We start from the raw sequence: 72,089 nt of genomic DNA, 5'->3' as shown, positions 1-72,089 counted from the left end.
ATCTCAACACTCCTGCAGCAGGATGGGAGGCGCACATCTATAATCCCAGCACTCCTGTAGAAGGTTGGGAGGCACAAACAGGGGAACTGGCTGAAAGGTAGCCTGGAATACCCATACAGTCAGAAATAGGACCTCTACCTCAGTGTGGTAAAAGGAGAAAAAAAAGATGTCTCCTGACCTCTAAACATGATGATGCATGTACTACTGGCACTCACTCACACCACACCACACACACACACACACACACACACACACACACACACATACACATACACATACACACACATACATATACATGGGGGGGGAGAGGATGAGTAGATAATAGATGATAGAAATAACTATAAATGCAAGCATTTAAAATAAATAAATTAAAAGTATAAAATGAAAAACCCATAAGCATCCTTCTGAACCTTGAAAGGTGAAGGCAACTACAATTACCTGTTTCAGTAAAGACTCGGAGCTGCCTACTCTCTGGCTATTTGTTGTTAGAAAAGACTGAACTCAGGTCCACTTGATGTTGTAGAGTCTTGCCTTTATCTCTACTTCTGATGTGATCTCCCATCCCCCACCTTCCCCTCATCCCTCTGACCTGCGGAGGCTCATGATCTTCCCCCAAGTTCTTTCCTATCTTGGAAGGATCTTGGTTCTACCCTTGTCCTTCTGACCATGGGATGCTCAAGATTTTTAGCTTCTTCGGCCGTCAAGTGTTTGGTGTTTCCGCACAAGTCCCCAGCATTAAATTATTAAATAATATTGGAGGTGCTTTGAACATGTGAAAAGAATGAAATCACTTAATTTAGAAACAAAATTAGCTTCAATTTTCTTTACCAGTTCAACTTTAAAAGCTCATTAACTTTAAAGGCAATAACAGGATATTTAGATGCTTGAGAGAATAAATAAGAATAAATAAATGGAGTTCCAGTCATAGATCTCAAAGTCTAGATTGGTTTCCATCATCCTCCAGTCTGATTTTGGCAACTTATCTAATTATAGAACCATCTACGAAATGAAAGGGTCAAACCAGAGTTCGAGTACTACCCCAGTCCAGAACTTACACACAGTAGTAGGTCCTTACTACGGATGAACTGAGCTAGTATCTGATTCAAAGTAGCCATCAATCAAGCCTCCCATACTTAAGAATATGAAAGGATAATTTTATGACTAGTCATGTGAAAGGTCCTGCTAGGTACAAATTCAATATTATTCCACATCTTTTCATCACTTCTCTTGATCTAGCCCAATCCTTAACTAGTTTTAACACTGCTAACTCAAGTCTGCTAACACCCCTCTTGTCCCATTCTTGCCCTTCTCAGAATGAAGTTGCAGCGCTCAGACTCCATGGTGACTGCCCATGATCCCTGTGCCTGATATTGATTCTTTAGCACAGACTCCATCTACATTAAACTGGAGCTTCCTTGTCTGGTCATATAGCCATTGTAGCTTCTGCCTCCTCTCTCTTGGGCTCTCTTGTTTATATTGCAGATAATGGTGTGCAGAATGGAGGAGAGTCTGTGTTTAAAGCAGTGGTTCTCAACCTTCCTGATGCTGTGACCCTTTAGAGCCACTGCTTTAAAGGAGCTGAGCCTCTCCTCAATAGGCATCAGCAATTGCCCATGCCTGTAATCTGCCACCCTCATTTGCCTAGAGTTCTGCAAACTTAATACCAGAAGGCCTACATCCTGTGAAGTTTATCGATTCATCCAAGTAGAATCCACTTGGGTGTGAATCTTCTAGTCCCAGCCAGGTTCCAGGAACCTGTTGTACTGTGTTCTGTGGGTAGAATGGTCTCACTTCAAAATTCACATGTTGAACTAATCCCCAAGGATAACAAGACATGGAAATGAGGCTTTGGGGGATGGTGGTAGGAATTGGGTTCAGATAAAATCATGTATTGTGGAGGAGGGGTTGTGAGATCTGTACTCTTGTGTTTTAAAAGACCTTTTAACATTTTGTCTATAGGTGTTTACCTGTAAGTATGTATGTGTACCATGTACATGCCTGGTGCCTATGGGGCCAGAAGAGTGTATTAGATCCCCTAGAACTGGGGTTAAAGACTGTTGTAAGCTGCCACGTGGATGCTAGAAACCAAACCCAGGTCCTCTGCAAAAGCAGCCAGTGCTTTTAACTATGGAGCGAGCTATCCTTCCTTCCCCAAGATCTCTCTCTCTCTCTCTCTCTCTCTCTCTCTGTCTGTCTGTCTCTCCTCCTCTTTCTTCTCCCCTTTCTCTCTCCTCTTCTTTCATTCCCTCTCCATCACACTTCCACAGAGGCAAACATAAGAAGATGTGAGGAAGAAGAGGAGGTCTTTATCAGGAGCTGCATCGGCTAGCACCTTGATACTGGACTTCCCAATTTCCTGACTCACGAGAAATGTGGGTCTTCTGTTTAAACCACCAGATGCAATGCCATGCATTTTGCTATTACATCCTGGTCTGATGAATACGCTAGCCAACAATGCACTGAATCTCATCACAAAAGCCTGACCAGGACTGCCTAACCATGTCTATGGTGGGTTCTATTTCCCCAGACCAGGAGCCTTTTCTGAGTTTTCAGAGTCTGCGCAGATCTACAGCCTGCCCTGCCCCAGCGTCTCTCCTTCTTGCAATACTTTCCCCAGCCGGCGTTTGGACAGGCAAAAGGAAACTAAGCTGATTCAGTACCCCTCAAAAGCCAAACAACCTTTTCTTCATGCCTAAGGACCTTCAAAGGGATTAGCTCTTCTGGATGGTCGAAGAAATTTGATTTCCTTCCCCCATCGTACATCTCCATCTGTTAATTCCAGCTCTTCTCTCCTGTTTCTGTTTGTATGATTTTCTCTCCAGAGGCTTCCACTAATTTCTTGACCTATGTTAGGTGTCCTGCCACATTCTTCCACTGCCAGATGTCCAGAGTTATACAATTAGAGACACACGTTGTGTGACTGGTCAGCACCCATCTCTCCAACAGTGAAAGCTGAGCAAAGCAAAGGGAACCTCTTTCTTCCCCTATTGTATATGTGGTTAGTGCAGACCTGGACCCTGAGAGATATCTAGTAACTACCACAAAAGAGAGCCCGTCTGCCAAGCTCTCTGCAGAGGTGAGTAAGATATCAGGACTTGCAATGCTTTTTTGTTTTTTGTTTGTTTGTTTGTTTTTGTTTTTTGCAAACCTGCAACACCGAGTTATTTCTATATAAATGAAGGCAGTCTTAATTTCATTTTTCTGCTTCTGTGATAAAATACCCTAACAAAAACACTGTAAGAGAGAAAGGGTTTATTTAGCTGACAGCTACAGACTAGTTGGAGGAGAAGCCACCGTGGAAGAGGACTTTTGAAGCAAGTCATTACAGCATCCACAGGCAGAAGGCCCCAAGGACCACATGCACGGCAGCACCAGCTTGCCTTCTCAACTCCTGTACAACCTGAACTCTCTGACCACAGGGGGCATGCACATCTCACCTCCACAAGCTAACCTGATGCAGGCAGCCCCTCACTGAGGCTCTTCCCAGGTGACCTAGATTGTGCCAAGTTGACAAGGCTAACCTCCACTTGTGTGTGCGTGAGTACTATTCCTAAAGTTTTATAAACTGCAATCATTTAAGTACTGAAAATTCACAGGTAGCTATCATGATGCTTAATTTTATGATTTAACTGGACTAATGGATGACCAGATTGCTAGTAGAACATTCTCTCTCTCTCTCTCTCCTCTCTCTCTTCTCTCCTCTCTCTCTCTCTCTCTCTCTCTCTCTCTCTCCTCTCTCTCTTTCTTCTCTCTCTGTGTGTGTGTGGGGGGTGTGTGTCTGTAGAGAGAGAGAAAGGACAAGGGAGGAGAGAGAAGAGATTAGCATCCAGGTTGCTGAGTGGGCTGGCCCTTACCTTCCCCCACTATGTACTGGCATCATCTAATCCACCAAAGGCCTGAAAGAATTAAAGAGCAGATGGCAAGCCATTTATTTTCTCCTCCGAAATGGAGGCGTCGTCCCTCTGTCCACAGACACTGACGTTCTTGCTTTTCCTCTGGACTTAGGACAGAAAACACAGCACCTACTCCATAACTCATGGCCTTTAAGCGCAGGCTGAGCTACTCCATCAGCTCCCTAGTTCTGCGGCTGGCAGATGGCAGATTATGGGACTCCTGGATTTATGGACTTCCTCCATAACTGTGTGAGCCAATCCATACAATAAATCTTTCTCTATGTATATATTATTGGTTCCAGTTCTCACTTATATATTAAATTTAAATTTCAAATCTGAGTCATGGTCAGTTAGAATCTGTACTATGCTTCTTTAATCTTGAGGAGATTTTACATGAGAAAGAATACAAGGGACTGAGGAAGCATTCGTGTGGGGCAGATGTGGATGGCTAACCGTGCGGGTCAGCTTCACTAGAGTACGGAGTGCCCTTGGTATTTGGTTAGACATGATTCCTGGGTGTGTCTGCATCTGGATACTTCTGGATACAATTGGCCTTTAACTCACCAGAGTGAAATCGACTGTCCTGAGTGAGGAAGAGCGGGTCCACTTAGGCCATGTCAGTCTCCTGCCTGGGACGGGGACTCACAACATCAGCTGACTCGCCCAATAGCTCACTTGATCCCTCGCTGACCATTCATGGATCAGGAGGTCTCTATCACTGCAACAAGCATTTCATTATAAAGAAAGACTGTCCCCTCTTCTTTTCCCCCCTCCTTCTCTCTCTCCCCCTCCCTTCCTCCTTCCATCCATCTTCTCCCACCACCCCTACTGTTTCTCTTAGAGTTCTCACTGACATGGCTGGCACGGTCCTATGCCAGGTGAAAGCCTTCAGACAAAGGGAATATAAGGTGGCAGCCATGAAAGACTGAGGGCTGTCCCAAGATATTTTCTTTAATCAAATACAGAAACATCTTTCCCAAAGGAAGCTTTTTTCCTACGAATCTTTTCAGTTATAAATAGATCCCTTACCTTAAAGCCATGCAGGCCTTGAAGCCATGCAGGCCTTGAAGCCATGCAGGCCTTGAAGCCATGCAGGCCTTGGCTTTGATACAGACTTTTGTGTTGCAGAACAAGAACCAATAAAACTAAAGATAACCATCTTCTCATTAACGCCTTCTAATCAACTGAGGTTGCTTTTTATGTGCTTTCAAATTCAGATCTATTTTCAGATTTATATAAACAAATAAGCTTATGTAAAGTATTTAGCTGTTATCTGATTCATTAGAATGTCATATTGAGCGTATTTTCTAAGTGTAACTCGATTTTTAATCACACTTATAAAATTCCATTTGTAATGCATTAAATATTTCATTTTACTTAAACAATCTCACATTTAAAACACTTATGAAATACTGTTATTAACATTCATATTTCAATACATTAAAAAAAGAATCTTTAAATATTTATAATATGGTTTTTACGTTGCGGGTTTGTTCTCTGAAATTGCAGTTGCTACAGCGTCCTCGTTTCCACCTGGGAGCGTGTGATTTGCCATTGACCTCTGCTAGAGGTCATCTAGCTGCAACCAAGGCTTGAAGGGAGTAGAAGCCAGACAGGTGATATCCCAGAAGAAGGACAGCAGACATTGGATCCAGAAAAGCTGCAAAGAACAACATGGGTGTTGGAGGGAAACAGGAGTCAAGCAATGGAGGGCTCTTCAGATGGGGACAGTGACAGAGGGGTGGGCAGGTCTGCATCCAGCTGCCACAAACCCCAATCCCTACATCTTCCCCTGTTTACTGTTTCTCCTTGAGCTGGTACTGAGAACAATTTGATACCACATATGTGTATGCATGTGTGGAAACCACACACATATGTAGCTTGTTTGAGTCCTGCCTAAGTAGCTGACCCTCAGGCCTCTGTTTGATCAGGAGTTTTACATTGTGCAGCAGCCCAGACAGCCCAGAGGTATGCTGGAGAGACAGCAAAGACAAACATGGGGAAAGAGAGAGAGATGCTTGGCTCACGGGCCAAACTGGATTTCATAATGAGTATTGAAACCAGGTCCTAATCAAGGGGTCCGCTCTACAGGCCAGGTGATGAGATGCTAACACATCGCCGCCGCAGTCCAAATAAACACGCGAGCCTGCTCCGCTTCTCAGTCATACCAACGTGGAGCTCGCCGAGCCACTGCTTTCCCTCAACGCGCGCCTGTGCGAGTGCGTACCATCCCCCCAATTCTACAAAGAACTGGAGCTGACTGTCAACATGTTTGCCCTGACCCTCCTGGAGTCCAGAAACTAAAGAGGGCCAAGGTCATAGTGTCTGCACCAAATGTACTCAGAGAGCAATGTTGGGGGCTCAGGCCCCACACCTCGATCCCCAATTTGCAGGGAAATGAATACAGCTTGAATCTCCACTCTGTCGCTAATGAACTGTGTGGCCTTGGACGAGTGAACAGAGGAAACAGGAAGCAGCTTGCTTTGGGGCTGAAAATGTAACATATGTAGAGTTGACACATACACTTACTGCAGACCCAGGCTCCCGCTAGAATTGGGCTCTATTTGTTTAGGTCTATGTCCAATGTCAGATACTTACAACCTTACAGCTCCCCTGCTACCCAAATCCAGAAAACCCTGTTGTTTGTTAACCCAATCATCTGCCCCAGCCAAGGAAAGGCCAAGAAACGCATTCTTTTAGCCAGAATTAAATCAGTGCTCTGCTCCTAGGGAAGGCTGGGAAACGGAACTAGGAGATGCATGTAGCAGTTTCCACACAGGGCTAGAGAGGAACTTCGGCCTCAGAGGTGCTTGTTGTTTTTTCGATCATTATTGTCTTTTCATTTTTCAGGAGTAAAAAGAAAATGTGGAAATATTAAACACTGCTATTTTAGGTAGTGACCACATGGATCGTATAATTAAACAGTAGTGATGAATTGGGTTTTGAGAACCTCCCTAATCATATACAGTGTTTGAAGGAACCGTAGGAGCATGTCTGTGCATGTCACTTGGTGTTTTCCTCCTCCTTTCTGCCATGCTTCCCCAGAATTCACCTCCTCCTCCCAATTGTGGCCTTGGTGGGTGAGTCAAAAGGTCAGCGATACCAGCTATCATCCAGTGTTCTCAGAAAAGTCAGCAATGCCAACCACCATCCAGAGTTATTGGAAGAGTCAACGATGCCAGCCATCATTTAGTGTTCTCAGAACATACAGTTGCATCAACAATCACCCTAGAGCCACTGAGCTCCAACCCCCAAGAGCACAGTCATGGTCTTGCATATTGTTCTCTGCCCATCACCTAGCACAGTATTGGCCTGCAATGGGTGCTCAGTATTTGTAGAATTGAATCTGCTCAGGATTATCTCCTAGGCCAGGTTTCTTGTATCATCTAGCGTGGTACCTAGCCTAGAGCAGACACTTGGGGAAGAGACAAATGAAAGAATGAATGCATAAATCCGGGAGGGCTGAACATACAAACACAAGGAAGTAAACAAAAGCCACACACTGTTTGTGATAGGAGTACCCATTTCACAGTTAATGACTATTGAAACAAACAAACACATGAAACAGTGAATGGGCTCCCAGGGAGCCTTGTGAGTGAAGAGGTCAAGATTTAAGCTCAAGAGTGACTGACTTTTGGCATGGGCTTTCAAGAACCCAAAACATGGATAATTCCAAATTCCAAATTCTTTTCTTTCTGCAAAGCATATCATAAATTTAAAAGTCTCTTGAATACAGACCTGATGTTTGTTCAGCTTCTTCCAGCATCTGCCTCGGGAAGCTTCCCAGCCTGAAAAGAAGTTGAGAATTCTTTCAGCGAGTAAGGATCTTTTCTGTACTATAAAGATAACTGTTTACAACATGCTGTGCTCTGCCCACGGTGATGGGGCTATGAAAGGGTTAAAAACCATGAGGTTCACCCTGTGCCCCTAAATAATTGCCCCAGCATGCCCCCCTCCTAAGAAATAACTGGTGCAGCAATTACTGAGGTTCAAGGGTATATCCTTTCTCTAGAGCCCAGAGGCAACAGGGCTATTTTCTCTAAAAGCACAGATGATCTCTTTATACTTGTTCTGTGACCCAAGCAGACAGACCATTCACAATGTCAAATTCATGGACCCCTCACGGCGACCTTTGAGAGCCAAGGTTAGCACATGCTTGTTCCTGGTGAATGCATATCCTAGTGGTTTCTTCAAAACGCAGCCACTCAGAGGTCCTGCTCTCAACATATGCCCCTGCCATCTTCAGGGCTCATACTCCTTCAGCATCATTAATGATCCCAGGATAGCCAAAATATAATGGGTTGCTGGAAAGCTTAGACTGAGGCCATCTGGAATGAGTTTCGAGCCAGGACCCACCTGTGATACATTAGGCCACAACCCCAGACTGGCTCAGCAGAGCGGAGCTGCTGGGGCTTGCTAATCGAAGAACCTGGGGGAGTGTAATTGGAGAAGGGTGATTTTGGAGCACAGAGCCTGCCAGGATCTTTGTGCCTCCTGAGAGTGTGCAGGCAAGCTGTCTGCCGAAAGGTTTAAATTTTCCACATCATGGAGAGAGAAAATGGTTACACATAGAGATGGTTCATCTTTTCCCAGACACCTCCGGTGATTGAACAGAATTACCTTTCGCACAGCCACAGGGTGAGAGAAAGTGGAGCCTGGCATGTTCAACATGAGATTGGAGGTCAAACAGGCTGAGTTCTGGTCTAGCTCTCTCTCTCTCTCTCTCTCTCTCTCTCTCTCTCTCTCTCTCTCTCCCTCCCTCCCTCCCTCCCTTCCTCCCTCCTTCCCTCTCTCATATATTCCAGTCAGTCAGCTATAGATCCCATAGATCGGATGGCTTTAGCATACAGTGACTTTGTGCTGTTATGGAGGGGGACAATTTCCTTTTCCAATGAGGTTTTCTTAGCAGCTGCCTTTTCCTATGTTGTCACATGATGGGGAGCAAGTAAACACTGGTCTTTTCTTATAAAATCTTATAGATTGTAGGCACGGTGGCCTACAAGTCTAGTGCACAAGAGTCTGAGACACGCATATTGTTTGGAGTTGAAGCCAGTCTGGGCTATAGAATGAGATCAAGACCAGATGGGCTTATGGAGATAGACTCTCAAGAAAAGGAAAGAAAAGAAAAAAGTAACCACTGCACTAGTGTCATCAGGGGCCCCACCCTCACATCCACTGAAGCCCTGGCTCCAGATGTTAATACACTGGTCTCAGCATGTGAACTGAAGGGAAAGAAGCACAACCATTCAGTCTACAGCAGCCATCGTCTAAGAACTTAACATTAAGTATTTTATTTACCTTCACTCTGATCTTTGCAATCTGCAAATGAGATGCAGACTTTGTTACTTTGCAGTTAAGAAAATTACAGTCTAGCCAGATGTGGTGGCACATACACAGAACCGCAGCTCTTGGAAGAAGGAGGCTCGAGGACCAGGAACATGGTCAGCTATGTCTGCACCGCATAGTCAAGGCTAACTGAGATACGTGAGGCCTCATCTTAAAAATTAATCAATTGAAAGAATAAAAATACAAGAGAAAGAACTAAAAGTTCATTGAGGAAAATGTTTGTCCAGTTTCACGCAACTATAAAGAATTCAACCCCAAATCTCACTCCAATACACCTGTTCTTCCCCCTATAAGTTACTGACTTTGTAGTTTTAAAAACAGGTTGGGGGGGAGGGAGGTAAATGGGAGGCGGAGAGGAGGCGGAAATTTTTAATGAAAAAAAAAAACAGGTTAGCTTACATAACCCTACATTCCCAACCTTGAATATTTTTAAAATAAAGTTTCATTGTATTATGACCAGTTGGCTTGTATTTGCACCTTTAAAATTAAAAAAAATATAAACAGGACCAGGTTGCCTACAAGGAAACACATAGTAAAGCTTGAGATTATAACTTTTTAAAAGGTCCACAAACTACCTGCCTCATCACTCTGATAGAAAGTGGAATCTACATAAATACAAACCATATGGTATAGCATATTTATAAACTAATGCTAGAATTCTTGTACCAGTTATCATTTCTCTTTCCTCAAGAGCTATGAATTGGAATTTAACTTTGTTTAAATGCAAATATGATTTTTCTTATAGCGTAAAATATAGCTATAAGAAAGCTCATTTTTCTATCCAGATTTAAGGGGTCCAATGGTAACTTAAATTTAATATTTTTCTCACAGCTCTAAGAAAATTAATCTATATTTAATTTCCCACCCCAGGCCCCCAATTCTCAACCTTTATCCCTCAATTTGGAGAACTGTGGAATTGTCAGGATAATATCTCTGCCCTTCTGATTTCACAGATGTTTAAATTTGTGTGAAATTGTGGTTATAAATGCATTTCACAAACTATAGAAATTGAGTAATTATTTAATTTTTAATAACAGTTCCTACTCTGAGGTTTTGTAGTAGGCTTCTAGTAAAGTCAGTATATGTAAGTGTCATAAATTCACAAAGATAGAACTTTCCAATCATAAAATTCCAATAAAAACTTTTCCAGCATAAAACTAGATGTTTTCTATAAACAATCGTGTCAACTACAAATGGAGGCACTCTTTTCATTTGTATTTTCTGATATTTGTGCTTTTATTTCTTTTTCTTTTCTTGTTACATTATCTAGTAACCGCAAAATAATATGGAGGAGAATTAGTTAGAAGGGCATTTTTACCTAATTCCTTACTATAGGGCAAGATATTCAGAACTCCTCATTTTGTGTGTTTCGCATGTTAAATGTCTTCCATGGGCCCCTGAGTTTGGACACTTGGTACCTCCATGGTAGTGCTATTATGGGAGGTTATGGAAACTTTGGTGGGGATGGGGAAGCCCAGCTGAAGAAAGTTGGCTCTGTGCTTCTTGATCCAAACTTGAAAGTCAAACTGCAAGCTCCCAGTGCCCCAACTCAATCCATCTTCTGCTGCCATGCCTTTCCCTCCACAATGGACTGTAGTCCCTTGAACTGTGAGCCAACAAAGCCTTACTCTTATAAGTTACTCCTGTCCAATGCTATAGCATATCAGAGAAATGAGAAAAGAATCGGAAGTGTGGGGTCAGCATAAAGTTTTTCATAGATGCTGCTCATCAGAGAGAGAGGTTTTCTAAAACTATTTTAAGTTTTCTATTATGTTCTTACAATTTGATTTCTACTGATAATATAAAGAAAAACTACAAAGTAGAAGTTAAATAAATAGCATCTGGGAAATTGTCAGTAAAAATTCAATAAATCGAATATTTTTTCTGGAAAAATCCTTATTTCATGATGACAACAAGGTTGACAATTCACAGGTTTGATGAAGTGTTTTTCTGTATCATGAGTTGACTAATAAACTTGATATATCCTCTTGTCTCACCATCCCATCCAGGCTAAGACATATCCTGGGTTTCTCAACTTTAAAAAGATGTTATTCATGTAGGACTAAAATGGTCTGGCATAAACCAGGTAGAAATTAAGTTCATGCTTGGGGACTCTGCCTTGTTCTCATCTGGGTCATGGTTAAATCAATTGGCACTTTAACACATGCTAAAATAAAAAGGCAATCTAGATAACCCATGTGATGGGTTTTTTTTCCCTCTGATGCTTTCAAATATATAAAAAACCCATAACTATAAAATGTTGTTCCCCAGGAGCGATTTTCTGATCCCCTCACTGATAATAAACCAAAGCATGCCAGGCTCACAGGATAGTAGGGAGACTAGGTACCTGGATAGAGGGCAGTGGTAGCTCCTTCTGAACTCAGGCTATTAGAGGACAGCTGGGTCCTCGTTCCATTACTGCTCCCCTCGTCAGCCACTTAAGTGTCCAACATGAGTTTATGGCTAGTGGCCTTTATCTGAGCTATTGAGATGTGCAAACTGCCAAGCACCAAGGTAGGGCGCCAGCTGGGAGCTTGTGGAAACATGCAGCAAATGTACAGTCAGCGCATGCAAGGGAGGAAACAGAGCGGGACCAGTCCGGGGTTCTGTGTGCATAGCCGGTCCACAGCCATTACGGACTAGGGGGGGCCTTGCATTCATCTACAGTTTATGATAGAGTTTTCAGCAGATGTTAAAACTGAAATGCATATCTAATGGAAAGGTAAGTATTAAATGCCTGTATCTCAAAAGACTAGATGGCGAACATTCATGTTCTATGAAATTTTGCAACATTCATGCGCCAGGGGAACTTGGGAGTTATCAGGAAGCTCAGAAACACATGAATCTGTGGAGGGATCGTGATAACATAACCAAGATGAAGTGTTCGTTGAAGGAAGTATTTTGAAATCTCTGCAGTGGTAGGCACGAGCAGCTAATGGAAGTTATGTTCTGTGAAGCGTGGCTTTCGGTTTCAATCAAATGTCTCTCCCGGTAAGTGAATTTTGATCACTTTGAACTCAAGGTCCACTTGTGTTGCATAAAAGGAAGTGAAAATACGGGTATGTTACCACCATTCATGTCAGCATGGGTAGGTTCATATGGAAAGTGAAGAATTTCCAAAAGCAGCATTGTTTTCAATCAAATTCATCGAATCCAGGTAAATTTGGGCAAGGTCATTATTGCAACACAGGCAAAATATCTAACATTATCTTTTCCTTAATTCAAAAGTTAAATACTGAGTACATAAGTATTTCATAGTGGCAATGTGCATTAAAATTGCTAGGATATTTTACAAAGGTTGAAAGGAGTATTTTTATACCTGAAGAAATCTATGTTAATACACAACTAGCCCACATTGATTGTGGGACACATGCTCTACATTTGCAACTAACTCATCAACAACGTCCTACAACAAAATAGAATCTGCAGCCATTAGAAACTATTGAAATGTCAGTAGAGAGACACTTGTTTTATTGTATTTTATTTTATCGAGCTATACATTTTTCTCTGCTCCCCTCCCTTCCTCTCCACTCCCCTTCAACCCATGGTCCCCATGCTCCCAATTTACTCAGGAGATCTCTTTTTCTACTTCCCATATAGATTAGATCTATGTATGTCTCTCGTTAGGGGTCCTCATTGTTGTCTAGGTTCTTTGGGATTGGAAATTTGTAGGCTGGTTTTCTTTACTATGTTTAAAAACCACTTATGAGTGAGTATATATGATAATTGTCTTTCTGGGTCTGGGCCTACCTCATTCAGTATGATATTTCTAGCTCTATCCATTTGCCTGCAAATTTCAAGATGTCATTAGTTTTTTCTGATGTGTAGTATTCCATTGTGTAAATGTACCACATTTTCCTTATCCATTTTTTGGTAGAGGGCATTTAGGTTGTTTCCAGGTTCTGGCTATGACAAACAATGCTACTGTGAACAATAGTTGAGCACATGTCTTTGTGGTATAATTGAGAATTCTTTGGATATCTACCCAAAAGTGTATTGCTGGGTCTTGAGAAAGATTGTTCCTAATTTGTCTGATACAATTGTCACACTGATATCCAAAGGGGCTGTACCAGCTTGCACTCCCACCAGCAATGCAGTATTCCCTTTTCCCCCACAACCTCTCCAGCATAAGTTGTCACCAGTGTTTTTGAACTTGGTCATTCTTACAGGTGTAAGATGGAATCTCAGAGTTGTTTTGATTTGCATTTCTCTGATGACTAAGGATGTTGAACATTTCCTTAAGTTTCTTTCAGCCATTTTAGATTTCTCTGTTTAGAGTTCTCTGTTTAGGTCTGTACTCCACTTTTTATTGGATTATTTGTTCTTCTGATGACCATTTCTTAAGTTTCTTTGTATATTTTGGAGATCAGTCCTCTGTCTGATGTGGGGTTTGGCGTCAGATCTTTTCCCATTCTGCAGGCTGTCATGTGTGTCTTGTTGACTGTGTCCTTTGCTTTATAGAAACTTTTCAGTTTCAGAGGTCTCATTTACTAATTGGTTCTCTCAGTGTCTGTGCTACTAGGGTTATATTTTAGGAAAATGGTCTCCTGTGCCAATAAGTGTACTTTCTAACTTTCTCTTCTATAAGGTTCAGTGTGGCTGGGCTTTTGATGCTGAGGGTCTTTTGATCCCTTTAGACTTGAGTTTTGTGCACGGTGATAGATGTGGATCTATTTGCATTCTTCTACATGTTGATATCCAGTTACACCAGCACCATTTGTTGAATATGCTTTCTTTTTTCCATTTGTTATGTTTTGCTTCTTTGTCAAAAATCAGATATTCGAAGGTGTATGAATTAATACCTGGGTCTTCTATTTGGTTCCATTGGTGCCTCCTGTCTGTTTTTATTCCAATACCAGCTATTTCAGTACTGTAACTTTGGTAGTGAGTTTTAAGTCAGGGATTGTGCAGACCTCTAAAGTTCTTTGTTGTACAGGATTGTTTTGGCTGTCCTGGGTTTTTGCTTTTCCATATTAGTTGAGTACCCGGTTTTTTTTTCGAGGTCTGTGAAGAATTTGCTGAGATGTTAATGGGCAATTGCACCAAATCTGTAGATTGTTTTTGGTAAGATTGCCATTTTTAACTATGTTAATTCTAACAAGAGCAATGGGAGATCTTTCCACGTTCTGGAGATCTTTCCCTTTCGTCAATTTCTTTCTTCAAAGATTTAAAGTTCTTGTCATACAAGTCTTCCACTGTTTTGGTCAGAGTTACTCCAAGATATTTTATGCTACTGTGGCTATTGTGAAGAGTGATGTCTCTCTGATTTCTTTCTCAGCCCATTTATTATCTGTGTAAAGAAGGGCTACTAATTTTTTTGAGTTAAACTTTGTATCCTGCCTATATTACTAAAAGTGTTTATGAGTTGTAGGAAGCTCTTTGGTAGAATTTTTGGGGTTCACTTATGTATACTATCATATCATCGCAAATAGTGAGAGTTTGGCTTCTCTTGTCCAATTTGTATCGCCTTGATCTCCTTTGTTGTCTTATTGCTCTAGCTAGCGCCCTCAAGAACTGTATTGAATAGATATGGAGAGAGTGGACAACCTTGTCTTGTTCCTGATTCAGTGGGATCACTATGAGTTTCAGTAGAGAGAAATTGTTAACGTGCAGAGAGAAGCGGGCGAGGTGGTTGTGACACTATTCACTAGTGGGCAGTGGGCCTCCTCTTTCTTTGCTGCCTCTCATCAAGAGCAGCTGAACTGTACAAACAGGAGAGCCAGAAAGAACAAAACTGTGCAAATCAATTGGGCCATTTGTGAGTACTATATATCTTTACTACATTTTGCTCATAATAAAATAATAATTTTTTAATATACTAAAATCAAAAAGGAAACATTAAGGCCCATCCTTGGAAACTTTTACTGAACTGCCTGATAAAAAAATAAAGCTTGCAGCCAAGCTGGTGGTACACATCTATAGTCTCAGCACTCGGGACTGTGAGGCAGGAGGCCTCAGGTCACTGACAAATCTATTAAAATGCCTATTGATATTTCCAATGAAGTTTGATAGCTGTGAGTTCTGTTTCAATTATAGAATACAATAGTGTTAGCCTAAAGCAACCCATGCTAAACAAGGAGAGTTCGTGTCAAAAAAGAAAAAGGAAAAAGCAGAAAAAGCATAGGAAGGGGGAGGAAGATGATAGGGAGGGAATGAAAAAGGAGAGAAGGGAAATGAAAAGAGAGAGAGAAGGCCGGAGGGAGGGAAGGAGACCGATAGGGAGGGAAACAGGAAGGGGGGGAGATCAGTCTGCAAACAGAAAGAGACTAAATTGTATCCTTGTATAAGGAAGAGAGAAGCTGAACAAATCAGACACAAATCACTGGAACACTTTACGGTAGGGTCCTTTGGAATTCTCCAGTTCTCACTAGAATACCTTGGCTTTGCAGGAGCGTCTCTGAATGGAAGTTCCTAAAGTGGACAGCTGTGTGCTGTAATACTGGTGAACAGTACCATTTAGAGTATCTATGACTTGAAAACCTTCGCTGGACTTCAGGACGTGGATAACCCAGAGCTGTGAGACATCCCTTGAGAAACCTGCACGTGAAGAAGGGAACTTGATCAAGAAAGAGGCTGTGGTGTGCTTCTGGCTGCACAGGTGGAGTCTTGGGGCTAACAAGCCTTTCACTCTTGAGATGATGCCAAAAAGAGCTCCAGACGTTAAACATGAAACTGCAGGATTCGATGTTTGCTCTGCTAGATTTTGACCTTGATCTTGGTCTAGGCTTTTTTTTTAAAATGTTCCCTCCTTCCATTTTAGAATGGGGCATGCTCTCTGTGTCTCGTTGTATGTTAGAAGTATGTAGCTTGCCTTATATTTTACATGTGTTCACAGTGAAAGGTTGCCCCGAGTCTCAAAAGAAACTTTGGACCCTGACGTTTTGAACTCTGTTGGAATAGTTAAAGACTGTGGTTACATTTAGGGTTAAAATTACTGGGTATGAGATTGACAGTGAGTCTGTGGAAACCAGGGAGAGATGTCATGGCCCTGGATTTGAAATGTCCGTTGTAGGCCTATATGCTTGAACATGGTTCAGCATCCGGAAGCGCTTTTGGGGGAGTGTGTAAGACTGTTAGAAGGTGGAGCCTCCCTGGAGTAAGCGGGGTCCATGAGAGTATACATTGAGACTGTAGCCTTGCTCTACATCCTCTAAACATATGAGTAGGGACTGCACACTAGTCCCGTCAGGCCTTTCGCCTAATGAAGGACTGTAGCCTGTGGTACTGTACGACAAATAAATGCCTCTTCTCTAAAGAGAGAAAGTTACAGGGACATAATCATGGAAAGAGACAACCTGCACATCAGTTGTATGATTTGGCTGCCCCACTTCTGGGTAGTATCCAAAGGAAACGGTAGTAATGTATTAAAGAGATCCATGCCGTCAATGTTATTACAGTAGTCAATGTTATTACAGTATTATTCCCAATAAAACATAGATTCAACTTAGATTCTCATCAATGAATAAATAAAGAATATATATATATATATATATCAGAATATTATTCTGAAAAAGAATGACATTATACCATTTGCAACAAAAATGGATAGAGTCAGAGATCATGTTAAATTAAAATAACCCATACACAGAAAGGCAAGTACTGCAGGCCAAGCGGTAGTGGTACACGCCTTTAATCCCAGCACTCAGGAGACAGAGGCTGGCAGTTCGAACTCTGTGAGTTCGATGCCAGCCTGGTTTACAAGAGCTAGTTCCAGGACAGGCTCCAAAGCTATAGAGAAACCCTGTCTCGAAAGGAGAGAGAGAGAGAGAGAGAGAGAGAGAGAGAGAGAGAGAGAGAGAGAGAGAGAAAGTACCATATATATTCTTGCTCATCTTTGAACCTAAATAGCCGGTGTGAATAAGGAACAGAGGTCACTAATGTCTGAGAAGGACAAGGAAGAGGAGAACAGAGATGCTGGACGATAGTCACTGAACAGTTAGAAATAGTCTGACTGCCTGTTCTGAGCAGAGTGGGGAGACCGTCCTTCACACTCTCTACTCTGTGTATCAGTAACTAGAGAGAGGAGCTCAAAGTTCCAAAGTTAAGGCAGTGGCAAGAGGTGGCCATGTTTGTTACCATGAGCTGGTACTGACACAGCATATGCATGCATGTATGCATGTGTGTATGCATGTAAGTATTTGAATATCACATTGCATCTTACAAATACGTATGATGGTTTAATCAAATAATCGTGTGTGAATCACAAGTTTGAAAAGAGATATTTAGGTTGGAAAATTTAACTGCCCTAATTTAGTTACTACACACTATACACACACCAGCAATCACATTCCTCCTAATTTTGTTATTTAAAATATTAATATAATAAATAAACACAATTTTAAGAAGAAAAACAATAAACAAACTTTATTACTAAATCCTGTATATGTATTGAATTATCACACTCGAACACATAAATATGTATACTTATTGTGTGTCTTTTTTAATTTAAGAAATAAAGTTAATTTTTCTAAATTAGGGCAAAGTGATGCTATCCATGAAAATGTTTGGGTTGCACACAGTTTAATACGAAATCATAAAAAATATGAATATATTACTTCTTCAGGACTTGTCATAGGTTTATGTGTAATGAAATATTTAAGAACAACTTTCCCTATTAAGACATTAAGGGCTTTTTAAAATGTGAAATTAAATTTATTTTAAAATTACAACTTCAATAATATGACTTATTTCATAGAAAAATAAGACTATACTGAAAACATTAGCAACAAGTAAATAAGCTTACAATAAGGAACCTGACTAAAGCATGTATATGTAATTACCATGTGTAACCTTTAGAATACCTGTAAGGACCAGCAAGTTGGCTCAGTGGGTAGAGGAACTTGATGCTAACCCTGATGACCCAAGTTCAGTTCCTGGCACCCACATGGTATAAGGAGAGAGCTTATCCTTATACAATCCCTAAATTGTCCTCTGATGTCCATGTAAGTGCTTACACACACACACACACACACACACACACACTAAAATAACTAGATTTAATAAAGCAAGTAAAAATACATACATGACCATTATGAACATTTCAAATCAAGAGATGTTTTTTTCTTAAGAAGAGATTCTTATTTTCTTAGAATTTTAATTTGAAATCAATTTTTTCTACAGATATATTTATAGCCTGACAAATGTTAACCCACCTGCAAATATTTAAGTTTAGTTGATCAAATGGTCTCACAGCCTCCCTCCCCCAGTTTGTCAATCCTTCACTGTTACTATTTATCAAGGCAGGGGCAATCAGACGGCCTATCTAGGAACGGTCCTGTCTAGGTCTGTGAACACTAGTCCCATGCACCCAGAAGTTAAAGGGCTATTTATGTCCCAGGACTGAGCTGCTGTCAGGGGGGCTGTTGCTGAGGAGAAGGAGCAAATGCTCCAGGAGAGAAGCTAAGGCTGGCTTCTTCCCACCCCTACCCAGGGCAGCTGTGTTAGCCTCTGTTCCCAGGAGAGCTGACAAACCAGGAGAGATGGCACAGACGGAACACAGCACCGGTGACACCTGGAGAACGGCACATTTGTGTTCCCACTCAGTAACAGTCGCTTGGAACAGGGATGGGAAAGTCAGGCCTGGGCTCTGTCTGCTGAAGAGGTAAGTTGTTCTCCATATGCTATAATGTACTCTAGTGCTAGACAGAATAAAACACCATCAACTAGAATACCCTTCCACCTGCAGTGCCTGGCACAGGAAGTGCTCATTACTTCTGAGCAGGGCTGAGGCCTATGGGAGGCGCACTGAGGATTAGCAACCTAGAGAACCTGCCAAATAGGCAGGATGGAAGCAAATCTCAGAGCCATCTTCCACATTCATAAGAGCAGCACCGGTCAAGGTGATGTGGGAGAAGTTACTCCCAGGGTGTCAACGGGGAGACACAGAGATGTGTGCCTTTGCCCCACACTGCTGAGAGGCCCAGGAGAAAGCCTCATGCAGGAAGCTCAGTGGACACAGAGCTCCAGATAATGCGCAGGCTAGGGCAGGCCAGCACAGAAAGCTATGGCGTTTGCTGATAGGGGTGTTGTATTAGCCAGTGTTCTCTAGGGAAACAGAACTTGCAGAACAAATATAAGGGGGGGGGGGTTGTTAGAATGACTTACAGTCTGTTGTCCAGCTAGCCCGACAATGGATGTCTACCAACGGAAGGTCCATGCATCCATCAGTGGTTCAGTCCACGAGGCTGGATGTCTCAGCTGGTCTTTAGTATACTCTGAAATCCTGAAGAAGTGGGCTCTAATGCCAGTGAGAGCGAGCAGGCCAAGAGAGCAAGGCTCCTTCTTCAGTGCCCTTTATATAGGCCACAGGAAAAAGTGTGGCCCACGTTAGTGGTGGATCTTCTCACCTCAAAATGTGCAGATTAAGTAACTCTTCCCACTTCAAATGGTTTAATTAAGGAAAAAATCCCTCACCTGTGTAGTGAGCCCTCGAGCCTTAGTTAATTCCACATGTAGTCAAATTGACAAGCAAGAGTGGGCATTGCGTGGGTTTTACTGCTCTCAGGGAAAACCTTCCTCTGACCTTTGACTCTGCTTCTCACCTACTAGGAGTGATCTGGTCTGCCTGGACTCTTATGTAATGACCAAAATCCTTGCAAGTGGCTAGTGATGCACCCCAGAAAACCAGTAAAGAAAGGCTGGCTTTTGAAGGATGTGATAGCTTTCTCCTTGTCTCCTTTGTTTGCCCATGAGTGTGATGCACGAGGAGCCTTTAACTTTTTACACAGTAGTTGAAAGACGGAGACTTCACGGACTACACACCCTTGTGAAGAGTTTGCTCTTCCCACGTTCTGCCTACAAGCAATGCCACACTCTATTTGGTACAACAATTCTCTCGGTTCTGTAGGCTGGGAAGGCCAAAAATTAAGACACCAATGGAGTCATAGCTGTTGTGAGATCATGTCTAGGCGTGTAGACACCTATCTTTTAATTTTTTTGATGTATTTGTTTTATTTTGTTATTTGTTTTATTCACATCTTTGGTGGCTGAAAGCCGCCATTTGGGTGATGGGAACTGAACCAGGATGTTACAGAAGCAATGAGTGCTCCTCAGGCTGAGCCCTCTCTCCAGTCCCAGATGGCTAGCTTCTTGATGTGTCCTCAGATCATGCAGAAGGCAAGGGACTGCAAAGTCTTGACTAGGGCACTAATCACACTCACCAGGGTCCCGCCTTCACACCCTGAACTCCAACAGAAGGTCCCACATGCCTCCTCACAGCCTCACACTGCGTTTCAGGGAGACCTAAACATCCTGTCTACCCTCATCAATTTCACAGCTCTGTAATGAGCAGTGTTATCTAATTTACAGCTTGGAAAAATCATTTCCACAGCAATGGGAATAATTGAAGAGGCCATTGAAATACATGTTTGATCGGGGGACAAATTCAGAAGCAATTGTAATGACCCCAGCATCATTCATCGCTGTCATGACAGTGAAATATCGATCGCAAATTTAATTTGTAAAGTCAAATGGACAGAAGCTAGTGAAAATCAGGTGTGAAAAGAGAGGAGTAAAGGATCACGTGGAAAAGGCTAATTGGTCCATAGAGGTGAATAATAGTAACAACACAAACTGGATTAATTAGAAGGGAAACACATGACCTCAGGACTGCTAGACAGGATAGATTTTGTTGGCATCTTCAGACTGGGCATATCCTCCAGACAGCCAATTACAGGGATGTAGTTTTCTGAGCAGTGATCAAGACAGCTTGGCTAAAGCCACAAAAAGGGGGAAACACACCCAAATTTTCCTATCAGTAGTTGAAATTTTAAAATTTGGATAAAAAAAATCTGGGAGGCACCGAAAGGAAAATTAGGTGGGATTGGGTGGGTGGATAGACAGTCTCTTTGTGTGTGTGTGTGTGTGTGTGTGTGTGTGTGTCAGAGAGAGAGAGAGAGAGAGAGAGAGAGAGAGAGAGAGAGAGAGAGACTGTGGAAATGTCAATAAAATCAGTTCCATGTGTTAGTGCATGCCTGTTCTTTCTCTTAATAAAAGCAATTATACTTTAATGGAGTCATTTGGAAGACTGCCAAGAAGTTGCAGGCAACAACATGCAACTGGAAGCAAAAATACCAAGTACCCACTTGGCCAAGCACAACCCTTCCAAGGGCCACCCATTGGCACAGCAGAGGGCTCCATTTTCCCGAGGTCTGGGGAGTGTCCTTCAGGCCTGCTGGCAGGTGAGGAAGAAGCGGGAATTAGTATGCAGAGACGGAAACACTTGGAGGTGATAGAGGAATAAGTTCTGCTTTGTCTCTGCTTGGACCTTTTCAGTCCCAGGCCCCTTCGGCAGGTTCTGCCACTGGAGGAGCCCTGGCAGGGTCTGTCCTTGGCTGAGCCAACATTCAAAGAGTGAATTTGAATGACATCAGGATAACTGTAGGTGCTTGGCATATTAGCTAAGGCTCTTTTGGGTGCAATGAACAGAAACCAACTAGCCTTGGCTTGGGTTTAAAGACAGTTGGGTTTTTTTTCAGGGGATGGTGTTGGTGGCAGATATTGAGATATAATATGGAAGCCAAGAAAAAATGAATAAAACAACAGAATAAGGTATAAATAAGGATTTTCTTTAGGGAATAACAAAAGTTTACATATTTTTTTTTCAATGAGTGTGAGTTGCCTCCTGCTTTCTAGGCTCCAACAGAGAATCAGCCACTGTGAGCAGCTCTAACCCAGAAGCACTGCTGACCTGATGTACCCACATGGACTCCAAGGCTGAAACCTATTGGCTAGGATCTGCCCTGCAGCAAAGGGGAGAGGCTGGGAAGATATTTAAAATCTAGTGGCACCAGCTGGGCACTCAGGGTCAAGGCATGTGAGAAGCTCTCCACTGCGGGACACTCGGACTTCTCAGTAACAGAGCTCGTTTCTCACTCACCATCCATGCTGGCTTCAAAGAGGCTGTGGCCCCAACCCAAGCTGCATCTTTGCTTTCAGGTCTTTTCTGGGATCCAGGCGGAAGAATCAGACCTTACACGGCACAGGCCATTCTTGTAGCACAGGCCACACTGGCAGATATAGGAACATGGGTGGGAACACTTTCATCCCTACTGCAAGGATGCACCACAGTTTCTAGAATCCTCCTCTAGAGAGTAGGTGTGTGCATTGTCCTTTGTGAAACGGGAGCAAATGGATTGCCAGGACACCACTCCAACGACTGTATACAATCTGAGGCCCAGGGGCCACATGGAACCCAAGACGGTTAGATGTCTGATCAAAGGCAAAAAATCATTAAAACATTAGGAGCCTTTTTGCAATTTGTTGTTCTTTGGGAATTGGATTGAGTGAACCTTGCAAAAGACAAAGCTTTGTCCCAACCTCAAAAGGTCAAGCTGCCCTTGCCAGAAGCAATGATCACGGTCTTTGGGTTGAGGCTTTCGAGCCAGGCGAGCTTCTGCGGCCATTCAGACCTGGAACACGAGACGGGCTTTCTCAGTGAAACAAGCACAGTCACAGCAGCAGGGCTTCTGCCTAGCTGTTCCTAACATTCCTAACCCTGTGTCTGGCTGCTCGCTGAGTTACTGGAGTACAGCCTACTTATCTGGTACTATTGTCCCCACCCTATACTCTTAGGTGAGTCTGTTCCTTTTACAAGGAACATAGGTAGCCAGTGAATGTAAGTGAGGTCGCCCTGGTTGATTTAGTGGGGTTTTGGTTTGGTTTGGTTGGTTTTTGGTTTCTCCAGACAAGGTTTCTCTGTATAGCTTGGTACTCCTGGAACTAGCTCTTATAGACCAGACTGGCTTTGAACTCACAAAGATCCACCTGCCTCTGCCTCAGGAGTGCTGGGTTTAAATGCTTGTGCCACCGCCGCCTGGCTCATTTTAGTGTTTGAGTCTTTTATCTGGTTCCTGATTCCTGTTTATCTATCTATATTTTATTGAGAGAAGATTATTGAAATGTCTGCTTGCCTTCTTTTATGTGTTTATTTAGCTGGGCCATAAGGTGCATTGACCTTCGGTCAAACACTGTTCTAAGTCTGTACGGGTGGTTTGCGAATAAGATTACCATCTTAATTGGTAGACTGAATGAAGCCGACACCTTCCTGTGGGTGGGCCTCATCTGATTAACTGCAGATCTGAGCAGCAGCACAAAGCTGAACAAGAAGAAACTGGGAAATGTTGTAAATATAGTACTCCGATATAACCCCCCCCCCCCAATAAGTTAAAAATGCTATAATTATGGATAAATAAGTACATGGTAGAATTTAGCAGTGAAAAAAAGAAAGAAGAAAGTGCCTAACTGGTTACTATTCTAGAACATTGTTCCTGCTTTGGACTGGAACTCAGCAGTCCCCTGCTTACTTGCTGTAGACTGTGGGGTTTCCGAACCTCCATAACCACACTAGTCAGTTTCTTACCACAGTGGTGAGAAAGTTTCCATGTGCAGGTATGTATGGTTATAGCCATGCATGTCCATAATTCATGCACGCATGTCCACTCACACTCCTCTGCCTAGGATGCAGTATTTAATTCACTTAATCTACAGGACATTTAGCTTCGAAGCACAGGGCCCTTGAGAGCACTGGTTGACACCCTCATGACGGTGTGGCTGGAGAATATTGCTATAGCCTGCTGCACCACAAGACTGGCAGCCCTGGGCCTCTAGAACTTTATCCATTCATGGTTCCCTTTCATTCAAGAGATATTTACATATCCCAGGTATAAGGAATATAAAATATTTATACAAATCAAATACTTAGTGATAAAACCACAAGAAAGTTTGTCTTAAAATAATTCTTTTCTGTAGGTACAATGTTATCATTTTATTAAAGATTGGAGCAAATTTGTATGCTAGTAGATAAATGTGGTTCTTAATTTTACACAAATGCTTAAATTTTGGCTCAGTATTAGACACTGTAGGACTTAGAGCATCTCTAACTATTTTCAGAGTTTATTAATGTTTTTATTTTTAATAAGCAGTGCAGAAAACACAACTTCATAAAAATACACTCATGAAATTGAAGAAGTATGTTTAGGGCCATTTCAGAAATGGCAGGAAACTCTGTCCAATTTTTTTATAAGCAATTTAACAATTTGATAATTTTTTAATGAAGCTGAAGTTGGCAACTCAAGTAGCAATTTTAAAAAATAAGCATTTAAACACAATACAATCTAAAGAAATATATATCAATTTGATACATGCTGAGGAATGACAGTGGGAAAACTTTAATGAGTCTTTTCATGGCTCACCAGCCAGCTCCCAAATAATGGCACAGAGACTTCTTATTAATTATGAAAGCTCAACCTTAGCTTAGGCTTGTCCCACTAGCTCTTATAACTTAAATTAATCCATTTCTATTAATCTACATTCTGTCACATACCACCCATCCTGCTTCTTCCCTGTCCCCTGGAGTGAAGTTTCTCTCAGCCTCAATTATCTCCTCCTCCTCTTCCTTTCCCTCCCTAGAAATCCTGCCTCTACCTCCTGCCTAGCTATTGGCCATTCAGCTTTTTACTGCACCAGTCACAGCAAATACACCTTCACACGGTGTACAAATATCCCACAACAGAAAATTACTTATTGAAAGTCTTTGTTCTTCATAATTACTGTTTCTAGAAACATTGCAATTCATAACATGTGGTAATCTCAAATCTGAATCAAACGATTCAGGCCATAATTGTTGCTTTTCTGAAAGCAACGGGACGCATGGCACAAAAGGAACGTGCTGTGTACTCAGAACAGAGTCTGCAGCGAAGCCAGCCAAGGCAGTGTCAATGTCAGGCAACATCAGCAGAAACACTCAGACGAGAACCCCTTCCTGACAGGTGCACAGCTGCTGCTTCACTGTGACCTCGCACAGTAGTTGAAGAGAAAGCAAGCTCTCCGGTGTCTTTTTCCATAAGGTCACTAATCCCATCACAAGAAACACTCTGTCATGGCCTCATCTAACACTAATTACATCCCAAAGGTGCTGTCTTGAAACCTCATCACGTTGCAGGTGACAGTGTCAACACTGGAAACCGGGAAGAGGCACGTTCAATCCACAATGCAGGGGTCTCAGCCACGACCATGGTGACTAAGAAACCACATTTCAGATCATGCGGAATGCAAATGTGGGTGCCTCCATCAGCTCAGGTGTCTATCTGGAGATCTGTGTACAGTGGAGCATCCGCCAATCTCATCAGGACTTGGAGCATGAACAGAATCCTGCTGCCTTAAGCTAGGAGCTCGGTGTTTCTTGTTATTGCTGAATAATCTAGTTCGCTGTCATCTAAGACCTTGGCAGGAAAGGCCATTGTAGAAAGAGGCAAAAGGATGAAACTCAACATTATAAACACATTACACAAAGTAGAATGAAGAAAAGCTGTGAATGAAGAGTTAGTCAGTGCAAAATAAATTTGACAGATTCCCCATGGGAGAACAGCCGAGCTGTGCCAGGGATTGTAGGCACAGCAATTAGTTAACAATGGTAAGTACCAAACACTGCGATTTGAGGGAAAACAAAGAATTAAAACCTCACTATTTGCAAACGTAACATTATCCCCTGGAAATCCCGAGAAAGGCTGCAAACAGAAAGATTTTCACAGTCGTTTTGGGTTACCACCTGAACAGTCGAAATTCCGCTGTTACAGCAAACCTGCAACAATTTAGAAACTATAAACACCATTTATAATTTAGCAAAAATGAAAGACACCGGGACACAGCTCATTCAAAACCGATTTATACACCTGTTGACATATCTACAAGAGGAAATTCTCTGAAGAACACAAAAGGGATACAAATAAATGGAGAGATAAATCACATTCATATCTAAGAAGACAATTACACAGGTGACTTTTTTTATAAATTGTTAGGTGCTTAATGAATGGAGAATGACAGATTTCTTCCTAGGATTCTGACATTGGCTTCAGATACCTGGCTCTTTAAGCCCTCAGAACTTTCCTGATCCATCCATTACTGACGCAACTTGACCCTCGATGCAGTCAACGTGTGTGTGACAGAATGAAGACACGGTGAGTACGGGCTTCACTGATCCTTACTGAGTAAAATGACTTGATTCCTAAGAGTCACACAGTATAAAGTCATCATTATGTCCATTATGTACTACTCCAGGCTAGCCCATTCCCACCACATCATAGATGGAACATAAACTGGGTCCCTTCAACTGTTCTTTGCCTCCACAAAGGCTTTCTAGGTCATGTCTTCTCTGTCCTCTCCTGTATGAGATCCACCTTTGTAAAAATGTTTCAACTTGAGGCAGTGAACTCCACAGGAGCAGGACTGAGCCAGGGACCTGAGCTGGAGCAAACCTGAGACAGTGAACTCCACAGGAGCAGGTATAGGGGAGCAACCGCTGAGGAAGTGGGCAGGAGCCAGAGACCTCTGCAGCCTCAGGCATGAGTCTGGGACCTACGAGGGTGTAGGCAGAATACAGAGTCCTCTGTGGGTCTGAGTATATGTCTGGGACCTTCAAGGGAGGAGACCTAAGCCAGGACCCCTGTGGGCCCATGCATGAGTCTGGGACCTCCGAGGAACTAGACCTGAACCAGGACTTCTGTGGATCCAGGCATGAGCCTGGAGCTTTGGAGGGAGTAGGCAGGAACCAGAGACCTCTGTGGGCCTGGGTGTGAGTCTGGGACCTCTGAGGGAGTAGGCCTGAGCCAGGTCCTCTGTGGGTCCAGGCTCACCCGAGTCTGGGACCTCTAAGGGAGTAGATCAGAGACAGAGACCTTTGCAGGACCAACCCCAAGCTAGGGACCTCCACAGGAGCGGATCCAAAGAAGGAACATTTACAGAAACAGGTCTGAGCTGGCAACCTAGGCCAGAGCAAACCTGAGACAGTGAACTCCACAGGAGCTCTGCAAACCCCAGGAGCACTCAGTGACATCCAGGAACACAGAGTGACCAATGAGGTAACAGGAACCATGGCACTGAGGAGGAACTATTTGAGCCTTGGATCCACTGGCACCTAGAAGATTGATTACCAGAGCCACTGACAGTCCCAACTACACCAATTACAGGAAACGATGAGTAGACAAGGTAAGAACACACACAACACCACAAAGAGCAACACGACACCAGGAAAAACTAGAGGCCCTACAACAGCAAGACTTGAACAACCAAATATAGATGAAGCAGAAGAATATGACCTAAAAAATAAATTCAGGAGAATGTTTGAGGCCCTTAAAGAGGAAATGAGAAATTTCCTCAAAGAAATGAAGGAAAAGGCAAAAAACTGGAAGACATCAATAAATCCCCTAAAGAAAACCAAGAAAAAGCAATCAAACATATGAAAGAAACTATTCAAGACTTGAAAATTGAAATAGAGACAATAAAGAAAATACACGCCAAGGGTATTATAGAAACAGAAATCATGAGAAAATGATCAGGAACCACAAATGCAAGCATAAACAGCAGAATATAAGAGATGGAAGAAAGAATCTCAAGCACTGAAGATACAATAGAGGAAAAAGACTCATCAGACAAAGAAAGCATTAAATCTAACAAAAACTTAACACAAAATATCCAGGAAATATGGGACACCATGAAAAGACTAAACCTAAGAATAATAGGCATGGGAAAAGGATAAGAAGCTCAACTCAAAAGCACAGAAAATACATTTAACAAAATCATAGAAGAAAACTTTCCCAACCTAAAGAAAAATATGCCTATGAAGATACAAGAAGTATACAGAACACCAAATAGACTGGATCAAAAAAAAAAGTCTCCTTGCCACATAATATTCAAAACACTAAAAACTACAGAATAAAGTAGGAATATTAAGGGCTGCAAAGGAAAAAGGTCAAGTATCATATAAAGGCAAACCTATCAGAATTACACTTGACTTATCAATGGATACAATGAAAGCCAGAAGGTCCTGGTCAAGTGTTATGCCGACATTAAGAGACTATGGATACCAGACCAGAACTATACCTAGCAAAATTTTCAATCACCATAGAAGGACAAACAAGATATTCCATGACAAAACCAGATTTAACCAATACCTAGCCACAAACCAGCCCTACACAAATACTAGAAGAAAAATTCCAACCCAAGAAAGTTGGCTACATCAACAAAAACAGACAATTGATGATCTCACAGCAGCTAATCCCAAAGAAGGGAAAACACACAAATTAATATCACCAACAACAAAAACTAAATTAACAGGAGATAGCAATCGCTGGTCATTAATATCCCTTAATATAAATGGACTCAACGCACCTATAAAAAGACACAGGCAAACAGATTGGATACTAAAACTGAATCCATCCTTCTGCTGCATACAAGAAATACACCTCAACCTCAAAGGCAGACACTGTCTCAGAGTAAAGGGTTGGGAAAATTTTTCCAAACAAATGGAAACAAGCTGGTGTAGTTATCCTCGTATCTAACAAAATAGACTTCAAACTAAAATCAATCAAAAGAGACAAATAAGGACATTTCATATTAGTAACAGGAAAAATCCACCAATAGAAAAATCTCAATACTGAACATCTATGCCCCAAATACAAGGGCACCCTCATATGTCAAAAAAACACTTCTAAATCTTAAACCATACATTAAACCCCACACACTAATAGTGGGAGACTTCAACACTCCACTCTCACCACTGGGCAGGTCAGTCAGACCAAAAAAAAAAAAAAAACAGAGAAATAAGGGGACTAAAAGATGCTATGACTCAAATGGACTTAACAGACATCTATAGAATATCCATCCAAACATAAAATAATACACCTTCTTCTCAGCACCTCATGGAACCTTCTCAAAAATTGACCACATACTTGGTAACAAAACAAACCTCAATAGATACAAAAAATTGGAATAACCCTATGTATCTTATCAGATCATCGTGGCTTAAAATGAATTAAACAGCAACACTAATTCCAGAAAGCACACAAATACATGGAAATTAAACAGTGCTCACCTGAATCATCAATGTGTCAAGGAAGAAAAAAAAGGAAGAAATTAAAGACTTCCTAAAATTCAATGAAAATGACTACACAACATGCCCAAATTTATGGGACACAATGAAAGCAATGTTAAGAGGAAAGTTCATAGCACTAAATGCCTACATAAGGAAGCTAGAAACAATCTCACACTAGTGAATTAACAGAACATTTGAAAACTTTAGAACAAAAAGAAGCAAACTCACCCAAGAAAAGTAGACAGTAGGTAATAATAAAATTGAGAGCAGAAATTAACAAAATAGAAACAAAGAAAACAATACAAAGAATCAATAAGAAAAAGAGTTGATTCTTCAAGAAAATCAACAAAATAGACAAACCTTTATCCAAACTAACCAAAAGGCAGAGAAAGAATATCCAAATTAACAAAATAAGAAATGAAAAGGGATACATAACAACAGACATGGAGGAAATCCAGAGAATCATCAGGTCATATTTTGAAAACTTGTACTCCACAAAATAGGAAAACTTAAAGGAAATGGACAACTTTCTGGATAAATATCACTTACCAAAGTAAAATCAAGACTAGATAAGCAAATTAAACAGACCTATAACTGCTAAAGAAATCGAAATAGTCATCAAAGATCTCCCAATCAAAAAAAAAAAAAAAGCCCAGGACCAGATGGTTTCAGCTCAGAATTCTACAAGATTTTCAAAGAAGAACTAATACAAATACTCCTCAAATTGTTCCACACAACAGAAACAGAAGGAGCATTGCTAAACACTTTTTATGAGGCTACAATTACCATGATACCCAAAACACAGAAAGACATTACTAAGAAAGAGAATTGCAGACCAATCTCACTCATGAACATTGATGCAAAAATACTCAATAAAATACTGGCAAATTAAATCCAAGAACACATCAGAAACATCATCCACCATGATCAAGTCAGCTTCATCCCAGAGCTGCAGGGATGGTTCAACATACGAAAATCTGTCAATGTAATCCACCGTATAAACAAGCTGAAAAATAAAAATCACATGATCATCTCATTAGAAAAAGCTTTTGACAAAATACAACATCCCTTCATGATAGAGGTCTTGGAGAGAACAGGGATACAAGGAACATACCTAAACATAATAAAGGCAATACACAGCAAGCCAACAGCCAACATCAAACTAAATGGAGGGAAACTCACAATGATCCAACTGAAATCAGGAACAAGACAAGGTTGTCCACTCTCTCCATATCTAGTCAATAAAGTTCTTGAGGTTCTAGCTAGAACAAAAAGACAACAAAAAGAGATCAAGGGGATACAAATCGGAAAAGAATAAGTCAAACTCTCACTGTTTGCTGATGATATGATAGTTTATATAAGCGACCCCAAATATTCTACCAAGGAACTTCTACAACTCATAAACACTTTCAGTAATTTAGCAGGATACAAGATTAACTAAAAAAAAATCAGTAGCCCTCCTTTACACAGATGATAAATGGATCAAGAGAGAAATCAGAGAAACATCCCCCTTCACAATAGCCACAAATAGCATAAAATATCTTGGAGTAACTCTAACCAAACAAGTGGAACACTTGTATGACAAGAACTTTAGATCTTTGAAGAAAGAAATTGAAGAAGACACCAGAAAGTGGAAAGATCTCCCATGCTTTTGGGTAGGTAGAATTAACATAGTAAAAATGGCAATCTTACCAAAAGCAATCTACAGATTTGGTGCAATGCCCATCAAAATTTCAGCAAAATTCTTCACAGACCTCAAAAAAATGGTATTCAACCTCATATGAAAAAAGCAAAAAACCCAGGATATCCAAAACAATCCTGTGCAATAAAAGACCTTCTGGAGGTAACACAATCCCTGACTTCAAACACTACTACAGAGCTACAGTACTGAAAACAGCCTGGTATTGGAATAAAAACAAACAGGAGGCCCAAGGGAACTGAATCAAAGACCCGGGAATTAATCCATACACCTTCAAACACCTGATTTTTGACAAAGAAGCAAAAAATATCAAATGGAAAACAGAAAGCATATTTAACAAATGGTGCTGGCATAACTGGATATCAGCATGTAGAAAAATGCAAATAGATCATCTACCACCATGCACAAAAATAAAATCTAAATGGATCAAAGACCTCAACAAAAAGACAGTCACAGAACCTCATAGAAGAGAAAGTGGAAAGTACACTTGAGCGCATTGGCAAAGGAGACCACTTCTGAAATATAACCCCAGTAGCACCAACACCGAGAGAAACAATTAATAAATGAGACCTCCTGGGTAACCCAGACCCAAAAAAATGAATATGGTATGTACTCACTTATAAGTGGATATTAGCTATAAATGAAGGACATTGAGCCTATAGTTCATAATCCTTGAGAAGCTAAGTAATAAGGTGAACCCAAAGAAAAGCATATATAGACCCACCTGGAAATTGGAAACAGACAAGAATGCCTGACAAAATTGGGAGCATGGGGGTGGGGGAAGAAGGGATGGTAGAAGGGGAAACGGAGGGAAGAAGGGAGAGTCGAGGAGAACTTGAAGAAATGGAATAGTTGAGATGGAGGAAGGACAGAGATGAGAGCAAGGAAAGAGATATCTTGATTGAGGGAACAATTATAGGATTAGCAGAAACCTGGCTGTAGAGAAATTCCCAGGTGTTCACAAGGATGACCCTGCCTAAGACCCTAAGCAATAGAGAAGAGGGGGCCTGATCTTGACTTGCCCTGTAATCAGACTGATGATAATCTTAAATATCATCCAGCAACTGATGGAAACAGAGGCAGAGACACACATTGGAGCACTGGACTGAGCTCCCAAAGTCCAGTTGAAAAGTGGAAGGAATAAGAATATGAGCAAAGAGGTTAAGACCATGATGGGTTCACCCACTGAAACAGTTTACCTGAGTTAAGAGGAGGTCACCAACTCCAGCCAGGCTGGGGAGGAACAAGCAGAGGACCAAGCTAGTCCCTCTGAATGTGGTTGACAGTTACATGGCTGGGGCAGGCTGAGGGGCCACTGGCAGTGGCACTGGGATTTATCTCTCCTGCATGTACTGACTTTTTGGGATCCTATTATCTTTGAATGTATACCTGGCTCATCCTGGATATAGTAGGGAGGGCCTTGGACCTTCCCCCAAAGCAATGTGCCGTACCCTCTCTGAGGATTAGATGGGAGTGGAATGGGAGGGTGTGTGGAGGGAAAGGGAGGAGGGAGGGAGTGGGAACCTGGATTGGCATATATCTAAAAGAATCTAAAAAATTTAAAACTGGGACCTCCCGAAACTAAAAAAGCTTCTGTAAACAAAGAACACAGTCAACAAGCCAAAACAGCAGATTACAGAGTGGGAAAAGATCTTCACAAACTTCACACCAGACAGAAGGCTGATCTCCAAATTATACAAAGAACTCAAGAAATTGATCATCAAAAGAACAAATAATCCAATTTACAATATAGAGTACAGACCTAAACAGAGAACTCTCAACAGAGGAATCTAAAATGGCTGAAAGACACTTAAGGAAACATCCTTAGTCATCAGAGAAATGCAAATCAAAACAACTCTGAGATTCCATCTTACACCTGTAAGAATGGCCAAAATCAAAAACACTGATGACAACTTATGCTGGAGAGGTTGTGGGAAATGGGGAACACTCCTGCATTGCTGGTGAGAATGCAATCTGGTACAGCCCCTTTGGATGTCAGTGTGGTGATTTCTCAGAAAATTGGGAAACACCTTCCTCAAGACCCAGGAATACTACTTTTGGGTATATATCCAAAGGATGCTCAATCGTGCCACAAGAACATGTGATCAATTATGTTCATAGCAGCTTTGTTTGTCATAGTCAGAACCTGGAAACAACCTAAATGCCCCTCGACCAAAGAATGGATAAGGAAAATGTGGTACATTTTCACAATGGAGTACTACATAGCAGAAAAAAAAAACGACATCTTGAATTTTGCAGGCAAATGGATAGATCTAGAAAATATTATTTTGAGTGAGGTGACCTAGACCCAGGAAGACAATTATCACATGTACTCACCCATAGGTGGTTTTTAAACATAAAGCAAAGAAAATCAGCCTACAAACCACAATCCCAGAGAACTTAGACAACAATGTGGACGCTAAGAGAGACTTACATAGATCTGATCTACATGGGAAGTAGAAAAAAAAGTGAGATCTCCTGAGTAAATTGGGAGCATGGGGACTATGGCAGAGGGTTGAAGGGAGGGGAGAATTAGAGAGGGAAGCAGTGAAAAATGTAGAGCTCAAATAAAAAAAAAGTTTCAACTCATTGTACTCTCCAAACATGGTGTGCCTGTTCCATACCCAACTCCTTACTCCCTGTTCTCAAGACACCCCATGGAAGCTTCTTCAGCACCTTCTGGATTTGGCTGCCCAAACAGAATTGCTTTTCTCAAAGACAAGCTTGTGTTTGGGTTGTTTTGGTATTGAGTCATCTGGATCTGGCAGCCTCCCTACAAGAAAATCATCACTCAGTGACCCAACCAACCACATCTTGCTCACAGGGACACCAAGAAAGAATTCTGAACCTGAATCCGCCCACAAAGGACTGATTTCAAATATAGAGGAGGGCAAAATCAAAAAAAAAATCACCTAATGTCCAGAAATAACTCCGGGTGTCCCATTCTGGTCCCCAAGAAGAGGAGCTGCATCTAGCAAGGACAACCTGAGATCAGTCACACAGTAACCGCAAAGCCTGCCTGTGTTCATCCCGTGCAGGCTAGCAGCTCAGCCTTAGGTGAAATCACCGCTGGGCTCTCTCTCTTTAGAATCAGATGTCTAATTGTGTTTTCTCCCGGTAGCTGAGCCTCAGACACTCCCATCACCTAACACTTTACATTTGTAGCCCATGGAGCACCGCTGCAATATTTCACTTACACTCCCTCTGACATTTTATGGGGATTTGAAAGCAGCAGGTGTGTGATCTAGACGCCACTGTCAATCATTTTGTTAAGAAATGCCCCACCCGCTCAAATGCCTAATCAGGAGTCTGATGAGTTGCAGCTGGCTGCTAACTAGGCCGGATTGGAGGATTTCGAGGCAAAGGGCATCAGCTCATTTGGGAAAGATAGGAGGGAGAGTTGAGCAGCTGGGTCAAGGCCAAGGGACCAGTCCTGTAGCTGGAAGGGGGGAGGAGTACTAATCAATGAGAAGGAAGTGGGTATAAAATATTAAGTCTCACCTCCATACTGTTGATGTCTGTGTGGTGTTAAAGACTGGAAAAGTGTCGTTCAGAGGAAAGAAGCCCTAGACAGTGGTTGAGCCCTGTTTAGGTAACCCAAGGAAACCCCCTCTGCAATTCTTGCTGAGGTTCTGGTCTCTTATTTGGAGGTATATTCAGCAAAGGGGGAGAAACCAAGTCCCTTCAACTTGGAGTTCTGCTAGGCTGTAGGATCATTTCTAAGTCCATTGACAAAAGGGGACTCATTCAGTTTGTATAGAACAGTTTGTTCTTCTCAGAGCATTGGACTGCCATGAAAATCTACCACGTAAACTGGAGTTGCTGCCAATCCAAGCTGACTCCCAAACACTGATTCTTCACTTCTCTCCTCTTGTCTCTTGTCATCTTGGCCCCAGACTGCAGTTTTCCCATTTGCTCTCTCCTGGTAATGCCATCTAAAGCTTGCCCAGGACCCTGGAATCTAATGCTGGTTTTATCTTTGAACAGACTCTGGCCACTTATGGAGGATACTCAAGCATCCTGGGCAGGTTATGGAGTCTTCAAAGTCACTCCCATGACCCCAAAGCTCTTCAGCTCAAAAGGGGCATGGCTCTTCTTTGGGCACACACAATAAATAAATAGAGTATTTATAAATAGAGTATAGGGCCACAGACTGTGTGTGTGTGTGTGGTGTGTGTGTGTGTGTGTGTGTGTGTGTGTGTGTGTGTGTGTGTGTGTGTGTGAATGATGACTATTCTCTAAATTGCTGAAACTAAAGGTGAGTGTCGGTGGGGTCTTTGGAAGCACAGTGACCCATGCCAGATTGCCATGTGAATTACTTCATGGCAGTCCAATGCAAAAAGACTCTGATATTGTATCTACTAACTCACTGCTCTTGATGACTGACAGTTGCCTCCTGGGCATTAGTTAACTTTTTAAAACCTTGGTTTTCCCTGCTTGAAGGCCAAATAGCTTATTCTTCCAGGTAAAGTCGACCATTTCTGTTTTCTCATGACTAAAGGATTCAATGTAGAACCTGACTGCCAACACTTGGACAGTGCCAGGCACACTGTGGTGGTTCCAATCCATCCTACGCAGTTTCAAGCCTTCCAAGGAGTGGACGCCCTCACATAGATGCTAGTACCAATGAATCTGGGTACCAGCCACATCTACAACATCAAGTGACGTTTGAATCTGTATAAACACTATCCACTCCGTGTTTTCCTTCTTGAACTACTCTCCAATTTCTCCGGTTCCAGATATGAGGTAAATAACTCACTGCTTTGGATACTTTGGCAAGCCCTGGAAATAGAAGGAGCTGGAAGTTCCTGTCTCTTTCAGTTTTGACTCCAAAGTCAACTGAAGAGAAGTCACAGGTGTGAGGAGAGCAGTGTAGATGAAGGAGAAATGTTGACCTTGAAAGTATCAGTTGTTTTCCTTAGCAGGCTGCAGTGCTGCTCAGTGGTGGAGCCATAGAGGAGGGGTTCACAAAAGGGAACTGAATTCTAGACACAGGAAATATTAATCTCAGGAAATTAACATTCTATCAGGAAGGACCTGAAATAACAATCTAACAACCTTTTGGTGTTGTTTTGTTTATTTGAGACAGGTATTTTCTCTGTGTAGCCCTGCTTGTCTTTGAACTTGCTCTACAGACCAGGTGGTCCTCAAAGTCAACGGTCACTTGCCTCTGCCTCCACAGTGTTGGTATTAAAGGCGTGCGTAGCCACCACCCAACAACAAGCATTTTTAAAAGAAGATTATTAATAATATATTGGGGGAATTAACCAAAAAGGTGCGAGTGAATCTCTGGACCCAGTAGCTTGAAGCCGTCTCAATAACTACCCGAGTCAGTGCTATGTGGGGGGAGGGAGAAGCCGTTCATAGAAGACCTGGGGAGTGACATTGGATTGAGAAGGAGCTTTGGCTCTGACTCACACATACCCCAGAACCATTCTACAACCCTTAAACAACTCTACCACCCCAGGGCAGAAGAAAGTAATGCCGCATCCCTAAAATATTCAGTTGGTTAGAACCTTTACAGAAACAAACCTACTTGGAAAAGGAGAAGGAAGACAAGACGGAGAGATGCTGTTCTTCGAACCTGAGTGTGGAAACCACTTCGCACTGAGTGAGCATGAAAACTGCATGCGTGAGATGAGAAAATGCTCTCGTGGGCGGATGTAAGCCTCACTGATGTACTCCCCACTAGAAACTACTGCTGGTGTCTTCAGTTCCTATGTAAAGGAAGTGAGGTCCTGAGTAGTAGAGGAGCTAGTAACTCGCCTACTGAATGCCTCATTTGTGGCTAAAATAGAATGCATTTCTCTCTCCAGATTGGCGTGTGTGTGTGTGTGTGTGTGTGTGTGTGTGTGTGTGTGTGTGATACCTATGTATATGTTTCCATGTTCACATGTGCTTGCCTGGATGTCTGTATGTGTGTGTGAGGTCTGAGATTGATGTAAGCTATCTTCCTTGATCAGTCCCTACCTTATACATTGAGACTGGGTCTCTCTGAAGCCAAAATTCACTGTTTCAACTAGCCTGGTGTGGCAGTGTGGCAGTTTGAATTTAATTGACCCCCATATTCTCATAGGGAGTGACACTCTTAGGAGTTGGAGTGGGTATAGCCTTGTTGGAGGAAATATGTCACTGTGTGGGCAGGCTTTAGGGTTTCCTCTGCTCAGAATACCACCCAGTGTCTCAGTCAACTTCCTGTTGCCTGCAAGATGAAGGACTCCCAGCTACTACTCCAGGCTTACGTCTGCACTCATGCTGCCATGTTTCCACCATGATGACAGTGGTCCTGAAACTCTCTCTCTCTCTCCTCTCTCTCTCTCTCTCTCTCTCTCTCTCTCTCTCTCTCTCTCTCTTTCTCTCTCTCTCTCCTCTCCTCTCTCACTGATGTACTCCCCACTAGAAACTACTGCTCTCTCTCTCTCTCTCTCTCTCTCCTCTCCTCTCTCACTGATGTACTCCCCACTAGAAACTACTCCTCTCTCTTTCTCTCTCTCTCTCTCTCTCTCTCTCTCTCTCTCTCTGTGTGTGTGTGTGTGTGTGTGTGTGTGTGTGCTTGCTCAAGAGGTTCTAGAGGTGAATATAATGGACTGAACCTCTGAAACTGTAAGCAAGCCACCCCAATTAAATGTTTCCCTTTAGAAGAGTTGTGGTAATTGTGTCTCTTCACAGCAATAGAAACCCTAACTAAGACACCGGGATAGGCGACTTACTCCAAGGATCCCCTGTATCTGCCTCCCATGCTCAAGGATTACAGAAGGCCATATGGCTCTCATGTGGAATATGGCCATCTGAACTCTGGTCTTCCTGTTTTACCCTCTGAGCCTCCTCCCCAGCCCTGTCCCTCTCTTTCTTAAATCCCCAATCACTGGATCTCTCTAGACCCCAGGTTTCTTGCCCTCATTTGTTTATGTGTCTATTATTTTTGAGTACCTACTATATGTGAAACTCTGTACCAGGCTCTAGATAAGGCATGTGATTTGATTGCACTTGACTATGAGACAGTTTCTAGCAACAAAGGAACTTAGAAGGCAGTAGAACACAAATTATTATTCTAAATGATAGATGAAGAGTGAGGTTTGGGTGCAGGGTCACAGGGAGTTGATGGGAGAAGACTACTAGGTTAGCTTCGTAGTCTCCATACTGACAGGGGGGACATTTTCTCCAGCTTAGCTCCACAGGAGGGTCCTCTCAAGCATAGGAGTCAGAGCAGAGCGGATTGGAAAACTACTTTTAAAATGTGTCCTGAAAACTGGAAGATTTAAGCAGGTCCTTTGCACCATGCTCAGCTACAGAAAGGTGCTGCTAGATACCTTAACCTGACCCTGAATGATGCCCTCTTTCTCCGGCTCCTGCCTCATCTCCCACTTCTCCGCCAAGAGCCCTAATTTTCAGGCCAGCTTAACTTTGTGCATCTCCATGATGCTAGTCCAAGTCTTCTCTCTTCCTCCATACTAAGGTCAATGAGCCCCAATGTCTGAAAGACACCAGCAGCAGACTATTGGGATCCTAGCCATTTGGGAGCAAAGCATATGGCAAAAAGTAACCCTAGACTCAAGATACAGAGACGTGAATTCTATCTCCAGCATGGAGACCTGCAAACTGGAAGACTTCACAAGTCTACAGACCTTTTCTCTCTCTGACCTCTGTCTCCTCATCGGGCCTACCTGACTGGCCAGCTGGGGACTCAAGCTAATGACTCGAAAAAGCTTGCATATTGTGAGGTGATCCCTTAAGCATGCTTTTGCTTGCGCAAGTATAAGGGATTGTCATTAGTATTCAGGGTCTTCTTGGCTGATGTGTTTTTGCAAGAGTTTGGCTAGAGATGTGATTAAGATATGTCCCAGATGAGTAGCTTCTGCCAGGGCAGCTTCATCCAATAGCCACAGAGGGAAAGATCGGCCTTTGTGATTGTTTTTTACATAGTTGGAAGCATTTCAAAGCACCAGATCTCTCTTTTTTTAAAAGTGAATTCTAGTTTATTTGCATTTAACCTATTTCCATCGGTGCCTGAGAACACAGTAAATTTATGCTCTCCAAGTTAATAGCTTAAAATTAAATGATACATAGCCTATTTTTTTCAGCGATTCAGGATTCGCAAAGAATTCATGTATCAGTGATAATATTGATTAATCAGATTTGAAAGAACTGAGGAAACAATTTTAGTTAAACAGGAAGTTTTCCTAGGCTGATAATGAAGTGCAAGACTTTCTCCTTGACTGGTGGAAAATGTAATGTTAATCCGGTCAATTACTCAATCAATAAATCTTTAAACAACAAACATAAACTGAAGAAAAAAATAGCGCATCCTAAAACTTTCAGAATATTCCAAAAAGTTAGACCCTTGAAAGGGAGAAGGTTGAAGACAGTGTGATGAACTCACTAGGTCATAAGTCATGGTCCTGGAAGAAAGGCCATGTTGATAGTTTGGATAGGCAAATGTGAACATCAAACATGATATATGCAGTTGAGACAGAAGTACAGCAGGCATTGGCATTCAGATGGTTGATAGATAAGACCAGGGAAGTAGAGACAGGAAGTGAAGGGAGTAAGGCCAACATTTGAGAATGAGGCCAAAGTGCTGGCGGTGGTGGCATACACCTTTAATCCCAGCACTTGGGAGGCAGAAGCAGGAGGATCTCTGAGTTTGAGACCAGCCTGGTCTACAGACCCAGTTCCAGGGTAATCAAGGCTACGTAGAGAAACTCTGTCTTGGAAAACCAAAAAGGAAAACAAATCAGGTCAAAGATAAGTATCTAGCAAAGAAGTTTCCAGAAGGGCAGCTAGAAGATAACAAGAGAACCAAGTGAATGGGACAGTTGAGATGAGAGTAACCCAAGACAGAAGACTGGACCCAATAGATGAGCTAAGTCCAGTACAACAAGAATCCAAAGATATTTAGTGGGTTTAGCACCATGCATGCATCTAGTAGACTATACTACGAGTTACACTGGTGGAGTTGTAAGGTTGATCCAGGTGGCAGTGTGTTGGAAGGGGTTGAAAAAAAGAAGTAGAAAAGAGCGTAGACCATGGCTAACAGCTAAGGTAAGGGAAGAAAAATATCAATACACGGAGAAGAATGTGAGCCGCAGAGTTCTTTATGAATTAGGAGACGGAGAGGCATGTTTGGTTGTTAATAAAAAAAACAGTCCAATCAGCACGGAGAAGTGGAAGACACAGAAAAACAAGAGGCATTGTCAAAAGAGTCAAAGAGCTTAAGAGCATGGCCCTCAAAGTGCAGACCGGAGTCACCGCTGTCCCAAGGAGGCTCTCAGAGGCAGAAGTCACACCTGTACCGAGCGTCTTCAAAGATAAGTAGTGTTAATCCAGGCAAGAAGAGCAGATGTGGGATGCAAAAGAATAGGCTATCCCACCCCGGCCGGGGCTCTCTTCAGTTTCTACGCTAGGGTTTCTCAGATTTGCCTAACTTTGAGTGGAAGAAAGATCTCTAAAGAAAGGACTCTGGGACCACAATTTTTTAGGTTCGTTTTTAAATAAAACGTGGATTTGCTTACATAATACTCATCTTGTTTGTCTCCACCCAAGGTTTATTTGTCATTTGAGTTATTTCCTTCAGAAAATGTGTAGCTAATGATATTAAGTCGGAGATCGAGTGCCCACAACTATTAATGCAACGCGATGTTGCTGGGTTGCCTCGTGCCTAGCCACATTCCTCTGCATTTCTTAAGCAAATAATTTCCCTACAATCATGGTGCTGCCTAATTAGAACCTGTCCATCTCAGCCAAAAAGGGAGAACTTGGCTGTTCGGGTGGTTATTTATGAACTCATTTGATGAGAGACATGTATTTCAGTGGTGAGAGATTGAGGGCTGAGTCCAGATGGGAAGGAAGTTCTAGATGCGTGCCGACCGCTCAGCTCTGTCCACAAGCAAAAAGGGGAAGCTGTTAAAGGTAAAGATGATTTGTGCTGTTCAAAGATAATTGTTGCACATGAAGTAAAACCAAATACGCACAGAAATTCAATTCACAAATGAGTCCCAGGCATAAGACTCAAGCCTTCTAGTAATTTAAGAAATCTCTGCTGAATTGAAATAAAGTCTGCCAGCACTCAATTTGCAATATTTTCTTTTAAAATACTAGTAGCTAAAGCTAGCGAATATATGTTTAAGTCAATACCTGCAATTATTTTGGGTATCAAGGTAAATTAAAGCAATTCTTGTGGAAAATGGTCTAAAACTATGAAACAAGAGATGTAAAATCATTTATATAACTTAACCCAGTAAGCCCTCATAAAGAAATCAGTTTATACTTATCTGTGGGCTGGAGAGATTCCTCAGTGGTTAAGAGCACTGACTGTTCTTCCATAGGATCTGGATTCCGTTTCCAGCACCCACATGGTGGCCCCCCAACCACCTGTAACTCCAGTTCCAGAAGTTCTAATGCCCTCTACAAGTCCACAAGCACTGGGCACGGAAATGGTGCGCACATATATGCGCAGGCAAAACACCCATACACATAAAGTAAAGATAAAATAATAACCTATAATACAAAAACACATGTACGTGTACACATATACATATATGCCTTATGATCAATCAAATAATCTATCAATAAACTCTTGAGCAAGCACAAAGTAGAAAGAACAACAACAAAAAGAATTATATGTGTAGCAGATCAAAAGTTTAGTTTCCACCTTCAGAGTAAAAGATCTATCCCAATCCTGTAATTCAACTCAATATAGGCTCTGAAACCCATATCTTCTACGGTTCTGAAAATTTGAATCTCAGCCACTAAGGTTTTCCTGAATATAGAGTTGTACCAGAGTCCTGGTATTATGCGCTATGCTGAAGCTTCATGGGACTGGGTAGGGTTGGTGTTTAGTTATTCCGGACACCCCTTTTACAGTGCCGTGGGCTCAGCCTCTTTCCATTGTTTCTATCATCTATAAGGCAGAGGGGGCCATAATAGGGCTGGGAACCTTTGCCATGGGACCTCACATCATACATTGTCTCTATCAGGAGGACACTGTCACCTTCACGATTGTCCTGACAGGAGGAAGACCTTAGGTTCCCTCTTCCTTTGCTGATCTTGATTTTCTCCCTCCTCACTTCCTTCTGAACCCAGATAAAACATGAACAAATAAGAAAAAAAGAGAACCATGTTGCAACCCCCGATTTTCCAAGACTATGTATCTCTCCAGACCCCGTTACTGCCTTTGCCTTTAGACCATCTCCACCCACATGCCCACCTCTGCCCCCTGCAAACTAAATCAGAGGAAGGAGAACTAAACAGTGAGGGTGGAGACACAGTATAAACCTTGTCTAAGCAAATCCACATTTTATTTATAAATGCCTTCTTAGCTTTAGTCATTGTAGATGCCTGTGCTTTTAGCTGAGCCCTGAGCCATCTCCAAGTGGGAAAAGGGCCCCACCTCTCTGTATTTGGATAGCAAGTCAGAAATATGAAAAATTAGTATCTCAAAATATCTTTCTAGCTTTAGGCATGAAGATTGTCATGACAGCAAAAGGTAAAGGAATTAGAAACCACAGAACTGTCCAAGAGCAAAAACATGATTATGCATAATTTTTTCAAACATTGCCATACTTTAATCTTCATAATAATATTTGATTTAGCATTATATAATCAAAAATATTTGAAGACAAAGCCTCAACCCATATGTATCGCATAGTCTCAGAGTCATCAGAAAAAAATGAAAATATCTGATATGTTTGGGTGGAGAGATTTAGTGTGAGTTATTTTTATAATAAAGATTGGATAACAACATTGAAAATAAATTGGCATAAGAGGAGAAAATACTTCTCAAATTTGAAATGAGAAATGAAGAAATCCTTATGGACTTTACCTCAAAGAGCAGTGTCAAGATTCAGGCCTGGAGTTCAAAGTTACCCCAACTGCTGCCATTGTTGAGTGGACCCTGCTTGCTGGGGGCTTTCCTTCCCTCCGTTTCATCTTCCCTAAGACATCTGAGCTTCCACCTATTGCTCCAGTTTCCAGACGCAGTTCACATGCTCGAGAACAACTTGGAAATATTGGTCGAAGGAGGCTTCTAAGAGGGGAGCAGTGGCTGAATTATGTTGTCTAACAAAGGGGAAACCCACTTGCTGAATCCTGCAGACGCTGAGGTCAACCTCCCTCGTCAACACAGCTGTTCCTTTCTGCTGATACAAAATCTGCGTCTCTGAAAGGTGATTTTTCCAGTGTCGCTTGGTGACAGGGTCAGAATACAAGCTCAGGTTTGACAGAACACGGAGTCTGAGGTATATTTCATGGGATTGTATTATCTGTTCTAGAAATAGCCTGCAAGTACGTTCAGTCACCCCGAGATAACAATTTTAAAGACAGAAAATATTCCACCATTGTCACAAATTAGTGACAGCAGTAAACAGTCCACCATCCCTACTGAGAAGCAGTGACACCGTTAGCCGGCTTGTCCCAACCTCAGGCCATGCTCACCCATGCCATTGGTGGCCACGCTCCACAGCAAAGGGCACAGGAATGTGCTACACCCCATTAGTCCCCTTTTGGAAATCCATAGTTTACTGCAGGACCCCAAATTCTGAAGGAAAAGAAACTGAAAAGAGATCCTTAACTTTTTAACTTAGTGTTCCCAGGACATAGTCAGTCACAGAAGCCATTTAATCTCGACACTGCCCCAGCTCTTGATTCCTTTGCTCAAATTATGTCTGAGGTCAAGGGAAGGGGTTCAAAGGAAATGCTAAAGGGAAGCCATTTTATTGTCCTGGATAGTCTTCTGTGCGACAAGAGGCACAGCTGTGCCCAGTGACAGTGATTGGGCAGTTCTCTCCAGCGAATCAGAATGGCTTCATTGTGATCAAGGCTCCAGGATCTACTTTGGTGCCTCAAGCACCTGCAGGGCGGGAAATATCAGGAGCGTGGTGGCAATGTGGCATAAAGTGAGACTATCAAACAGAACCTGGAAGGAATGAGAAGTCATCCTCCGGTTTTGAAGTAAAACTCAGTAAGGGCGGCTAGAATCTTAAGGAGCAGATGTGGCCAGCACTGTAGAGGTGGCAGGGGGCAAAGGTGGCTTGAATTCTTTCCAGCTTCCCCCGGGGCTCCAAGGAGTTCATCTTGGGGACTCCAAGGAGTATCTGGGTCTGTCATCTCAGGCATGGTGGGAAAGAAACAACAGGGTTCAAGTGACTAAGGATCAGATAAAGGGACTTTGTACAGAGGCACGCAGGTGAAGAAGATGGCCAGTCAAGGGTGGTAAAGTTCCTGAGACAAGGAAGTGGGAGACAGAAATGGGGGTGGTATCCAAGCTTGGTGAGAACGTCCACCATTAAAGAGGCCCCAGGTGACTGCCAGCAGGGAGACAGGACAGCAGCCCAGTTTCTGGAACCTAGGATGGGCTAAGGAGCCAAAAGAAATAGACAAGGAAAATAAGCAGCAAACTGAGGCCCGTTATTGTTAGCCAGGTAATGTCTATAGACTGGTGAAAATACAAGAAACTCAACAGCTAGGAAACTCAGAGTCCTGTAATTTTAGTATATCAGAAACTCGTGATTAATCCAAGAAAAATGTAATTTAATGAAATTTAGGAACCCCCCCTTTCCATCTCTACAGCCCAAAGAATCTGCCCCCACTCACACAAAGCATGCTGAGTTAATTTATGTGTGTTGCCTTTTCATTTCTTCAGATGGGACACGTGGAAACTGTGGTAGCAGGTTTGTTTGCTTAGGCCTTTCCTATGCATAGGCCCGCCCACCACATCTGGGGAAGGCATTATGCCCTAGGAGCTGCGTCTCCACGTAGCTACACAGAGAGGCTATCAGCGACCTCCACAGGCCATTCCCTAGAAAACACGGGGGTTCTGTTGTTCTTGGGGCCCAGGCTCCCCATGTCCTTCTCAAAAGCATGCTTGGAAACCACAGGGATGCCTGAATAGTGGCCCAGAATGTGTGGAACGTAAGCCCCAGGATGCTGATGATGATCCCAGATAGATGACTACAGTCAGATGTTTCTGGGAGGGGGCTTTCCTGGCGAAAGAGATGAAAGAGTGGCCAGAGGGTGAGGCAGCTCTAGCACTAACTACAGCAGAGAGCCCACCTCTCCCAGAAAACTAAAGAGACGGAGAAAGGAGATAACTGTTTCCATGGTTCTAGGAGGCCGGAAGGCCAGCAGACCCGCCCATGATGAGCTTGGGCCACAGAGAACAGACTGGCCAACAGTAGCCAGAACTAGAGAAGATAAATAAGCCCTACTGGTGATGCTATGCTTATCTTTTCCTTTTCTTCTTCAACTGCCAGGGTCTCCCATTGAGTCCACCTGGTTTGAAGCCAGTTGGCAAGGGATGTTAGAAACCATGTCTTTGCAGGGTAGATAAGCGTGAGAAGACAGGATAGGATGGGTGTAAGATCAAACAGGCAGGCCATGCACATTGTTTTGTGCAAATTTCACCCACAGCACATCCAAGCAGCCCTCGTGAGTAATATCAGTGACCTTCTAGCATCCGACACCATGGCCAGTCTTGTCTTAAACTCAGCAGCACTTAATGGGTCGCTTTTTTCTTGTTAAGTATTTTATCCATTTGGTTTCTGGGATACTTATCCTGAACATTTATTATTTCGATAGTTTTCTTCATAGGCTCCTCCCGTCTCCTCATGTTCTAATTGGAGAGGTGTAGAAGTTTTTTTTCCCCATTGCTTGCATTTTTATCCATGCTCGGTTCTTAGAAAACCTCCAGTGAACTTCAGTGCCCCGTGTGGATGTCATCACTTGGGTATGTTCCCACACTTGTACCCAGTTGCCCGTTGAGAACTCCAATTGGAGGCTTGAGCATCTCAAATAAAACGTGCTCTAGTTAATTCTTATTTTCCATCTTAGGCTTCCCTCTTCTGATTTTTCTGAACTTGGGTCTCTGATAACCGAAGATGTATAACATAGACATACTCCAGTCAGTGTCAAGAATAGAATTTCTGCACTTCATATTCATGGAATCCAGCAAATCCTGCCAGGAGTCCCAAGGGTCAGGCTTGCCTTAGTCACTGAGTAAGCAGAAGCAAACCGCACCTGGTACCTCACCTCAAGGGAGGAAAAAGTGGGGAGCATGATTGTTTGTGCTTACTTTTGTTTAAAACCGTACCGTTCACCAAGCTTAAATGGTCTTAAGAATTAGCACGCTGTTACAGTTTTTATTTAGTTCAAATGCTGGCTAGTCTGAGGAAGAAGTGGGATCTTGGGGTCTTTTTCAGAAGCCAGGTGTCTTGGTTGGCGTTCCTACTGCTTTAAAGAGATATCATGGCCATGGCGACTCTTATAAAGGAAAACATTCCATTGGGGCAGCTTGCAGTGTCAGAGGTTGAGTTCATTATCATCATTGCTGGGAAGTACGGCAGCATGCAGGCAGACACGGTGCTGGAGAAGCAACTGAGAGTTCTACATTCAGATGCCAGGTAGCAGGAAGAGATACTGAGATACACTGGCCAGGCTTGAGCGCCCAAGTCCTCAAAGGCCATCCCAGTGACACACTTCCTCCAACAACACGACATCTACTCCAAACAGGCCACACCTCCTAACAGTGCCACTCTCTATGAGCCTATGGGGGCCATTTTTATTCAAACCACCACACCAGGGAGGGTAAAATAGTCAAACCACAGAACAGGCATAGACCTCATCAGTAGTGTGTGGACTCTTTCTCTAGAAAGCCCTAATAACAAGATCAGCTCCAGGACAGCCAAAGGAGTCACCTCACCTATGGATTGGGCAGATGAAGACTTCTCATAGTGCAGTAGTAAAGATTAAATCTCATGATACACAGGAATCACGGGGCACAGTGCTTGGCCCCATTAGAGGTTCCCATGCATTGGGTGCTTACTGCTTTTGACTTTCTTATCTCAGTATCCACTCCCACTCCTCACCACCTGTGCTATGGAATTTAGACTCTGCGTAAGGGAAACAACTTGCTTAATGCCACCTTGGAAAATGAGCAGGCACAGAGCTGAGGCACAAACACTGACTGCCCAGTTGCCTGCCCAGTACTATTTTGATGCCATCGATGTGTCTATTCTTACTTGTAGTCTCTGGTTCTCAGAAAATTCCAGAATTATTACACTTCCAAGAAGTCTTTGTGCCCATCAGTGATTACCGCATATCATATAACTAGAGAATAGAACTATGTATAAACTAAGGAATTTTCTACCAGATTGTACTGGGGGACACTCTTTCATAGGGACTTTCTAGAGGCTGTCTCTGTTTATACCAAACTCAAACCCACCTCTCCCAACCTCAGCCTTCTTTATCGTACCTTCAGCAGACGTTTAGAACTCGGTTCGGTTGCTTTATTTCTCCTCCACGATTCTTTAGTTGTTTGAAGGAAGAGTTCATCTCATTTAGTGTTTCCTCTTCCATTATTTCTGTCTATTTCAAAGCAGGATACTTGCCATTACCCCAGATTCTATTGTTATATACACATCCACTGTCCCCTAACAAGTTTTACTTCTTGCAGTTCCACCACACCTCAAACCAGTTGCTTTATCCGGCCACCTCTCAGCAAAACCTTGGCAATACCTCTTAGCCTGATTCTCTCCCCGACTCACGTTCAAGTCATCAAATCTTCCAATCCACCTCCCATAGAAGCTATTTGCAAGTGGTTACCAGCTGGAGCTTCTGGGTTAGGGATGGGGCATGTGTCTACTTCTCTCAGCTCTAGAACTCCATCTGATGTGGGCCGTGTGCATGCTCTCTGTGAGTTCCTATGTGCTTCTGTTGTGCTATGTTTAAAATTCTTGTTTCCTTGGTGTCCTCTATCCCCTCCAGCTCTTACACTCTCTCTGCCTCCTCTTCTTCAGGGATTTGATGGAGACATCCCCTTCAGAGATGGGTGCTCCAAGATCTGTCCCTCTCTGCACATTGTCTGGCTACAGAGGGAGTTCCAGGCAGCCAGGGCTGTTACATGGAGAAACCCTGTCTCAAAAATCCCCTCCCCTACACACAAATGAACAAAACCTAGGGGCTGGAGAGATGACTCAGCAGTTAAGAATATGTACTACTTTTGAGTACATATTCTTGGTTCCTAGCATCTATATCAGGCAGCTCACGGCTACTTAGAACTCCATCTCCAGGGCACTGACATTCTCTTCTGGACTTCATGGGATCCTGCCCTTCATACTTGCACATCGATCAACCCCACACACAAACATATCATTAAAAATAAAATTAAAAACAATGAGATCTAAGGTTCATTGTGGAAAAACAAGCAAAGTCTACACATTTTGAAAGAGGTGCCAAGGCAGCAAGGGAAAAGCAGAAGAGATAACAGGAGCAGAATGTAAGAACACCGAGCAAGGAACTCCTTATGGCTTTCCAACTAGGTGACAGAGAATTTGCCAAGTGCTGACGTCAAAAGCATATAGTGTGACCCAAAATGTAAAGGCTGAACATCCATGATCAACAGACATCAGGGCAATAGCAAATGGTCTTTGGGACCTTGACTTGAAGAAAGTTCTGTGTTATGGCTTTACTGTTGGATGTCCTTTGATAGGCTCGTGTGCTGGGCATCAGAGTGCTGATATTGGGAATGTTTAAGAAGCAGGACATGGAAATTGAAGAGGTGACTCCATGATTAAGAACACACACTCCTCTTACCCAGGGTCAGAGTTCAGTTCCCAGCACTCGCTTCAAGCAGTTCACAACTGCCTATAACTCCAGCTCTAGAGGATCTGACAGCTCTGGCTTCTGGAAGTGCTTGCACTCACATGCACACGTACACACAATTTTGAATAACAAAGATAAATGCAGGTAAAGAGCAGTGAGACCTGCTGTCGGTTCTTGGCCAATGGAGGTGCTTTCCTTGGAAGGGAATCTTAGTCTCCTTGAGCGAGTTCTATGGGAGGGCATTGTTACCAAGCTAGAGTTGATCTCCATGCCTCTTTTGTTCTCTGGTTTCATATATAAAACTGAAGCCGTCTTTTCTCACAAAGACTCCCAACCACTGCCTTTAACTAGGATGTCATCGTCACAGAAATGGCCCAGTGTCAGTTCTGTGCCCTTGCACCTCCAGAACTGAGAGCTAAATAAGATGCTCTTTTTTACAGGGATTCATTGTATGATAAAAAGGTAACAAACACACACGCCCCTTGAGAGTGGGTTACAGAAAACTTCAAATGCTGAATTGCATCGCCTAAATTTTGTTGGAGTTGGCCAGCCTGGATGATGATAAGAGGTGCATGACAGGGAGCAAGAAAGACAGCACAGACCTATGGTGGGGGCTTAGCAGAAACAAACAAACAAAAACATGGACCACATGCTAGATTTTGCTGCAAGATAACACACACAGCAAAGAAATGAATCAAAATAGTGAAGTTATCAGAGATCTTGAAGACACTGTGTAATCCCTTCAGTGAGCAGTTCCGGAGGCAATGCTAAAGGACAGATACCCATTTGTCTTTAATACTTAGGACCTAGGGCTCTTTCCAGAGGGTTGGATTTGAGATTTTTGCAAGGGTAACCAAAAAACAATAAGTAGTGTTATCCAAATATGGACATTCTAGCTTACAAAGTTAAGTGAAACGTAACAGAAATCAGAACATTGCTGTGCCTTTAGCAGTGGACTGAATAATAAAACCCAAAGCCAATTTTCTGACCTAAATTCAGAGTCCAAGGACTCGATCAGGGGCCACCCTTGGCTCAGCTCCTGAACTTCTGTTGATTGGCCTCCTGTGTGTTTGGTACCTCAACTTGCAAACCTATTAACTCATAAATTGCATAAAACATTGCAAAGCCAGGCAGATAACTGCAAAATATTTTCTTTCTTGACTTTACCTGGAAATGAAATCTGATTCCAAGAAAGAGCTAAACAGCAAAGCAGGGACAGGCAAGATCACTGCGAAGATAAATTCATTCCGGTTTCCAGGCACTGGCCGATGCCCCCTGAAAGGAGCCTCTCAACAGAGGAAGAACAATCTGTTTTGAAAACTGGAGCTTCCCAAGGGAGCAAAGTCTCCCCTTTATTTCTGCCGGCATTCTTACCCATACTGTGCCGTAAGTGAGGGAGAAACCCTCACAAGTGCAGAGGGAAGGAGAGCAGAGAAGGAATCTTCAGTTATTGAGGCGTGGGGGGGGGGGGCATCTCGGGGAGAGCTCCTCAGGGGAAACATTTGAATTTGGTTTTGAAAAGATCAGAAGTTACCGCTCCAGACAAAAGGCAGGAGAGAGGTTATTCCCAGCAGAGGAAATCATTTGTTCAGAGACATAAAAGGGAAATTAGGTGAACAGCAAATAGTTTGGTGAGGAAAGAAAATGAGGAGAAGACAGCTGTGGGAAGAAAAGTCTATCGGGCGTCCTCAGGGAAGATAGACGTGAAAGAACACGGTGTGGCCGGACAATGTCAAACTGTTCCATGTGGGTTTTGCTGAAGTACAGGAAGGAATACAGAAGGACATGGGGGCTCAGGAGAGAGGCGAGTAGGTCACGGAGCACTGAAAATACCTGCCTTAAAATAAGATAAGATAATTAAGATATGTGCCAGGTAAGAAATGATATAAAACTAGGGTCTTGTGGGTAATATCTACCAAGAACTTTTCCCTACTTGTGCCAATATGACCCTGCTCCAAACAGTTTGCCGCTACATAATTAGTGAGCACTTCTCTTAATGTAGTGGTCACTAACCTGGGTAGTGGGTAGTAGACCCTTGATAGTACTATTATCCATGGATTTGTCCCCTTGGGGTACTGGACTGTCCAAATGCAAGCATGGGGTCAGCACCCAGCATAGAGTCAGTAACACGGAGGTGCTTGCCAACCGAATGCAGGCTGGCATGCCCAAATAAATCAATGCATGCGTATAACACAGCTGTATGCCCCTTGCATCCGCTTCTACCAACACCTGAGTGAGACAAAGATCCCTCTTCATTACTTCATTGATAACACGGTACTAATTGCTTCTAAGTGCCACAGAGATAGCACTCAGGCAGAGAGTATAAAAGCCAATGTTACCAGCATCCTAGATGTCTGAGAGTGACCCACCAACCACACACTTTACCCTTAGTCCTCCTCGGGTCTCCGCGCACAGACCCATAAAGCAAAGCCAGGACAGATTCCTGGCTCTGAAGACGGCTGATTAAAATCAACACAGCTGGTTTTTGAGACCTGCGAGTAAGACGGAAGGCCGTTCCAGATGGAGCTGCGGCCCATGAACACAGTTTCCCTTTCGTATCTCTTCCCTGTCTTGCTTGGTTCTCCTAGCAACACTGAGGAGTAGGCCTAATCATCCACACTCCGAGCTAGACTAGGGCGGTCCAGGGTGCTCATCTGTGTCTATTCTGGAGAGCCACCGCCAGGTCGAAGACTAGGCCACTCATGCCATTTTCTAGGGTGAGGCTTAGCCATCAGTCCCATGGTCACATGCCTGCCAAACAGTACAGCTACCCCTAGAACTCAGTCCCAGAACCTTTTCCAAAGCTACCAGTGAAACAGGCAAAGACTTTGCTGGAAACTCCATCCTGGAAGCCTGAGTCAGCCGTAAACTTATCAGAGCTCAGGGTAATGAAGAGGTAGGAGTGGGCAGGGGAAGGCATCTCATGAACTTCTCAATTCCTATGCTGCTAGCTTTTGATCTTAAACCAAAATGTTTCTTTGTAGGCTCAGTGGCACCTTAACTCTTTAGGTCCTGTTCAGAGCACAGCCGCGTTCGGCAATGCAGCATCCAGGCACAGGGGCCTTGCCTCTGCCTCCCATTTAATTGTGGCAGAGCAAAGGGAGGGTTTGGCAGCTTTATAGACTGCTTCTCAGACTGTCGACACGGTTGCCTGACAGATGGCCTGCCATGCTGTATTTCTGGGGCCATGTCCTCCAGTCTCCAAAGGGGCCATGTGTTTTTGCTTCTTCATTGTGAGTCGATTTGTGTTAGCCCATGAATCACAGAAAGCCTCGCTAGAGCGAGCTCTGAAGATCGTCTGGCCCACCACCACCACCATCACCACTCCCAGAACACTTCTCTGAGGGGAGAATGGAAGCTTATTTGATAATTAAGTATTAATAGTCATAAAATAAAGCAGAAGAAAATATTTCGGTACAAGACGTTGTTATAAAAATAAACGTTTGGTTTGCACCAACTTCACACCAACACTTCACATATTTTGTCCTGCTTAACCCTAGAGACCACCTGTGTTGTGCAAATCAGAGAGGGCTGCACTTACTTGACTAAACCTCCTAGGACAGGTCTACACGTAGATTGGGTGGCCATGCGTGGTAGCCCTCATTTTTAGTGGGAAAGGGTCTCATTTAGCCTTAGCTCACTTGTAGCCAGTAGCTAACTGTGATATTGATATTCCTGCTTCCACCTCCCAAGTTCTGGTGTTACATGCAGGTGCCAATGTACCCAGCTCCTGGAAATCTGAAGAGTGATGGCGAATTCATGAGGAAGACATGCTTCTTGTAGGTCAGGGCCTTCTTCCTTCCTTCCTTCCTTCCTTCCTTCCTTCCTTCCTTCCTGTCATCCATTCATTCATTCTTTCTTTCTGTTTTTTGAGATAGAGTCTCACTGTATATACCTAATATACCAGGCTGGCATCAAACTCACAGAGATCCCCCTGCCTCTGCCATCCAAGTGCTAGCATTACCTCAAAAGCTGTGCTGTCACCATATGTCTCAGGCAGTTTTGTTACTTAACAAATTGCCTCACAACTTAAGAAAGGGCTTTAAAAAGATGACTTTTTATTATCATGAAAAAGCCAGCAGGCTTCTGCTGAAGTAGATTAAACATGCCAGCTCATGGGTCATTTAAGGGCTGGTTTATGATGGCTTTGGCCAAGCTGGTAAATGTCTAAAACCTCTGTCCACGTTGTCTCTCTTCATCCGAAAGGTTAGTTTGGGCTGTTTAAGAAAGGGTAAGAGGACTTAAAACCTCTCAAGGTCTGGGCTCAGGACTCATTAAATTACTTCTCTTCTTTTACAAAACAAAGTCTCAAGACCAATCTAGATGAGAACAGGAGAGAAATTGAGTCCAGGAGAAGAAAGTGAGAAAATCTGTGGCCAATTTGGCAACGTATCACATTAAAATTCAGAATGGTGAGCTAACTCTTCCAGAGGACATGACTCTTGGTTCCATGAGAACGTGGCATGACATATACTCACCCTGGGATGTGCTAGCCAAACCAACAGCTACCCTGGAATAGATGGGGAAACTGGAACACAGAGCAGAAGATGGGATTGTTATCCTCCACTGGACAGCACATTAGAGACTTCTTTGTTGTTCCAGAGAGGTCTAGCAGAGACGAGATAGAGCTTGTGAATGTTCCACTTGGCTCTGGGAAGAGAAGAGAATGTAAACTCTTCCCTTTGTGCGTCAAGGTTGGAATGTGAGGGCCACAGAGGATAAAGTCTATTTCTAATGAGCAATCTTCCAATCCAGATGAGAAAATAGAAGCCCGAAGAGACTAGCATCCATGTCCAAGAACACATAGTGGAAATGCTAAGGCGTATGGTCCAAATTGTGATAACAAGGCCAGCTAAGATCAGCCCTGCTTGGCTTCCCATCCTAACAGTTTCTAGCATTTTCCATGAGAGCCAGACAAGGCTTCCAAATGTTCTGAGCAGTTACTTTGAGCCAAGCATCCTTCTAACGCTTCCAGTGTATCAGCGAGTAAGATTACCATGCCAAAAGGCAAGCATCCTTGCCTTCACGCTTAATGGAGAACACAAAACTCAGAAGGGTGGACAGACATGCTCAAGATTACACCATAAATGGGGGGGTGGGACAAGGGACTCATTTTGAATCTAGGTTCTCACCACATCAAACTGTCCTTTCCATTTTTCTGTCACTGGCTGCCCTTGTCTCTCACTGCATGTGCCAGGCCCTTGGGCATTCCCACCCCCAAAGACTTCGTTATCCCTCCATTTTTTCATTCCCTGGGCCTGGAATGAACCAACCACAATTTTTTTGGATACTAAAAATACCTCTCTTCCCACCTGCATGTCTATGACATACATGATCTTCCCTATCTTTGGAAATCGGCTCACATGCCACCTGGTTCACAGTCCAGAGGTAACAGCCTTTCCCCCTCCTCCAGTGAGTGATACCTCCCTGTCTCTCCTCTGTTGGTAAGCACCTCAATGTTCCATGTTGTATCCCCTCTAACCCTGTATACTAGTCATTGGGTTGTTTATTCCTACGCCTAGAAAGTTTGTGGTGGTCATCAGACTCCAATGTCCAGAGCTCCGCTTTGTCACTGACCTTGCGTGAGGAGAGACAAATAAAAGCAAAACGGGAGGGAAATCCTACACACTTTCTATGCCAGGTGCCCCTTATTGATCTGCCAGCCAATTAGGGAGGAGTACACGGAGGAAGGTCTTTGTGTGTCTCAGATCCCAGAAACTTCTCTCTCAAGCACCACCGTGTTCTTCGGTCCTCCTCCTCTACTTCGCTCTGATGTCTAACAGGCATTGAAAGTGCTTTGGTGAAATCAGTAGTTTGTCAAGCTTGGTTACGGCTATTCTTGGAAAAGAACAGGGGTTGGAGGGGAGTGTGCAGAGACTGGTGTGGTAATAATTTAAGTTTTATCCAAATAAGATGTTTCATGAAATGTGCAGGACTGCTTGCAGTGACACATTTCTGGCAGCTGATTGTCCCTGGAAGAGATAAAAGGCAGATGAGAGGAGAGCAGATTGTAGGAGCTCTCACCACCTCGGAACCAAGCCACTTTTGTTCCCAGTCCTGACAGAAAAGGGGGTGGGCATCGGGACTCGCCAAGGTAAACGAGTAAAGATGATGGTTCTCTGCGTGTGGATGAGAGAGAGACAGAGAGAGAGACACAGATGTCAGGTAGCTAATCACTTCTAGTACATGCCTGTTGCCTTCCCCTCTCTGAAGCATGGGGCCTCGTTCATCTGTTCTTTCCTCTCACCCGTCTGTGGAATAACCAAACCCACTGATGAGGGAGGAGTACTTGAAGCTTAAACTCACTGTGTAATTTAATTTTTCATTGTCTTTTTAAAAGAGACTTTTTGCGTGACGCATGTTTTCTTTTCAAGGGTCTTAGCTGCTTCTTTCAAAATATAAAGACTGACTCTTTGAAGACAGCTCCCACCACCACCGCTAGGCCGTGTCGTCCAAAAGAAGTGATTCAAGACCCTGGAAATAAAAGGAGCAAGATAAAAAGCCTTAAGTAGAAGAAACATTTCTGGCCCCAGATTCTAGTCTTGTCAGTGACCCGCTGGATCACTGTGAGTAAAGTCACTTCAACTGACTTAAATTTTCCAACCAAAGAGGTCATTTCCTCCCTCTGCTTGCATAATATTTTAACACTATGTTATAACTAAAGTTTTGTCTGTATACACGGACATTCTCCTTGATCGTCTTGTATGGCGTGGTCTCTCCCCCATTATTTATTCTGTCCCTTACTTATTAGCCCTCTGACTGAAAGTCCCCATTGATATATCTACCACACATCTGCCTACAGAGCACTTCCTGTTGCACATTACCTGTCTTGCAGCAACAGTCATCTTGGCATTGGTGAGACATATCCATCAGTTTTTCTTCCACAGGTGACTTGTCTGGCATGAAGACTCAGGCAGTTACCCTCGTTCTTGTGATTGTTTAGGCAAGCTTGGGTTCTGCTTCACCAATTCAAGCATGTTCCTCCCCAAAGCTGAACTCACAGCCTCAAATCCAGACCCACGATAAAACAACCATGACCCCTGTTTTTGCAGTGAGGCTTTCAGAGCTTGCTCAGCTATTAATAAACTTGTTATTTTATGTTCTGTTTTGCTATGGATTTGTGTGGCTCCCCAGAGGCAGGAAGATTAACTCTGGGAATTCAACCTCCAACACCTAAGAGTGTTTCGCCTCCTGGTATGTGGTTTCAGGCCACCTGTCTCCTAAAAAAAGGCAGAATCATTGAATGTCAGGTAAGAGAAATTAAGTGCAAGGATCACCCCAGAGTTTGGAAAACTATGTGCTAAGAATTTGGTGGAATAACCCCTCCATAAACTTGATAGGCAGGCCCTGGAGACCAAATGACTAGCTCCAAGAGCCTGTGTTTAGTAGCTTGTCCTCAAGTAAGAATCCACTTCACATGGGCCGTTACATAAAGACTTACTAGCCTTGGAATTAGATCTAAGTCTGGATCATGGAAAACCATCCCCCGACTGCACACTTTAGGAACTGACCCTCCCTAAATACTAGTTTCTTAAACTGTACCTATTTTCAGGATTGCTAATCACTTATGAAATTTGAGATCCACAGATATATAACTAGCAAAGATATGATGAATTAAAACAAGGCAAAAAGGAAAGGAAATTCTCAACTCTAAAGGGGATGAATGAAAGTTGTGATAGATACATGCATGGCAAAAGTCCAAATGATCCCTCAAACTTTCATCTGTATTCTAAAGTGAAGACATGCATGCATGTACATATGCATGTGTAGTATGTGCACACACATGCACACACAACACAAACACACACACACACACACACACACAGATTTGGTCATAAGTACCCATTAGTCCAATGGCTGCAAAACACAACACAGCCTATTGCACTTGACCAACTTCCTCTTGTCCAGCTGATATCCCTGGATCTTCAAGGCAGTCCTGTGGTTCAATAATTTGAGGTTCCGAGTACACCATGGGCTCCGCAAGGGTCTTAGATACAGAAGCAAGCCAAATCTTGTCTCAGAGAGACATAGAGAGCTATATAAATGGAGCTCATTAGCTGGAGAGACAATTCATACAGAAAAAGGGAAGCATTCATACAGAAAACTGTCCCTAAACAAAATCAGAGGGTGTCCATAACAGAAGACCGGAGCCATGTTTACCCAGTCCAGGCCCTTCTGCAGATGACCGCAGGCCCAGGTAGAGGAAACAGCTGGCTGCTGGCCGTGTCTTCAGCTTCTGACTACAACCGGAGCGGGAAACTAGTTGGAAGACAACACAGACCGAGCTCTGGTGCAGCCTGAGCAATGCTGGTGAGCTGGGGAAAGGTCTAGAGCCCATGCCAAGAGCTTAAACATGTTTCCCCTGATGTGTACAAGCCCTGGGCCCAGATAGAAGACTGTTCTCCTTGCCATCCAAGGCCCAGGGCTTGTCTTCCCCACTGGGACACCACTGCAGCCACTTCAAGGTTGGGGTGGGGCTTAACACATCCTCACTCCAGAGATGGTCAGTTCCTAAGACGCCATGGGGCAGGTTTGATTTAGTTCTCACAACTGTCCGTAGAGACGGACACAACCATGGCAAGTGATAGAGAAGGGGACAGAGAGGCAAGAGGCACTGAGGGTCTCAGTTGTCAGACAGGAGGCGGGGTTTCTGAGACCATCTCTCCCAGGGCATGCTGCAGCGCCTCCTCCTTCCTCTTTCTGAAGTAGAATGTGTCTTCGTTGGGGTCTTTATTGCTGTGAAGAGACACCAAGGACACCGCAACTCTTATAAAGGAAAACATTCAATTGGGGCAGCTTACATGTTCAGAGTTTAGTTCATTATCATCATGGTGGGGAACATGGCGGCGTGTAGGCAGACGTGGTGCTGGAGAAGGAGCTGAGAGTGGAGAAGGAGCTACATCTTCATCCCAAAGGCTACAGGAAATGGCCTGAGACACTGGGTGTGGCTTGAGCATATAGGAGATGTCAAAGCCCACCCCACAGTGGCACACTTCCTTCAACAAGACCATACCCATTTCAACAAAGCCACATCTCTTAATACTGCCACTCCCTAAAAGCTTATGGGGGCCAATTATATTCAAACTACCACAGAAGGCATGTTCTTGGTTTGTTTTTGGTTATTTAAGAGAATATTATTTTCATGGTATCTCTATCTTAACCCTCCATGTTTTTCTAGGCTGAAGGCAGTGTCAAACACACAAAAGGAAGCAAGGTAGAAGGAGGGAGGGAGGAGGAACAGAGGGAGGGAGGGAGGAGAAATGGAGCAAGAAATCCTTCTGTGGTTCCCTGCCCCTCTACTTTCTGTTTTAGGATCAGCTCGGCATAATAACCAGCCTCACATGTGCACAGCCTTCCGCTCTGGCTGAATGTTTTTGAGTTCTTTGAAGCCTCTGATCACCCTGTAAAGTAAGAAGAGGAGCTTGCGCTGTAGACATGCTCAGGAATGGAGTATCCCCAGAGGCTTGCCAAGTTCTAACTGTTGTGAGGGTTGTGACGTGTGAACGTGGCCATAGACTGGACCTCTGCAGTTCTGTTTTCATATTTCTGCCCAAATAAAAGACCTGGGATGGCTGTTGGTTAGGCTGTGCATGACAAGGAAGAATTTTACTCTGTGTGGCCTACCATTCTCTGCCCCACAATCAGGGCAGTGGTGGTGACTTGCTTCAAAGGCAGCAAGACAGCCACACAGAACTGTGCAGGCAGCTGGAGGGGACTGAGAGCCTCCTGGTGACACTGAGTTTGCAACTGTCAAGGCCTGCAGGAGCGTAGACAGAGGTACCTGCATTGCTTTGTGAACCAAAGTCTCTGAGCCTCATCTAGGCTCGTGGCAGCCATGTGGCACCTCAAGGTCACAGCAAGGAAATAGACAGGTCAAGTCTCTGGATTACTCCATCCCGTGAACTTTTCAAGACCCCTCGGCCCCCGACAATTAGGACTCCCTCCCGTTGGGTCTGATCAAACCTGAAACTATTCAGGAACCACAAGCCTATTGGTGCAAGGGGCTCCTCCAGGTGAGGACTGTCCCAGGTCCTTAGGAGAGGAAACCCAGCTCCCATCCCTGGGCGGCTCTCCAGCACATCTGGACTTCCTCCTTCCTGCCTCGGAGCCATGCTGCCTGCTGAGCTGTGGAGCACCACCAGAGTATTCTCAGAGCTGCTGGCTGTTATGTCCTAAAACATAATAAATTGCATGCAGTGATTCTGCTTCTTTCTTTCAAAGCAACTGCAGAGCTAAAACCCCCAGGTTTTGTCTAGGGCACACATCATCTGATCGCCAGCAGGAGGGTCCACAGCCCAGACACCCCACTTTTTTTCAATTGCTCACTCAGCATGAGACTAAAGTCCTCTTGGCTCTGTGACGTCATAACACCCTCGTAGGCTGCTCACAGCACTGTTGTCAGAGTGAACGGAGGACCCTCTCCTCAAGCCACTGTCTCTGCCTATGCCATTGCAGATGATAAAGATACTGTCCTGACAAGGTCAAATCCACGATTAGCAGGTTGCCTCATGACTGGGGAAATGGCCATTGGTTTTTACCTAGAGAAGAAAATAGCTGACTGCCTCCTGCTCTCCCTACTCCCTCCGTTCTCTTGCTCTCTACTCGTTTCTATTCACCTCTACCTGTCCACCTGCCCTCTTCTGCCTCCTCCTCCTTCTCCCCTCCTCTCTCTTTTCCTTTCGTCTCCCCCCTTTCCTCTCCTCACATATCTTCCCGTTAGCCTCCTCCTTTCCTTTTTAGGCCTCACAGTGACCTCCCCCCCAACACACACACACCATGCACACCTCCTGGCCTTTCTCTTTTCACTTTAGGGCCCTTGGGGGCAATTTTGTGGCAAACAGGCAAAGTTTGTGAACCCCCAAGTTAAAGCGGGGGCCTCTTCACTGATGTTGTTTAAAACCCATTGCTTCCTGTTTAGATGGAGCCACAGTTTCAGCAGGATTTCAAAAGCTGACCACCACCTGGTAAATACAAAGTTTCAGGCTCAGAGATGGAAATTCTGGGCCCAGCATGCCTGGAAATTTGTGTCTTAAAAAAATATTAGAAGAACTGAGACTACAACTCAGAGGTCAAGAGCTTGCCTGGCATATGAGCTCCTAGATTAATATTAAGACTGAAAACAAACAAGCATAAACATGGAAATGGACTTGGAAGATCACTCTGCAGGGAAGAGCACTCACTGTGACAATAAGAGGACCGGAGTTCAAATCCCGTGCATCAAGGGCTCAGACAAGGGACTGTAGGAGCTTGAGCACAACTGAAATGGCAGGCTTAACGTTCAGGGATTTCCCTAGTTAGGGTTACTACTGCTGTGATAAACACCATGAGCGAAGCAGCTCGGGGAAGAAAGGATTTATTTGGCTTACACTTCCATATCATAGTCCGTCACTGAAGGAAGTTAGGTCAGGAGCTCAAGCGTGGCAGGAAGCTAGAGGCAGGAGCTGATGCAGAGGCCATGGAGAAGTACTGTTTCCTGGTTTGCTCCACACAGCCTGTTCAGACTGCTTTCTTATAGAACCCAGAACCACCAGACCAGGGATGACACCACCCACAACGGGCTCGGTTCTCTCTCATAAATCACTAATTAAGAAAATGCCCTACAGGATTGACTACAGGAGACATTTTCTTTTTTCCTTTTTTTTAAAAACATTTTTTAAAAAGTTTTTATTTGTATTTGTGTGTGCCTGTGTGCAAGGATGTCTATGTAACATGCAAGGCCCACAGAGGCCAGAAGGTATTAGATTCCTTAAATCTGGAGTTACAAGTGGTTGTGAGCTGCCCAACATGGTTGCTTGGAGTCAGACTCTCATCTTTTGGAAGAACAAGTGCTCTTAACCACCGAGCCATTCCTCCAGGCCCAAGCAAGCTAGTTTTTGATTAACAGTGGGGTGGTATAACTCCTAAAACTGGGATCACCGTCTTCATGGGATTTTGTTCAAAAGAGAGTTGGCTTTGTTTGTCTACGGATTTAGTTACTTGTAATCTATTGCAGTCTCTCTATAGTAGTCTCAAATATTAAATGGGAGAGTCAAAAAATTAAATATAAGCTGTACATTCTAGCTTAGCTTCTGTTCTGAGTAGCATGATGAACTCCAACAAGTTCTTGACAGGACTATCCTTTTGAGGAGACATTTTCTTAATTGAGGTCCCCTCATTTCAGATGATTTGTATCAAGTTAGCATAAAACTATCCAGTACAGTGATGCACCATATATACAAAAATATAAATCAAATAGCAAGATATGGGCAGTTCTTTATACAGACTGTAGAGCAGAATTGACCAGAAAATTGCTAGCTTTGTGATCTTGGGGAAAATTGTACTGTGTAGGCCACCTTTCCTAACACATCTGAAAGGTTCTGAAGCCTTGTCTTGTCCCTCCAGGAGGGATTTAAAGTCACCTGGGTTCAAAGATTAGAGGACCCTTTGGTACCCATAGAACCCAAGAGCAATCTGTAAAGCAAAGGACATGGTCAACAAGACAAAATGGCAGCCTACAGAAATGGGAAAATATCTTCACCAACCCCATATCAGACAGAGGGTTGATCTCCACAATATACAAAGAACTCAAGAAATTGGTCATCAAGAGAACAAATAATTCAATTTTTTTAAAAAAAAATGGAGTACAGACCTAACAATAGAGGAATCAAAAAAATGGCTGAAAGACACTTAAGGAAATGTTCAACATCTTTAGACTTCAGAGAAATGCAGATCAAAACAACTCTGAGATTTCATCTTACACCTGTAAGAATGGCCAGGATCAAAAACACTAATGACAACTTATGCTGAAGAGGTTGTGGGGTAAAGGGAACACTTCTGCATTGCTGGTGGGAATGCAAGCTGGTACAGCCCCTTTGGATATCAGTGTGGTGATTTCTCAGAAAATTAGGAAACAACCTTCCTCAAGACCCAGCAATACCACATTTGGGTATATATCCAAAGGATGCCCAATCGTGCCACAAGGACATGTGCTCAACTATGTTTACAACAGCATTGTTTGTCATAGCCAGAACCTAGAAACAATCTAAATGCCCTTCAACTGAAGAATAGATAAGGAAAATGTGGTACATTTAGACAATGGAGTACTACACAGCAGAAAAAAAGTAATGACATCTTGAAATTTGCAGACAAATGGATGGAGCTAGAAAACAACACAGTAAGTGAGGTAACCCAGACCCAGAAAGACAATTATCATGTCTACTCACTCAAAAGTGGTTTTAAAACATAAAGCAAAGAAAACAAGTCTACAAATTACAATCCCAAAGAACCTAGACAACAATGAGGACCCTAAGAGAGACGTACATGGATCTAATCTACATGGGAAGTAGAAAAAGAGATCTCCTGAGTTAATTGGGAGCATGGTGACCCTGGGAGCAGGTTGAGGGGGAGGGGAGAGGAAGGAATGGGAGCAGAGAAAAATGTAGAGCTCAATAAAATCAATCTAAAAAAGAACCCAAGAGCAATAGCAACATGGGGTACGTACCTCTGTCCCTGTGTAAACTGGGGTAAAAGGATGCTGTGGGAGGGGGTCACACATTGCTCTACATTAGATCAGTCATCAGTTGCCACCTGGAAGCTCCTCTTAAAGCTGGCTGCCTGCACCTGAGAGACTGTAGACGGATAGCGAGGACAGAGAGAAGACAGAGAAAGAAGCAGGGGGGACTCCAGAACTTGGGTATGGGCATTTGTAACCCCAGAAAAGGAGCTACCATTAACAAATACAAGTCGCTCAAGCAAGGGAGAAACTGGGAGGAATGGCTGTGTTCTGCAATCCTGACAGTGACTGAGAGTTAAAGGCTGTCCGCTGGAGCCCTCTCTGCAGCTGGAGGAATAATTTCTTTGACGTAGATAAGTGGTATGGGCCATGTTTCCAATGTCCCCTACATTGTTCTTATACTTACATAAATGTAGTGTTTTATTTCCTCGTGCAGTTTGGGGAAGACATCTGCTGCAGTTCCCTCCCGACCCCCTGAATTACAGGGACATGTGGGGAAATATTTCTACCTTAAAAATGTGGCTACTGAGCCGGGCGGTGGTGGCGCACGCCTTTAATCCCAGCACTCGGGAGGCAGAGGCAGGCGGATCTCTGTGAGTTCAAGGCCAGCCTGGTCTACAAGAGCTAGTTCCAGGACAGGCTCTAAAAAAGCTGCAGAGAAACCCTGTCTCGAAAAACCAAAAAAAAAAAAAAAAAAAAAAGAAAGAAAGAAAGAAAAGAAAAAAAAATGTGGCTACTGATAAGGCCTTCCCAGTGCGCATGTCAGAGAAATTGCACAGATGCTGAAGGAGACCCACAGTGGCTTTCCAATGAGCTCCTGGGTCCTGCACTTTAGGTCATCCCCTACTGGCCAGATCTGTATTTTGTCTCTTAGATTTGTTATCTCATTGCCTTGTATGTAACACAGTCAAAGCTTCTGTCCCCTGAGAAACACTCAGGACTCCTCTTATTGGTCTGGTTCCCCATCTTCGTTGGGATCCTCTTTTTCCATCTCCTTTCCTCTACCCTATGACCTTAGATCATTACACATTCCAGCACAGCATTGTGCCCAGCTCTAGGACACCTTCCCAAGTCTTCTGCATGGTAGACTTCTACAGCCTTTGAATTCTGGACCAAAGTCCCCATCCTCCAGGCTTCCTCTGAGTCTTCTATATACCTCAATTAGAGTCCTTAGACAGATGAACTCACAACCAGGTTAACTGTGTAGATACTACAGAGACGCCAGATGTAGCAACAAGAAATTGATTTATCTTCAAAGACATTTATCCTTAGTTGAAATCTCTTGTCCCTGACTTGACGCTTTTGAACAAAGTTTCTTAAGGAGTCTAGGGCTGTTTCCTGACTTAGTAGGAGTCTACTTCAAAATATTATGGTGACAATAACATGAGAGGATGATGACAAATATACAATACCTGACCAAGTGTCCCCAGCAGGGTACCAATGCTCCGCATGCGGCAATAGCTACTCGGAGGGGGGCCCTAGCTCTGCATTCTCTCCTTTGAGAAGCTCCCTCATTGGAGTGTAAGTTCCCTGAGGGTAGGGTCCATGACTCCTTGTTCATAATCACATACTAATACATGGCTCAGAGCCTGGATAAATATTTTTAAAGAAATTAAATGAAGCATCATGACAATGTTGAACTAAGTGGACCTGAACTGGATCCTTCATGGCTCCCCAGTGCAGAGGACAGATCTCATTTATTTTTGAAAAGGGAACATTAGAAATTCCCTACCATCGTGATCAGAGCTGCGGTCTTGGCAGCCGAGGAGAGAAGAGGTGGCTGCCACGATGAGTCACACCTACCTCTTCTTCCTCCTCTTCCCAGGCAGCTGTCCCCACAGGGCTGCTGCCATGCTGGACAGTTCAGACTAAACACATATACATCACTGTCTCCACACACACTGCCTCACATCCGCACGGGCTGTGCAGTGGGCTCCTGGGGACAGTCAAAGGGGCTGAGACCACCTTGAAGTCATTAATGTTCATACCTGTCATCTTACTGTCACTTCCTGGATCAGACTCAGGGTAAGTCCATGGAGCCATGGCTGTGTGACAAACCCATTCTTCACGTGTGGGGCCCCGTATAGCTCACTAGATTCTGGTTCTAAGAAGAGGGCAAAATGTGTGCTTGACACGAATTCCACTGAGGAGAGTCACCTCTTGGCTCTTAATTGTTCTTCATGAGAACATTCACGATATAATGACAAGCACTTGGAGGAACTCCTGCGCAGACAGCAATTTACTTGGATGGAACAAAAAAACAACCTCATTTGTTCTGGAAGGATGACAGAGAATATCAAGAGTTGCGTTCATCTCATTACTTTATGGTGAGTAAATATTTATTAGAAGTCCATCATCTAGTACTCAGGATATTGGGTACCAGGAAATGAGACATCAGCCCAGGCTGCTTAAACCTAGAGATAACTGGATAGTCAGTACAATAGGCACCAGGGTCAACACATGCAAACCAGGTCCTCAGTGGAGACTTGGGAAAGTTCCAGAGAAAATGGCAATGAAGGGATGGATAGCTTTGGATCTACTCCATAGAAAATTGTCAGAGGAGAGGAAGGGTCAAAGCAAGAACCCAGAGAGAAAACACAGAGGTAAGAAAGTGCACTGACCACACAGCAAGGCAAGGACAAGAAGTGGTCACCAGAAGGTAATAAACAGTGGGAGACTGCACATTGAACACCTAGACTATTATTATTATTATTAAATTTTTATTTATTTAGATCCCAACAACAGTTTCCCTTCCCTCCTCTCCTCCCATTCCTTCCCCCAACCTCCTTTTTACCCCTCCCCATCCACTTCTCAGAAGGAATAAGGCCTCCCGTGGGGAGTCAACAAAGCATGGCATACAGAGGACCAAGTTCTTCCCCCTGTATCAAGGCTGAGCAAGGCATCCCACCACAGGGAATAGGTTACAAAAAGCTAGCTCATGCACCAGGGACAGATCCAAGTCCCAACACTAAGTACCCCATAAACAGACCAAGTTACACAACTGTCACCCACATGCAGGGAGCCTAGGTTGTCCCATGAGGGCTCCCTAGGTGTCTGTCTAGAGTCCTTGAGCTCCAATGAGCTAAGGTCAGCTGTTTCTGTGAGTTTCCCCATCATGATCTTGACACACACACACACACACACACACACCCTTGCTCATATAATCCCTCCTCCCTCTCTTCAGTTGGACTCCTGGAACTTGGTCCAGTGCTTGGCTGTGGATCTCAGCATCTGCTTCCCTCAGTTACTGTAGAAGGCTCTGTGATGACAATTAGGGTAGTCACCAATCTGATTACAGGGGAAGGTCAGTTCAAGCATTCTCTCCACTATTGCTAAGAGTCTTAGCTGGAGTCATTCTTGTGGATTACCGGAAGTTTCCCTGGCACCAGGTTTCTACCTAACTCCATAATGCCCCCTTCTGTCAAGATATCTCTTTCATTGCTCTCCTTCTCTGCTCCTCCTCCAACTCGGCCATCCCATTCTCTCAAGTTCCCATCCCCTGTCCTCTCCCCTCTCCCTACTCCACCCCAAGTTTACCCAGGAGAACTCATCTATTTCCCCTTCCCAAGGTGATCTTTGTGTCTCTCTTAGGGTATTCCTTGTTACTTAGCCTCTCTGTAGCCTGATTATCCTTTGCTTTACATCTAATATCCACTTATGAGTGAGTACATACTGTGTTTGTGTTTCTGGGTCTGGGCTTCCTCATTCAGAATGATCTTTTTCTAGTTCCATCTATTTGCCTGCAAATTTTATGATATCATTGTTTTTTTTACAGCTGACTAAATACTCCATTGTGTAAATGTACCACATTTTCTTTAACCATTCTTTGGTTGAGGGGCATCTAGGTTGTTTATAGGTTCTTTCTATTAGGAATAATGCCATTATAAATGGTTGAGCAAGTGTCCTTGTGGTATAACTGAGCATCCTTTGGGTATATGCCTCAAAGTGGTATTAGGGGTCTTGAAGTAGATTGATTCCCAGTTTTCTGAGAAACTACCAAACTGATTTCCAAAGTGGCTGTACAAGTGTGCACCCCCACCAGTAGCAGAGGAGTGTTCCCCTTACTCCACATTCTCTCCGACCTAAGCTGTCATCAGTGTTTTTTTTTATCTTAGCCATTCTGACAGGGACCATTTTCTTAAAGCATTCAAGTTCCAACAGAGTCACTTCAAGATCCTTAGCCAAACCGAGTATAGTCTGTGAGAGAACTGTATCTTCCATGTTCACTAGATGAAATCACCTCTGAGTTCCAAGTTATGCGCTGGTGTAACAAACCCTTTAAGGATTTCCCAAGTCTGACAAAGTATAAAAAAAAATAGAAAAAACTAAGCCAGGTGAGTGTGGTAGGGTACACCTTTAATCCCAGCACTTGGGAGGCAGGTAGATCTCTGTGAGTTCGAGGCAAGCCTGGTCTATGAAGCAAATTTCAGGACCAGGCTATGCAGGGAAATCCTACCTCAAAGGAAAAAGTGAAAAGAGAAAAAGAAGAAAAGAAAAGAAAAAACAAACACACCAAGTAAAATTCAAGCGTGCTAAGATGGCTTATTTTGTGTGAGAACTTGGTTAGAGCAGGATGTCCAGTTGCTTGGTCAAGCACTAGTATGGATGTTGCCATGAAGATGTAGATGTAGATGAAGATGCTTGTAGATGTGATTTAATATTATAAAATATTTTCTCAGGTAACTTTAGTAATGCAGATCCCCTCCCTTGATTGACTGATAGGACAGTCACAAAGCCAGGGAAGAGGGGTTTTTCTGCTGACACAAGCGGCCGTCGATGAAATCTGATCTAGAATGGGTCGCGCTAAACAAACGATGTAGGATTTACTGCTGGAGCGTTGTTGCCAGCATGACGGATGGCTGCTGTGAAGGTGATCACTCAGGAGTTCACCTTAGAGAGAATGTCCAGGCTCGATTTTATGTGTGTAGAAAGTAAATGCTATGACAAGGGTGGTGACATTTCGACGGGGAGAGAACTCAGCTAAAGAATTAAACATGTCAGAAGCCTGAAAAAAAAAAATAACACTGGCGTGGAGGGGTGAAAGGAGACACATTTGGAAAGCTTGACAAGCGGCACAATGGGAGAAAGGGTGGCATCTGGAACGGGATGGCAGTTCTCCAGCACTAGAACCATGGGCTGTTCTCAGTACTCACAAGGTGGTAAGGGATACACAGAAGGCCAGCTCTAATGCTGTTATCACAACTGGCTTAAATTATTATCCCTTGCTTAACTGACCACATCACAAACACGGGGAGAGACGAGGCAGGCAGGCGCTTTCGATGGACTCTTTACCAAGGTAATTTCTCATGTTTCTGTCAGCAAAAGTCCCAACATTAGAGCTATCAGAGACACAAAGACAAAACGTGGCTGAGATGACGTCACACAGTGCACAGCAGAAACTCCAAAGCCTGTAAGCTCCCAACCACCGCGGCTTTTGTAAAGGACTAAGGGAGTGTTTGGGCAGGGATGGCACAGAGGTACACCACTGCTGACTGATCAACTGAGGGCACGAGGTTGAAGTGTGGGGAAGCAAATGCAGCTCAGAGTGCAAAGGGCCAGGATCGATTAGTTATGTCTGGCAAGGGAGCCAGGGAGCTTGCCGGTGGACCAGAAATTGCCAATTCTAAACTAGTCAAATACTTCTAACACCTTACTCCCCCTTTACATCACAGGTTAGTGAAATACAGCCCAAGGAACAAATCAGGCCTCTTGTCTATTTTCATAAATAAAGTTTTAATGAAACACAGCCCTTAGCATTTATTTGCATATTATTTATGATTAATTTTTCTCTATCACAAGACTGAGTAGTTGCAGCGAAGACTATGTTGTCCACAAATCCTAAACTAAGCCCTTTCAAAAACAACTGTTCTAGAGAGACCAGACTGAATTGATTCCAGTCATGTAACGAGGCATTCAAATTTATTGTAAATCTAATACTGTGTGTGTGTGTGTGCACATGCACACAGGCATGCATGTGTGTGGTGTGTGCACATGTGTGTATGTGTGGTGTGTATGCATGTACACATGTGCGTGTGTGTGCACGCACATGTGCGCATGCACTCTTGTTCCTATTCATGTCGCCATAAAGTCATTACCCCTTGTGGTCAAAACATGGCTGCCAGAAGTAATCTGAGCTATACCTCTCCTTGATCATACCCAGCAGGAAATAAAGAAAATGTGTTCCTCCTTAAGTCTAATTAAGCCACTTGAGTCACAAACCTAATTTCAGACCAATGATATTTGCTGGGAATATGCCATGCCAAAGTCATTCTGTCAAACTACTCCTAAACTGGAGATGGCAGTAGCTTCCTCTGAGCTCTATGGCCACCAGTGCCCATTACAGTGGCTACTAAATCTTCAGAGGGGCAGTGGTCTTGTATTAATTAGATGAGATCACAGAAGAGAAAGAGGAAATAATGGAAATAGAAAGTCTTATAACAGAAATGACATGGAAAGGTCTAGAGAACAAAATCCACCTCAAACATCTGGGTTGAGCAGCTGGTCAATGGTTTTTAGCAATAAGGTCCATGTGTGAGTGGTGCTGGAAACTTTATACTAGCCATGCCCAGTTCTATCAGACTATCTGAAACACGACAAATCCTTTTAAAAGCACTATGCCTGCAGGGCAGCGGTGGCGTGCGCCTTTAATTCCAGAATTTGGGAGGCAGAGGCAGGTGGATCTTCATGAGTTCGGGGGTCAGCTAGGATTGTTCACAGAGAAACCCTGTTTTAGAAAAACAAAAAGAGAGAGAGAAAGAGAGAGAGGGGAGGAAGAGGAGGAGGAAGAAGAAGAGAAGGAGAGGAGGAGGAGGAGGAAGAGGAGGAAGAAGAGGAGGAAGAGGAAGAGGAGGAGGAGGAGAAAAAAGAAAAAAAGCACTATGCTTAGGCCCCTCCCCAAAGAAGCCCAAATCTCTAAAAAGATACTCTCCTCCATGAATCTTGGGGAAATCCCCCAGGGAATTCCAATTCTTAGCATGGATTGAGAACCATTGCTCCCAAGTAAGAGCAAAAGATGTCACCCACACCCCTGTGTTAGAAATAAAAACTGAGTCCTGCCCAGGGTCTCACTCACTTCACTGCCCTTCCTTTCCAATAAATTATACTTCGGGCCGGGCAGTGGTGACACACTCCTTTAATCCCAGCACTAGGGAGTCAGAGGCAGGCGAATCTCTGTGAGTTTGAGGCCAGTCTGGTCTACAAGATCTAGTTCCAGGACAGCCACCAAAGCTACAGAGAAAGCTTGTCTCGAAAAACCAAACAAAAAAGTTATACTTTGGTATCCATGGGTTCTAAGAAACTAGTTTATGTTACTGAAGTTCAATACTGTGGGAAGCCTAACCAAATAAAACACAGAGGAGAGTAGAAATCATGGGGAATAAGGAGGATCAGGGCCCCTTCTCCACATGTGGTGCTATGAAGAGGAGAGATTGTGGAATCAGGGAAGTCAGGCTCCACTTCCTGGCTCTGCCATTGCAGGGTCTTGGGGTACCACTTTCAGGTGTGTGTGTGTGTGTGTGTGTGTGTGTGTGTGTGTGTGTGTGTGTGTTTTAGATTCCCTGTAGAAGGAACAAGAGCAACTGTCTCATGCAGGTATGGAGGGGTTAATTGTGAGAATAGGGGAAGGCGGTGGAAAACAAGAGGGGTCCTGGAAAGTGTTAGCACCTTTTTAGCAGTGGGAGTTGATAAAACTCAGAACCTGGCTGAGAAATCATTCTGCAACACACCGGAGCCCCTGCCAGAGGGGCTCTGAGGACCAGCGACTTGTGAATTCACAGCATGATGAGTTATTATAGTTTTGACTCTGGTTCTTATAATACATTGACATCTATCTGAGTAGATTGATTCCAGAAGAGAGCCCCATCTATATTTAGAGGGTTTTATAATTCTTTTGAAAGCCCAGAAATGGAACTTATCATCGGGTTCCATAGCTTCCGAGATCATTCATGGTACAAGCCGACCATTGTGTTCCCTCTCTCTAGGCTTGGGGCAGTGTCCCTACAGTCCCTTGGAGCTGAGGGATAGGCTCCTTTGGGACCTCTGACCCACAGTCCTCCAGTCTGTGGTGACTGGTCATCATGAGGGGAAGATGTGCGTTGTGAGGAACTAGCACAAGTGTGCAAGTGTGAAGAACTCACTTATGCCTTCCACGCCAATCACCACTAGCTATCACACAGCCACGAGTGGCCTGGACATCAAGAGAGGTGAGGCCCGCAGAGCCATAGACCTGACCCAAGATCATCAATCAGCAAGCTCACAGCTTATTTGCCTTCTGAGTGACCCAGAAAGATCTCGCCTACAATTTCCCAGTCAGGAAAAATAGGTTTACCCCTCAAGAAGATAATTCAAACTTTATACATAAGAGAAATAATTAAGTTAAAACCATAAGAATAAAGAAATATTCTCCAAGCATGGTGAGATTGGGAGTACCTTTGTCCTCAAGTGACGACAGACAGACATTGGTACTTCCTACATGTCACATGCAGAGATTCTATACAGAGACATCACAATCAATTGCACTAACCTCCAAGCACTGGCCTGTGTCTCAGTTTCTAGCCCATGTCTCATAGGTTGGTCTTGAATCATAAGTTTCTCAACAATAATGACACTCTATTGACTAGCCACTCCATTCCAGTCTCTGTGCAAAATATCTTATGAGTGTTCTCTCGATGATTACCATCAGGCTCCTATGAAGATGGGATCGCCTAGGGCACAAATGAGAAAACTGGGGACTCAAGCTGAGGCTCCTCCATCAGATTTCACGAAAGAGTCGAGTCAGGACTAGAAGCTGTTCAGCCCCAAAATACATTTTTTGCTCCCCCCAACTCTAAATTCCCAGAACTTTAATCTTTCTGAGCTCACAGGAGGGAAACGTGGGTTTGAACTTAATGTTTTCAGGTTTCTTATCCAACATAAATTCACACTTCTGTCTTAACGTGTCCCACAGAGCAAGAAATGGGGTCAAATGGCCAACGAGCCTGAGTTGAGCTTCTTGGAGTTTCAAGGTGTTGGACGTCCACTCTGCCAAGAAACTGAGAAGAATCCAAAGGCAAAGATGCCAGGTTAGCCCTGTGCTGGCGGCTTGTTGACCACACATCGGCTGGGTATCCTATGCTATGAATTGAATTAAGTCTCTGCTTTATAGGAAATGGAGACCCACAGCCTAGACTGATTTAACCAAGGTCACTTTGCAAGGCAGTGACAAGGTTTGGACTAGAACAACAATTTGTCTTTCCTATTAGGCTGAAATTCTTTGAGGTCAAGAGCATATTTTTTGATTTATTTGTTTTCTTAGCACTTGTCACAATGCCTGGAACAGACAGCGTGCTAATAATTGGAAGATCATGTTCCTCTTTGACACTAATAATAACCCTTCAAGTATGTGGTTGGCATCAGTATAAATGCTGTATTTTGCATTATTTTCACTCTTCAAAATGAACCTAAGAAATACATTTTAGATAGCGTTTGTATTGTATTTGTGTGTGGTCTCTGCCTGTGGGTATCAGTGCATGTGGAAGCCAGAGGAGGATGTTGGATGTCTTCCCCCATCACTCTGTGCTTTGTTGCTTTGAGACAGCATCTTACTAAACTGGAGGCTAGCTGCTTTAGCTCAGCTGACTAGCCAGAATGCTTCCAGAATCTGTTTGTAACATCCTCCCCTGAAAGTGATACAGGCATATGCAGCTTTCCAAGGATGCTGGGGATTCAAACTCAGATCTCCATACTTGCAGAACATTATTTTCTTATTCACTAAGACATCCTCTTGTACTTGGAAGATAGAGAAACCTGCTTGGAGAGACTAAGGTTACGTTATTAGTACAGAGAGAATGTAAGTCTCAACTCCAACACTGTCTGATACCCAAGAATCCAGTGGCAAGGACTTCCCAGGATACATGTCCCAGATACCATCACCAGTGCTTCCGTGAGTACCCATCTACCCTGAAATACAAGAAACTGGGGTTTTCAGGCCAGAACTGTGTTTGCCAGTATTTTCCCAGGATCCTGTCTATGGCTTCCAGAGTCTGAATGATGAATTATTTGAGCTCCGCGTTCCTGGTGAACTATGTTTGTGCCTGCTGCATGCTGAGAGCCAGCTGGCTGCCGCCACGGCTCAGATGTCACCTGGAGCTTCCTTATGAAATAGGTGGATAAATCACATGCGCAGTGAAGCCAGACTGTGCCTGTCTGGGTCTGTATCTG

At 43.4% G+C, this 72,089-nt stretch overlaps 1 long non-coding RNA gene across 1 annotated transcript; it reads right to left on the bottom strand.

Moving 5' to 3' along the window:
• Positions 1-52,884: 52,884 nt before the first annotated feature.
• Positions 52,885-56,283, bottom strand: LOC119817310. Its single transcript, XR_005285886.1, has 3 exons — positions 55,225-56,283; positions 54,707-54,874; positions 52,885-54,372 (listed from the first exon to the last, which is right to left on the bottom strand). It is a non-coding gene; the product is annotated as an uncharacterized LOC119817310 (long non-coding RNA).
• Between the last annotated feature and the right edge of the window lie 15,806 nt (positions 56,284-72,089).

This window comes from Arvicola amphibius, chromosome 6, assembly GCF_903992535.2.
Source record: "Arvicola amphibius chromosome 6, mArvAmp1.2, whole genome shotgun sequence".
NCBI classification, from domain to species: Eukaryota; Metazoa; Chordata; class Mammalia; order Rodentia; family Cricetidae; genus Arvicola; species Arvicola amphibius.
This window is presented reverse-complemented; position numbering and strand designations above follow the sequence as displayed.